Raw genomic sequence first — 72,089 nt, forward strand, 5'->3', positions numbered from 1 at the left:
TGCCTGTGTTTGTGTGTGTGTGTGTGTGTGTGTACCTGTGTGCGTGTGTGTGTGTGTGTGTGTGTGTGTGTGTGTGTGTGTGCACGTGCGTGTGTTTGTGTGTGTGTGTGTGCCTGGAAATGCAGTTACAATTCTGTTTGACAATAGTATTACCAGGTAGTCCATTAACAGCAGTAAAAGCTAATGGAGTAATTCAATCTCACAGCATGGGAGAGAAACACTCTCTTTTATGCATAATGAAGTTCTTTTCTCTTATGGGCAACTCTTCCCTTTCCATTTTCTTGTTTTATTTTAATGTTCTCCTCCTCTCCTATATGCCTTTCAGGAGCAAAAGAAGTCCAGTAAGTGGACACATTTTAAATGTGTGAATAAAAACAACTGTAAAAACAACTTGACACACAATTACAATTTCTATTAAATTTGTGAGAATATTTCTGAAAGATGTTTCAGTATGGATTTTGTGTAGTCCGGTCATAGTTTAACTTTTTTGAGTGAAAATGTTATGCCTTTATCTAACATTTTAATATTTAGATGTTGATTTTACGGTCACAAACCGTCTTTACTGTAATGCATCAAAAGGTCCTTCTACATATCCATCTACATATAAATTTAGTTAAATAACAATAATATAATGAAGATTACACACGGAAATAATGTTGATATAATATATATTTTTAAGTGAAATGAAATGGGATTTGATGTGGAAAAAAACAGCATCTGGATGTCATTTTTACAGGAAGGAACTCATTGTTGAACATAATGGCCATGTCAATTTTGCTGAAATCCAATGTTAAATATACTGGTGTGTAGTGTACACTGTAAAAAAAAAATACGGAAAAAAACTGGCAGCTGTAGTTACCATAATAATTCCATAAGATTGGCATGGCTTTATTTCAGTTATCCTAATAGCTGGTTTGATTTGCATTGAGAGATGATCTTATGGAAAGTACCCCATACCAATCTATGGTGACGGGTATGTGATGATGTGGGGCTATTTTAATTCCAAAGGCCAAGGGAACTTTATCAGGATGCACAGTATCCTGGATCGATGAAATAACTGGCCTTTAAAAATACAAATCTGCCTTGGGAATTTAACATAGGTGTGTGTATACTTATGCCCCCTGTATTTTGAGGAAATACATACTTACTTATTTACGATACATTATTCATTCACAAAGAAAATTGGTGTCCTTAAAGGTGCGATTTGTAGGATTGTTACCGAACGTTCTGTAGGCCAAAATCAAAACACTGGTGAACGTTCTCAAGACTACCAGACGCGAGCCTCTTCTGGGTTGCCAGATGTAATGAAGACTTAGCTAACGTTAGTTGACCTGCAGCTGCTTTAACGTTTCTCCAACCATGACCCAGCTACACATTAAGGAAACAATGAAAACAAAAAATACCTCTCTAACCAACGTAACATATTTAGCTGAAGTTTAGCCTAGGCTACCTGTTGTGGAGAAATATGGCCAGCTCTGCGTCAGACTTGATATTCTTCGTTTGACGAAGACGTCACCATATCAGGAAGCTCCTCCGATGTCCACTTAATTTGTTTCTTGTTTTAATTTTGTAAATTTGCCTGCCTCTCGTAGGCGTTCATGACTACAACTGACAGCTGTTGACAGTTGGCCTTTGCTAATTTGGCAACCCAAATAGGAGGACGCTAGCCCCATTATTAATACGCTTATTCTAGAATGAATCGTTCAAAACATAAACGAAAATTCCAAGAGATTCCGCCCCGTAACTCATTTTTTTCATGGGTTTTACGGGGTTTTACGGGTTAGAGTAATGTTGTCAAATAAGCCATTCAATTCATCATGTTTCCTTACTCTCTGACAACATATGGTGATCATTTTTGGAATGGTTACAGTTTATTTTCCATTATTTCCTACATACTGGACCTTTAAAGGTTGGAATTTTCCTGATTTTTTAAAATTACGACATTAAAGGGATATTCCACCATTTGGGGAATTACTCTCATTTTTCACCTACCCTTGAGTTAAACAATTGATGTTTACCTTTCTCAAGTTCATCCATCCAACTATACGCTCATTCAGGCGTAATAATCCAGTCACTAACCAATTTTTATGCTGCAGCTCGACCTTGTTGCTGGGGGGACTATTTTCAGGTGCTGCATGATATTGTGCTGCTGCATCCAAGGTGTTCCTAGATTATTACGCTGGAATGATAGTATAGTTCCATGTCAAATCAGCCTAGAAAATCACCACGTTTCATTTTCCGTTGGTCTTATTACACTTTCTAACTTCAGAGGAGACAAGTTTTATATAAGAAAATTACCGGAAATCGTAGTCACTTTTAAACGTGATGCTAGCAGGCGAGATGCTAATGGTCTAATCGGATTCAATGATCTATGCTACGCTGGAGCTAAAAGTGGTATCGCCAGACTCAGAGAACGGCTGGAGAAAGGTAAAAATCAATTGTTGAACTCAAGGGGAGGTGGAAAATGAGTCTAATTCCCCAAATGGTGGAATATCCCTTTAAGGTCAATTTCCAAAAGATGATTTTTTTATTCGGCTTTTTAGTCAACTTTAGCATGGGTGTGTAAACTTATTCCCACAACTGTAGAATAAGGAGTTTGCAAACCAATAAACATTTAGTTGTTTTTGATTCATACAGCATACATTTTAGAGTATGGATTGCAGCTTGAGGTGCATGTCAAGTATACCTGAAAAAAAAAATCGAATGTTTGAAAGAAAATCAAGGTTTTGTTCAATTTAAAAAACTATGACCCAATAAGTAGTTCTTGTGAGCCCTGAAAAAAATGGTGGCTCAGAAGGACATGTGTTTGACACACACACACACACACACACTCCTGCCAGGCAGCTCACCTTAACAAGAGTCAATCATCTATGTAATGACTGATGAGATGGGCTGATAAGACGAATAACCAAAGTTGTACTTTGACCTCATCTAGTAGAATCGGCCATAGACTCACTTTAAAATGAACAGTGCTGGGCCTGGCTCTGTCATTACAGTAACTCACTGAAGCCGGGGAAATCTTTTCAATTTTACCCCAAACAGGATTTGAGCCTGAAAACAAAAATGATTAGTCGGAACTTCAAAAATGTCCTTGTTGTGTCCTTTGGATTTTTATCCCTCTTCACCGCGTATGGAGGACTGCAAAGTTTACAGGTAATAACAGTTATTTTACATTTGTGTGTAAAGGTGTTGAAACAACAAAGTACATTTGCATTTATTCATTTAGCTAACATAGAATACGCAAATGTGAAATATGGCATGTGTAGTTACTGTGGGTCTATATATTAAATTCTATTACATGTTATAATATAGGCTACAGCTACAGTATATTAATTAATTCATTTTTGGTAAAAAGCTTTAGGCAGACAATATTATTTAATTTCATGATCTCAGTTATGGATGTTTGCAAAGATGGCTCTGTCAAGTATTTCAAATGTAATATGGCATTCCTATGTGAGCATTGGGGAGTTACTTAAGAAGTTATCTTTGTCGTGATGAAAAAAGAATGAGATTTAATGTAAGGGGTTTTATGATAAATTGCTATCTGTTTCCAGAGGTGGACAAAGTACACACAATTCCTTTACTAATTAAGCATAGACAATATACTGACATTGTCAAAAATTACTCCAATAGGCTACAAGTGAAAGTTGCCAATGACCTGAAGTACTAAATTTTAAAACATCTTAAGTATTCTTTTCAACTTATATTATTTTCAATGTAAATTTAGTTAATAATAGGGTGTACATCCGTTAGTTGGTCAATAGGACTTGAATAAACCTATTGTTCCTTACATCCAGCATCAACATTTTACCTATTTCCATAGCTGTTAAAATGGGTGCAAGAATGCACTTATAAATTGTTATTTATTCCCTGTAGAAGGGGGTCACTTTCGCTTCAGCCTGGTTGGTGCTCACGGAACAGGACGCAGAAGTCAAAAAGGGAGATCCAAGGTCTAACAAGAGCCAAGGAGCAGGACCGGAGCACACAATGCTTAAAGTGACTAACGTTTCGACGCCCATGCGTCTTCAGAGTCAAAACTAATTTGTTTGCACAGATAAAAATCACGCTAAGCATTGAGTGCTCTGGTCCTGCTCCTTGGCTCTTGTTAGACCTTGGATCTCCCTTCTTGTTATTAATTCCCTGTTCACAAATCTAAAACATTTTCACTGCCGAACACAAAATAGGATTACTCAATTATGAGTATTTACTGTTTAATGACGTAAAGATCTAGCTATGTAATGAATGCCAGGTGATTCCAACTGCATGATTATGGAAGATGCTCTGAGGAAGAATCTGCCTGTCACTATCATTAACATAGCCAAGTTCAAATTGAAATACTGAAAACATTTTGTCTATTGCATTGCTGTATTTAAAGAATCACTTCAAAGGTGCTTAAAAGTAACGAGTAGGCTACTTCATGTGTATATTTTAAATGTTGTAAAGGTCAAAAGTTTTGTATTTTTCTTTAATAAAAGTCAAATGTTTCCAAAAACTATTAATACTCAAGTAAAGTACAGATACTTAAAAATCATTAAAGAAAATGAACTTAATTACTTAGTTGCTGTCCACCCCTGTCTGTTTCTGAAAGATCACTTAAGAGAGGCCATCATTTTACCATCAACTAGAACAACTATGGACATTAAAACTATAACTTCTTGAGGCACAGATTCAAACATTTACAACATTTGTGCAATTCTGTTTCTTCAGTTGTGTAAGTATGCTGTGTTGCCTCATTTCAAGCGGAGAGAGGAACTACTATATAAATCAGAGAAGGTGATTAGGATCTGTGTCTTCTTTGCACTTATTGTTGTGTTGTGTGTCCCAACACAGAGCAGCCTGAATGCTGAGGAGGGCATGGGAGTGATTTCTCTGAGCGTGATCTACGGCTCCATCATTGTGTCCTCCATGTTCCTGCCTCACATCCTCATCAAAAACCTGGGCTGTAAATGGACGATTGTGGCCTCCATGTGTTGCTATATCACCTACTCAATCGGGAACTTCTACCCTGGCTGGTAAATAAGATATCTTAAATTTGTACCAAATCAATAGAGTACTTTCAGTGACTGCATTATTACATACTGCATGTTTATGCTAATGGTTAGTGGTTATGAGGATGACACATCACACTATAATGAGTCATTTAGACAAAGAGCACTAGGAAGTGTAGTGGATAAGGAGCTGGGCTAGTAGCCTGAAAAGTTGTAGGTTCAATACCTGTCTTCCACCGTTGTGCCCTTGAGCAATTAGTTAATAATAGGGTATCCCCAATCCCCCAAGTTGCAATGGCCCTTGTAATGTAATTGAGAAGTTGCTTTAGATAAAAATGTCAGCTAAATTAATAAATGCACAGTAAAGTACATCCATTTAGAAAATAAACAAGTTAGACTTCAAGAGGCAGCAGAACACTAGCAACTGGACCAGCTAACAGTTAACAGATCCTGGTGTATTGATATTCTTGCCAAACATTAAAGGTGCTCTAAGCGATGCCACATGTTTTTTAGGCTAAAACATTTTACTGCAAACCTCACCTAACCAAACGCTAGCTGTCTGTGTCCTGAATACACTGTAAAAAAATGCCATCTGTGTGGACAGCCCAGGCTCCAAAAACTGCAACAAAAACAACCTGGGCAAACCTAGCCCATAAAAACAAACTATTCCAGCAAATCACTAGCCTGGGTGCCATTCCGAACTTAGTCCCGCCACAACATTTGAAGTCGGGAAGTTCAGTCTGGCATTACTCCATTGTGGAGCAAGTATGCTCGCCCTAGATCGGGCGGACCAATCAAATCGTGCTTTACGATGATGGACAAGTGAGCAACAGCGCCTGGTCTATCATGTCATATGAGCACGCTTAGATTAGGCTTATGTTTGAAACAAAAACGCTGTGGCTAGAAGGATACATGACTTTTAAGACTCCATATGGAAAATGCATATTATTTAATGAGATTTTATCACTGAAAACGATTATTTCTGAAAACTTTGGCCAAAGTTGAGATGTGGGAAAACTGGTGGTTTCACTTTCATCAAGGGAAAACAGCGCTGTTGCATTGCAACATGTTCCCTCGTTCGTTTGAAATCTCTGATTGACCACCTGTTCGAGGGATTTGCGACAGCCTCTCCCAGCTGTTTAACATGTTTGTAGCATATCAGTGTTCAACAGAATTATTTTTAAAAACGGAGGGGATATAGGCTATCAGTTTTTTCCTAATAGCCTACCCTTCTATGTATCTCTTAGATTTCGCTAATGAGTGTTGTAGGCTAGGAGTTATTGACGGCACTAACTTTTACAAAAGACCAGAAAACAATGTCAAGGCATTTGTGGAGAAGAAGGATGGTTCGTGTGTTTTCTTCCTACACCTCACGGTAAGCTATTTTGTTGCTCTGATTGGTTAGGTCTATCCAATTGAGTGCAGAGGCATTCCCCCCCTGCATCGGTTGAAACACGCCCCATAATTATGTCCCAATGGAGCAGTATCAGACTCATATTCTGACTAGAATTGAGTATGACTACATCAGGCTAGCAAATCACAGAAGAGATGCACGTTTAGGAGAGTTTCAATTGCACAGCAGCAGCACAGGAGGGAGGGGGAGGAAGTAGCAAGCTAGCTCTCTGTTTTGTTTGAAAGTCAACAGAAGTGACGTTACCTAGCATCGCTTAGAGCGCCTTTAAGGTCGACTTTCCACTTGTTCACAAATGTTCAACACACCATCACACACATACAACACAGTAAAAAATGATTTGCCCTTGGTGTTACTGTATCTTAACTTCTATTCTTTTGTCAAGCTGACTGTAATCACCACTGTTATTCTAACAACTTAGAAATCTGTGTCATTGCCTGTAAACTAGTGGCACAGTTGATACAAAATAGAATGTGGTGTTATTTCTACTATGTAAAAAAGGTTTTGACCAATAAGTCATAGTAAAGTCTTTTCTTAAGTTACTTCAACTTATAAAAATAAGGGTAACACTTTACTTGACAGTATCGACATAAGAGTGACATGACACTGTCATGTCACATCAAACTCTAACCCTAACCCTAATCCTAACTTGTTATGACAAAAACCGAATGACACTTAATAACAGAAGCGTTGTGTCATAAACGTTTATGACTTGTTTAGATTCAAGATTCAATACTTTAATTGCCATACAACAGAAGTTGTTAGGAATTTGCTGCAGTGTGCTCTACAGTACAGCAGATAAGACGACATCAAACAGAGATAAGAAGCCAAAGACATAGACATCAGACATAGTACATTCATTCATGGCTCCCTACAGAGGCAAGAGTGGCAGTTGACATTTTAGTGGAAGTTTACCCAAAGTTCAGGATTTAAGTTTACTTCCAAAAGTGCAAATGTCACAGGGTGATGATGACAATACAGTAAATAAAATAAATATACTGTATAGTACTGTGGCATATAGCATGAATACAATTTAAAACATATTGCTAAAAAAAAAAGAGCAAAAACACACTATCCAAGACCTATGCTGGCTTGATCTGCTTCCATAAGGTATTGGTGCAAGGATGAAGTTATTTAAAAATCTGATTACACTACAGTATGTGCTATTTAAAAAGCGGGAGGTCTTTGTGTTAATAGCCCTCAGCCTTCTACCTGATGGGAGGATCTTAAGGAGGTGGTTGGCAGGATGAGTTGCATCCAGCAGGATTTTCATGCCCTTGCGTTGCATGTGGGCCTTGTAGATTTCTGCTAAGGGGGTGAGTTTGCAACCTGTGATCTTCTCGGCCATGTGAACTATTCTGTCTAGCTGTAGCTGTTCTGAGCAGTGGCGTTTCCATACCAGACAGTAATAGAGAAGGAGAGAATACTCTCAATAGTGGCGCGATAGAATTGCAGCATCCCCTTGCAGGCCACCCCACATTTCCTCAGCTGCCGGAGAAAAAAGAGCCTCTGGTGGGCTTTGTGACACGTTCGTGACAGTGTCATGTCACTCTTATGTCGATACTGTCAAGTAAAGTGTAACCAAAATAAGTAATGTAGTTTCAACTAAGTTTCATGACCTTTTTCATGACCATCAACTTTGATTTTGAAGTTAACTCAATAATATATGGGCTGAACTTAAAATTGTAAGTTATGGTCCTAACTACAGCTTTTTTCAGAGTATTGTCAGGAGTATCATTAAAAAGTGGGCCATTATTGAAATATATAGGACATTTTAGAGAGTAGACATACTTATTTTTTGGGTTTCATTGCAAAATTGACTACTTTCTCAATTAGCATTGACCTGCCCACTTGGAGGTGTCACGAAGTTGGACACTAAAGGCTTACTTGCATTATGTGTCTTGTACTTCCTTCTGGGATGGATTTGATCTTTACCTTATAAGGTGAAAGTTCTTTGACCGTATAATTTTTACTATGAATGGATATAAAAGCTGTAGCAACTGGACTAGTAGTTGTACAAAGGGAGTTCATATTCACAATGACAATACTGCACAAATATGTCCTGCCGCCAGCACAAACTATAAGCCCTATGCACAAGTTAATGTGTTGTGGATGGTCATCTACTTGATGGTTTGTGGCACCAACAAATAATTGCACGACAACTTGACAACAACAGTAAAGCCTTTAGTGTCACTGTCACTTAGTCATGTATTTCATTTCAATATTAAATTTCAGTAAGGAATTGATATGTGATCTCTTTAGGAATATGTTGACTAGGGCTGTGGCATTCTGGGAAAAAAGCTCCAAGTTAAATTCATCTTAAGTCATATTTACTAAAAATTATGTTCTGTTGACAAAGAAGACTTTGTTGTTGATTGAACTTGTCTGATTTAGAATATTAGTCAGATCAACATGCTATCTTTATTTAATGCAACTCGATTGCCTCATTATGATAACTTCTTATATGATGTTCAGTCAACTTACAATTTGAAGGCAACCAGGTTTCTCATTTTTTCAAGTTAAAACAACAAGTAACGTTTTAGAGTGAGCTCTTACTCACTCATTTGTGTACACAAGCTAAAGCTAACTGTAGGCTTTCACAGGGCTACTCTCATCCCCACCTCGGCCATCCTCGGTCTGGGAGGCTCTCCTTTGTGGTCGGCCAAATGCACATACCTGACCATCAGTGGCAACCTGCAAGCTGACAAAGAGAACAAGAAGAATGAGGACCTCATCAACATGTACTTTGGCATCTTCTTCTTCATATTCCAGTCCTCTGCTGTGTGGGGTAACCTCATGTCCTCCCTCATTTTTGGCCAAGATACTGAGAAAGGTGGGGGAACTAAACCGCACAAATCAACCACAAAATTAGGAATACCCAACATCCAAGGATTACATAAATCACACAAATTGTATGATAATAACTGTTAATAACTGACTGGATTACTCGCATAACCATTAATATTGCATACATTATATTATATTCATGTATACATAGAATAGGATATGATGCAGGAGAGTTTTGTTGTTGTGTACAATGGTATGCCTGTTTGTTTGTAGCTGATATTCCAGAGGAGCAGCTCAAGTACTGTGGTGCAGCACTTTGTCAGGAAAATTTTATCCAGGGAGCAAATGCAACCCGACCTGCACAACACCTCGTCAACACACTGCTTGGATGCTACATTGGTAAAATAGGGTATTGTTTTTAAAAATGAAATTATATGGCCCCAGTAGACAATCCTGAAAGAAGTTTAACCTAATTTACTTCTTTCCTGCTTCGTAGCTCTGGAAATTTGCATGGCATGAAAGCATTTGTAACCATGAAGAGTGAATCATTAGTTGTTTTTTTTAAACGAAGGCCCTTTGATATTAGTCCCAATCTGTGATTATTACGTTTTTCAAGTTGACATGAGCGTGTGGCTGTGTGTAAATGTTTGTTTCATTACAGGTGTAGGGGTGTTGGCTGTGATTCTGGTGGCTGTGCTCCTTGATAACATTGACAGGGACAGTGCAAGGGAATTCAGAGGCAACAGGACACCATTTTGCGGAACCTTCTTGGCCACATTCAAGCTTCTGAGGGACAAGAGGCTGGTCATGCTTATACCCTTGACTATGTACAGTGGCTTTGAGCAAAGCTTCCTGTCTGGTGAATACACCAAGGTAAAGAGTCAATTCAATGTATAATAATGTCAAGCCTCAGTAATAATAACTTCAAGTCTTTCACTAGAAGTCCACCTGTCAGTGCGCAGTTGGCTATAGGTATAGGTTGCCAGCTAAAAGTTGGATCCATAGCAACCAAAGAGCCACTGTAATTGTATGAACCGTGAAATAGCATGTGCATTCACAGATCATTAATTACAAGTAATCAGTTTTATCATCTGATGTTGTAGTATTTGTAGATAGAAATTGATGCTCATAACACCTAGGCCATGGGTCTGATGTCCAAGGGTTACACTGATAAAATGTAAATGGTCTTTGCATTTTGTTTTGTAAGCTTAAACAGAAGTTTTTTGATTAACTCTATAACTCTGTATTGTTCATTGCACAGGTACAAAGTATGTATTATATGTTTTCTTTTCCATGGTAATTCTAGTAAGCTGTATGTGACTGATCTGATCAATCACATAAAGGAAACAGCATAAATTAAATGATCTTTCTTTTCTCCCTACAGAACTATGTAACCTGTGCACTGGGAATACATTTTGTTGGATATTCGATGATTTGCTTTGGTGCTGCAAATTCACTGAGTTCTTTTGTGTTTGGGAGGCTAGCAAGATATACAGGAAGAATTGCACTGTTTTGTTTGGGTAAGTCAACAGTTTAGCACTGATGTTTGCATATTTATATATGAGATGCTTGCTCAGTTGGGTATGTAGGGATATTCAGACTGCTGGACTTTTCAGTCAGTTGCTCTGTTGATCTCACAGCTGCTGCCATAAATCTCGGCTGCATAATCGCTCTCCTGCTCTGGAAGCCACATCCAGACCAGCTCCCTGTGTTCTTTGTATTTCCTGCTCTGTGGGGGGTGGCGGACGCCGTATGGCAAACCCAAACGAATGGTAAGTAAATCTGACCTTTCTGTCAGCTAATAGACCTCTGAAGTTTGCCTACAAACAGTACCCAAAGCTGCCATCTTTGCCCATATATGGAGATCCAGGTGTTAAAGGGAAACTTGGCAGGATTTCGCCCTCTGCTGGAGAAATTGTGCATTATGATATTTCAAACTGTGGGAAAAGGTCACGATAAAGCACATGGATTTGTTTACAAGCTAGCGAACGGTTAGGATAAGTTCGGCAGAACTATGTGGATGTTACAAGGTAAGAAACACGATTTAAAACGAGTTTCTTGTTTCTCACTTCTCTTTCCGGGACGGTAGTCTCAATGTTGCAAGGTTGGTTTTCCGCCTGGGGACGCTAGGCGCAGCGGGGAAAGTCACCATTTTCACCAGAACAGGTCATTTAACCATCCAAATGATTTCTAAACAGGTTTATTACGTTGAAATTAGGGCTGTCAATCGATTAAAAAAAATAATCTAATTAATTACATACTCTGTGATTAATTAATCTAAATTAATCGCATATAGAATTTTTGCTGTGAAAGTATTTTAAATATTTAAATTCAAATGAATCATTGAATAATCAGCATTAGTGACATTAAAGTTCAAAAACTCTTTTATTATTATTTTCACTGTTCAAATAAAAGTTTTTTTTTCACATACAAGGCATTTCAGGCCACAGATATAACCTAGGGGACACAATGAAAATTAATTAACACTCCCCTCAATGTCAACACTTATTTCTTTGCATTGATGTGTGACTATAGAGTTGATGAACTCCGGTGATATGCAAATTCCTTGCTGCAGACATTGCAGAGGACTCTATTTTCAACACTTTATTTTTTATCAACATCATCAGGCCATTTTTTAAAAGTAAATGTTCCAATCAATGATCCAGGCAGCACGTTTTCGTCTCTCTCCTTCATTTTACAGTCTGACTAGAACGGCTCGAGGTCAAAGGTCATACGGAATCGATTAATCTGCACAAATTTTTTTAATCAGTTATTTTTTCTCAAATTAATTAATCGAAATTAATTAGTTATTTTGACAGCCCTAGTTGAAATAGTTGCCAAGTTCACCATTAATGGAAGCTAATGGCAATTTAATTAGCAAATATCAAAGTTCGCTGTCTTAATATACCGAAGATCACAGAACCCACTAGAAGACAGGTGAAAAAAGTGTGTATGACAAAACATCTGCATGTCAGACTTCTTCGTCCCCACGAGAGTGTAACAGGTGTGATTTTTCAACATACCGGATCTCCTTATATGGGCAAAGATGGCAGCTTTTTTGTAGGCGAACTCCAGAGGTCTATGGTCAGTTCTGTTATAAATAGCAACTTTTTATCTATTTTTTTGGAGGACTACGTTACAGTTATCAGTGACAGCCCCAGTTGTCTCAGTATCTTCGGTGAAGGGTAGTAACAGCTAATTATTCAAATTGCAGCACTATACGGAGTTCTGTTCCCTGACCACAAGGAGGCAGCGTTTGCCAACTATCGCATGTGGGAGTCGCTGGGCTTTGTCATAGCTTTCGCATACAGTACCTTCATCTGCCTCTCAATCAAGCTCTACATTCTCCTGGCCATGCTCATACTCACCATGATCACCTACCTAATGGTGGAGTACCACCACCATAAGAATCCAATGTCATCGAAAAGCTTCAACTTAGACATCAAGACCACCAAGTCTGAATCTGGAACCAGTGAAAAAGAGAAGGACGGTTTCAAAGAAGCTTACATTGTGAAACAGACTGAGATGTAAACATGTTAAAAGAAAATGCTGAAGGTGATGGCATAAGATTATGTCTATTGCTTTTTACAAAATACAGCCAAAAAACTAAAGCACAATTAATGTGGCTGACCCTTCCATGGCCTTCTCAATCAGAAAGACACATGCATTGGCCGCTAACGTTAATTTTAAATATTCTGTTTATCTTAAAATGATGTCTTCTGCATTTGCATGTCTATTACATCTCGTGACATTTGATGTTTAAGATTTTTTGAAAATGTAAGGTTTCATTGCAAGATATTCTTTCTGTATATACTGCTCAAAAAAATTAAGGGAACACTTCAATCATACACTGGATCGGTACTCTGACACTGTTTGGTTCTGAGCACAAGTAAAACTTTTGAGGCAAGTGTTTTATTTTGCAAGAACTGTCAGATATTCTGTGAATGTAGTTTGAGAATTGAGAAAAGGGTGGAAGGTTTCAAAAAATGTGTTTTAACAATTGTGGAAAACTGTAAGTGTTCCCTTAATTTGTTTTTGAGCAGTGTATATCAAGAGAATGTGCTCTTGTTTTGCTGCAGAGTGTGCTCATTTTATTAAATTGTGCGCTCAGTTTAATACATTTTTGTAAAATGAGCATGGAATTCAGTAAAATGAGTGCACAATTTACTAAAATGAGTGCACTACTTACTAAAACAAGCACACAATTTACTAAAATGAGTGCACTACTTACTAAAACAAGCACACAATTTAGTAAAACGAGCGCACCGTATACTAAATTGTGTGCACAATCTAGTAGAATGATGTAGTAAAACGAGCGCACCGTATACTAAATTGTGTGCACAATCTAGTAGAATGATGTAGTAAAACGAGCACACATTCTCTTGATCTTGAAAAATCTCCTTTGAATGTACTGTATGCCTTTATAAAATGGGGTGTAGAGTATACTGTTTATACACACATATGCACTTTATTACCTTTTCATCCTCACACTGCTTTTATGCCATTGTTTTTTAGAAATAGGTAAAAATTGCTTAGAGTTGTAGGCCCTTCTTGATGTAGGTGGTCTGTATACTGTAAAGTGATTAGTTTTGCTACTTGTACATGCCCTTACTGGTACATGTCACATGGACACAACTAATTACTGAAGTTTAAATGGAATAATTTTTTCGAACCATGTGTAAATAACAGATTAACGTCCATCTTGACTCATCTTCACTGACTCTGACTAGATCGGCACGTAACTTGGGCGTTGTAATTGATGACCTACTAAACTTCTCTGAGCATGTAGCTTCAATTGCAAAATCATGTTATTGTCAAAATCATTCCACACAACTTTTTGTTCAGGCTAGGGTCATCTCCAAGCTGGACTATTCACCTTATTCACCCGGCGGCCAGAACGAGGCTACAGGGTACACTTGCCATTACACCTCAGTCCAGCAGATGGTGCTAATGCACTCCGTTTGCAAACTGCCAAAAAAAGCTCACCGAAAAAGAAGAAGGGTTCACTGACCTGTTCTTCTTCTTCAGTGAGTTTTTTTTGGCAGTTTGCAAATGGAGTGCATTACTACCACCATCTGCTGGACTGAGGTGTAATGGCAGGTGTACCCTTTAGCCTCATTCTGGCTGTGAATAAGGCGAATTGTAATTCACTTTTAGCTGGCTAACCTGCTTGTAAGACCATTACAGCAGATTCAGAATGCAGCAGCATGCCTGGTCTAAGCAATCAGCCATAGAGGACACATGTAACTCCTCTCCAAGTTACTCTCCACTGGTCCTATAGTAGCCAGAATTAGTTTTAAATCTCTCACTTTGGCCTATAGGACATTGATTGCATCTGCTCCCTGTTATTTTAATGATTTATTTCAATGATCAAGATGTACATCCCCAACCGCACACTGCGGTCTTCAGATGAGCGTCTGTTGTGTCAACCAGTCATAAACGCTAGGTCAAATTCAAGACTTTTTTCCTCAGTGGTTCCATGTTGGTTGAATGAGTTGCCTAGTGTTCTCCGTTCCTGTGATAGTTTTTGGTCTTTCAAGATGTCTAAAGGCATATCTGTTCAACATGCACTTAGTTCATTAATCGTTGTTATACGTTATGATTTGTATAGTATTGTTTATTTTCATTAGGCTGTTGATTAATTTGACATTGTTGTTAATTATTGATATTCTCCTTAATGTAGTCTTACCATGCTATTTTTATTATATTATTGATTGAAAGGACATTATTGTTTATTATTGCTATTTTCCTTCATTTTCATTGTTTATTTCATTAGGCTATTGATTGAATTGGCATTATTGTTTATTATTGCTATTCTCCTTAATATAGTCTGACCAACATCTTGAATTGTTCCCTGTTAAATTTAAGTATTATTGTTTTGCATTTGTATGTCGCTTTAGACAAAAGCATCTGTCAAATCCCATAATCATAATTATAACTAAAAGGTTATTTGTGATTATTAACATGCCAAAGTGAATACTTTATTCTAATGAAGAGAATAATGTTATAGGAAGGCTGCACAGGGCACATAACTGAAGCATTCCATTCCCGGAGCACAAAAATAGTTCTTAGAAGACTGGTCTAATTGTTTCATTGATTATAGTGGAAGCTAATTTTTGCAGCAGACACTACGATAGCAGAACCCTTTAGTTATGTGCTCAGTGTAGCCTCCTTCATGCCATTGTGTGGCATAAGCACATTTTTGTGTATGATTTTAATGTCTGTGAGATAATAAATCAGATGTTGTGATATGGAAAATGGGTCACACTATCTACAGCTTTGTGTCTCAGTGCTGAATGGCCAGTCCTTATCTGATGATGTCACACACACAAGTGTGTTAAATTAAATGGGCACTATTGCCTGTTGGGGTTTGACATTATGTTTTTAGAGATATTAAAGGCTAGAGTAGAGTGTGAGACTTTTCTAGCTGATGCTGTTAGCATGCTGGTTGCTCCCCTTCCAGATTGCCTTTATTATGTACTTTTTTGTGCAGGCTTAACATTGGAGGGAGGGTATCTTGTGTGTCCAAAGTCGACACCCTGTGATAAACTTTTAAGTGACATTGCTGTTCTCCCATGGGTTTTAATCTAACAGTGCACTCGAAGGGCATCCTGAATTTGCTGTTCCCATTGCAGGACTTTACGCAGTTCTCTTTAAGGACCACAAGGAGGCAGCATTCAGCAATTTCCGCCTGTGGGAGGCACTGGCCTTCTCCTTGTCTTTCGGTTTGAGCAGCTTCATCAGTGTGAGGACCAAACTGTACCTGGTCCTTGGGGACCTCCTGCTCTCAGTTGCAGGCATTGTCGGTGTTGAAATTATAGAACGAAGAAGGAAGCCTAGAGTGGAGGCCAGCAGCCGGCCCACGGGAGAAGAAGTCTTGTAGATGAAAGGATGATGAAACACTGTGCGATGCTGTGAGTAAGCAAACTCTCTCTGAAGTGCTCATCCAAATACATCAACTGTCAAAGAGGTGATGTCAGATGCAATCATACAAATGGTTTGTAGCAGAGGTACAGGTGGGCATCCTCTGGCATTCTTGGAGGTTGTTATGAAAAATAGTATCTATAAAATCAATAAAATACTGTCTGAGTCACTGACTGCACACAGTATTGAAAAACAATGAATGATGAATTTTAATTTAATGAATTAAAACAGCCAAAACCTGATTTTATATTTTAAAGCTTTTAAGAACATATTAGTTGTTTCACTTTTACCAAATAATAACAAAAAATACATTTTACTTTCCACTAAAATTAGGTAGTCTTTATAGAAACGTTCCACATAGAAACTGGCTTATAGATAAAGAGTTTTCGGGGATCTGTACTGAGCATAAGTGTCATGAGCTCTCTCTCTGCCTGGTAACACGCGCTGATTGAAGTCTGTTGACCTCCACCTGTTCCTGCTCTGCTCTGCCTCACCCTCGTTTACCTACCAGCTGCACTGCATTCACCACTCATCATGCCCTGTATATAAAGCCTTGCTTTTCAGTCCACACTTGTCAGATCGTCTGCAACCAGCACCAGTTACCTGCCTGTTTTGGAAAACGCCTCTGACTCTTTGCCTGTGATCCCGGACCCGCTCGACTACTTCTGTGTTCTCCAGCCCCGGTAATCTTGACCTGCCTTCCGTCCCTCTTCTACGAATACCGCCTAGTCCTTGACTGTACTGCTGCTTTGTTTCAATTGCTGTTGTGTGTGTGTTTCCCCCAGGACTTCCCGGATCATCCAGCTCCTGCCATCGCTGTTCGGCTACTGGGGGAACACACACACACGCAGACTCTTGGAACTCCTGTACCCCCCCCGGAACCCCTGAAACCCCCTTAACCCCCAACCCTTAAATAAACTTTTGAACGTGACGCTTTTGTGGTCCTCGTCCTGTTTGGTGTCTGACAATAAGCATAGACCAAATAGCAAGTAGAACTGATTCACTATAAACTCAACTAGTCTTTATGCATAACCATAGTGGAATACGTTTGGAAAAATATGATCTATAAAATCAATAAAATACTGTCTGAGTCACTGACTGCACACACTATTAAAAAACAATGAATGATATTTTATGGAGTTTCAGTAGCCAATATATTGAGAGAAGAAGGTGCAAATTTCACAAACTTTTGTTGTGCATTATCTACGACACATCGTTGCGACATTGTCTGGATGCATTCCAAATTTTGTTAAATTTGTAATTAAATTAAACATGTGAGAATAGTTATTATGACATTTGCTGCAGCATAACTTTTATTCTTAAGACATTTTTGGGGATCTGTACCCCGGACACTGGTGCATATGTGCACATGAAAAGGCTGATAAAGAATAAAAGGTTTTAGGGCCCAGGGGTGCCTTCCCCTCCTCCCCTTTTTTTCAGAATAACAAAAAAACGACAGTTGTGCCATAATTATTTTTGTTGTGGTATGTTTGTCTCCAGGAGTTATATCAACCCAGGCCATGATGACTCATTTGTAGCACCACCTATGAATCTTATGGAGTTTTAATAGCCAATATATTGAGACAAGAAGGTGCAAATTTCACAAACTTTTGTTGTGCATTATCTATGACACATCGCTACGACATTGTCTGGATGCATTCCCAAATTTTGTTAAATTCTCTCCATAAAGGGTACTGCAACTCTGCAACACATTTCTCAAGAACAGTGTAGTTTTATTATTTATACAATCAGCTATGTATGAGCAAGAATTTGAGTTTCAACAATCATTGAGTAACTAAAGGGAGAGCATGCTGTTTACAAGAAGTTGTAGGAGTAGGGGATGGTCAGGAGCTTTATTTTTTCCCCCGGATAGTATGTGGCAGTCATGTTATGGACCCCTGTGCAGTAGTTATTAGTTTGGTTAAGCTAAATGTTTGCAAATTTTATCCACAGTGCTTTCTGTGTTGTCCTGCACCCTACGATCCACAGATGCCCAGGTGTTGTTCACTGTTACTTGTCAGTCTTCTGCATATTGTTATATTTCATATCTTTTATCTTTTGTATATGTCGGCAAGATAAGGTTCCCTTTGAGATAATAAAGTTTACTTAACTGAACTGAATGAAAATGAACACGCTCTTGTATTCCGAATACAGCTCTTCTATTTCTTGCACACCTATAAGGAATGAGGATTCACTTGTACTCAGTATATGAATACCCTCTTGTATTCCTGGGTGCTTAAGCGACGAGCTCTATGAAAGGAGAAGATTTAAAGGCGTGCCTGGGAAGCAATAAGACACACGACACCAACAAACATTGTACAAGAACAACAGTGTTCTCAAAAGCTTCAAAGTTTATTACAGTAATCAATCAGTATATTGCAGAATCGTTGGCCTTCGCATGTATCAATATCACGCTTGACATTTGGGTGTGTCAACATGAAGAAGAACATCCGATGAAGAGAACAATCAGGCAGTTGTACATATCAGAATCATTTTATAAGTAACACATAAATGAAAGTAACACATTTTGTTAGTGAATCTTGCTTAGTGAAAGAGTTCCCACCCAGACAGTGGCTTTTTCTCAGGCACTGAGTAACACACAATGCACTACCCCACATGCACCATATAATAACACAAAGATCAAATCAAATTCAAAGATAAGGATTTCTGTAACCTTTGTGTGTAAGCAGAGCAGGAGATCACCACAGAGGGGCCAGCCAGGGAGAGACAGAGTGTGTGTGTGAGACAGAGAGAGATGGAGAGAGATGAAGAGACTGTGCATGTGTGTGTGAGAGAGAGAGAGAGAGAGAGAGAGAGATGGAGAGACTGCATGTGTGTGTGTGTGAGAGAGAGAGATAGAGAGACTGTGCATATGTGTGTGTGTGTGTGTGAGACAGAGAGAGAGAGATGGAGAGACTGTGCATGTGTGTGTGTGTGAGACAGAGAGACTGTGTGTGCATGTGTGTGTGTGTGTGTGTGTGAGACAGAGAGAGAGAGAGAGAGCGATGGAGAGACTGTGCTTGTGTGTGTGTGTGTCTGTGAGACAGAGAGAGAGAGTGAGATGGAGAGACTGTGCATGTGTGTGAGACAGAGAGACTGTGTGTGCATGTGTGTGTGTGTGTGAGACAGAGAGAGAGCGAGAGATGGAGAGACTGTGCATGAGTGTGTGTGTGAGACAGAGAGACTGTGTGTGCATGTGTGTGTGTGACACAGAGAGAGAGACTGTGTGTGCGTGCATGTGTGTGTGTGTCTGTGTGTGTGAGACAGAGAGAGACTGTGTGTGTGTGTGTGTCTCTGTGTGTGAGACAGAGAGAGAGAGAGACGGACTGTGTGTGTGTGTGTGTGTCTGTGTGTGTGTGTGTGTGTGTGTGAGAGAGAGATAGAGACCATGTGTGTGTGTGTCTGTGTGTGTGTGTGAGAGAGAGAGAGATAGAGACCGTGTGTGTGCGTGTGTGTGTGTGTGTGTGTGTGTGAGAGAGAGAGACTGGGAAAAAAGGCCTCAAACACAGAGAAACAGTATTGCCACATTTCTTGCCAAGCCCAATGTGTTGTGTTTATTATATCAGAGACAATTCATTCGGAATGGGTCATGCAGGAAGCCAATCTATTTTCTTTGTGATTGCCTATTACATTGTAACACTACAATCACACAATATAGTATACTCATTATAAATGTAAGTGTCACTCAGCAACCGTAGGACAACTGATAATCAGAAAAATGTACAGTGGTTTCCAGAGCCGTAGGCCTATATAATGGAGTATTAATATAGTAATATAGTGTCATATCGAGTCAACCGCCTGCCGACTGTCGGTGTGAAGATTGTAGTGAACCCCCACTTGAACTTTGGTGTGTTGTGTATTTTTCAAAGCGTGTCCCACGTGTGCAGTGTAATCCCCCAGGCCTCGATGATGGGGCTGTGACAGACTGAGCGGCCTGCTGAAGCGCCTGGGAGCGAGCTGGGAACCCCTTATCGCCAGGTGTGTAGTGTGTGTGTGTGTTAGTGAATCATTGCACTTTCGACCATTGGCAGCCAGGGCTGCACCAAAGTAACCTTTTGTTTCACCTTCCTAGTTCTGTGGGGGGACTTGTTCCAGTCGAGTAGTGGCGCCCTCTGAGTGGGGGAGTGTGGGGGCACCTCCGAGCAAAGCCAGGCCCAGAGGCACACCTTGGCAAAGGACGACTGCCCTGCTTTTAGAGACTCTTAATCGTTGAACTTTAATAAATTCCTTGTTTTAAACTATTCCGTGGGCCTCTGAATCTTATTGGTGGGTCTGGTCTGCTCCTCAGGGTAGTAGGTTGTAGCGCCCCCGCCTAGGTCACACTATCGCTACCTACGTTACACAGTAGAAGAAGCAGTCAGTAGCATCGGCGTCAGTGGCAGTAAAAACAGAGCCGTCTAGAGCCTCACCTCAAATAGCAGCTGGTGTTATCGCTGCCGACGCCACGAGAAAGGAAGCCATGATGCGGAAGTGCCGAACTGACTCAAAGCAGCACCTCCGGCAGTGTGAAAATATGTGACGTCATCACATTTTTTGAACGGATTTTTAGAACCGATAAGTGAACTTGTGAAGCTGAGTGTATTATCTTAGCCCCCTCTTTTGAATGCAACTTTCAAATTACTTGACCAAAAATTACATCCTGAGAAAAGTGGATTCTGGAGGTGAAACCCCATAGACTCCCATTCATTCTGCACTCGCCTGCGAGCGCCCCTGCGTGGACAGAGACCTGTTACTGCAGCCAGTCCAGAAACGGAAGTAACCAGAGAGTGCCAATACTCTTCTTATTAGACATTCTCTGGTGGTGCGCTACCGTGCGCTACATGGCCAAAATCCTGGCGCGCCAGAGAGATCTACGTCATTTTGACGTCACATTGTTGCGCTACCGGTCGGGAATGTTGAGTATGTAAGACGCATTAGTGTGTGCTTCCCCTCACTGTGTCCTCACTGTGTGCTCTGTGTGTTCACTAATTCACGGATGGGATAAATGCAGAGACCAAATTCCTTGTATAGCCGCAAGTATACTTAGTCGAGAAACCTGATTTACATTTACACCCACTACTGCATGGAGACATAGGCTATTTCACGTTAACAATGCATATGTTAGGAAAACTAGCTTTAGGTTAACAGAGATGCAGAACATCTCCCTAATTCATTTATTTGCGCAACAGCCCACTTTCTGCCTATTCACACCAGTGAGACGAGCTAAATAAATGTTTTTTTAGAGCTGTTATTGCCATAGGCTGGTTGCTATCATATTTACCGCGTTAGACCTGCAAATAGTCGGATTTTAATTTTTTTAGACTAATTCTTTTTGTGGACAGTTACGGGAATCTTCATTCATTGTTGCTTCTGGCCTACCCACGAGTAGTTCAGTGTGTCAGTTTCACTTCAAGATGCGCACAATCAATGGGACTTATACACTACAGCCTACCCCCTAATTTTACGCCTCTATATTTGATGACACCAAATTAAAAAGTATATCTTGATCGGGGTAAGTTTTTTTTTTTTCGGTCCGCAGTTGATACCATTCAATAGCGCTACAACTCATGAGTCCTATGCGTTTTCCCACCAGCGGAGCTAGTTGGCTAGTTCAAACTTTTGCCACCTTAAAAAAAGCTTAACTCGTGTCACGCTGTTTGCCAACAGCAACATCCATCTTCTTTGCTTTCAAGTAGCAGGGAATTCATGCTGAACAACTCTGCCATCAATCATTATGTTAAGCCCGCCTACCGACTCTATACACGATGTGATTGGCCTTAGACTACCCTGGCAGCAAACTATATTTGCTGCCGCTAGGGTGCGACTATTCTAGGCTACGGCAGGGCACGCCCCCAGTGAAAATGAATGATCTCTCGCGGCAGTGACAGACAGTAGATTGCTTTGGGGAAAACACTGTACTGTTCACCAATGTCATGATGATAAGCGTGCAGTGCAGCAGCAGCTTGTGATGTTTACTGAGTGTGATGTTTACTTAGGTGATGTCTGAAAACTAGTATTGCCAGGCAATAGGCCTACTACAATGAAATGTAGTATTGCCGTGGCAATACTGGTGAAATGGACTATTGGAATCATCGAAGGACTATGCCTTTAATCTTGACAGTGGGAACAAAGGTTCACCACTGCAATAAATCACAGCAAGCACAGCGACTTTGCTCACAATAGTTACGGCGTACCAGAGAACCAGGCTGATAATCTGGTAAAATGGGGCGGCACATGAAAAATGTTGTAGTGGTTTCATTTGGATTTTTGCTTTTATTCACTGCTACTGGAAGTCTGCTCAATCTGCAGGTAAGACTGTGTTTAACACATTGAGCCTTTTATTTCAATATACTGTAGGGTCGGCCTGTGACAGGTAAAATAAGGAGACCGAAATAAGGAGACTGAAGGAATGACAGAATTATTGTTGCATCCCTAGAACATACATGAGGTGCCCATGTTTTGCGTTTGCTACAGAGCAGCCTGAATGCTGATGAAGGCATGGGTCTGGCCTCCAACAGCGTGACCTTTTCCTCCATCATCCTGTCCTCCATGTTCATCACCCCAACAGCCATCAGGTACCTGGGATGCAAATGGACCATCTTTGCTGGGATGGCATGCAATGTGTTGTACACCGTAGGAAATTTTTATCCAAGCTGGTAAGCTTTGAATTGTTAATAATTGATATGAAGTGCAACACACCTGCTGGGCTCATAAATGTTCATAAAATGTTGCAACAGGGTAAATTGGCATTATGAAGTATCAAGAATCAACGACTGAAGGCTAATAAACAGCTAAACTTAGTTAATAAACTTACAATAAATGGTGTTACACACATCACCATCTAAAGATCACTTATTATATGATCTATCCTCCAAGGTAGTTACCGTTTTTTTGTTGTTGATGGCTGTTGGCAGTCAGTTTCTCAAAATGTTTAGTGTAAAATACTGTGCGTTGTCATATTTGAGCCATAGTCTCAGGTGCCCGGATGACAAATAAGCCAGAATAGCAAAGCAGTCCTCTCTTCCAGGGCAACCCTGATGCCCAGCTCAGTGATTGTGGGGTTGGGGGAGTCTCCGCTGTGGGCGGCCACAAGCACCTACTTAACCATCAGTGGAGGACTGCATGCAGTCCAAGAAAACAAGAAGAGTCAAGATGTGATCAACCAGTACTTTGGGATTTTGTATCTCCTCTACCAGTCCTCTGCAGTGTGGGGAAACCTCCTGTCCTCTCTGGTTTTTGGACAGGATCCCATAACAGGTGATATTTAATTAGTCATGTAGCGTACACTTTACAAGCAGGATTTCTATTGACGATGTATTGCAGTTTGTTCTGTGCTAAGCCACAGTTTCCGATTCACTTTGCCATTTTTCTCAAAACACATTCAAAATAACACTCACATTTGCACAACCATCTTTTAGGCAAAATTCAAACGTTGCTTCAGATAACATGTACAAGTAGTAAAGTAAACACACTATGAGCCCCACCCCGTAAACAGGGATTCTTTTAAGGCACTTCTACCAAAAGGTTTTATCGCAAATTTTCCCCTGAGATTTCATGGCAGTTCTACGCACTATTGTGAACATACTATTGTTAACTTTATGATGTCATGCTGCTGACATACAAATGACCCTTTACACAGCCATGCTCTGAAGTAAAAAAAGAATACAATATCAATATCAATATCAAAATACAGCAAAAATGTCACACTGAGAGCACTGTGATACTGTTTAAGATTATGGGTATGAATTAAGGTGTCTGTTCATGTGGTGAAAAAAATAGTTAAATTCTTTAAATGTATGTCTCCACTGTTGTCTAATCACATCGACTATTTCTTGGCCTTAGCAATTTCATGCTGACAGGGTCATAAGGTCAAGGTCAAAGTTTTTTTTCTTTCTTTAGTGAACAGCACAGGTGATGATTTACTGTTCTGTGGAGTGGACAGCTGTGGTGTCCCCGATGTTTCTTCTGGAAATTCCACCACCAGGCCAAACGACAGACTGGTGTACACACTCTTGGGCTGTTATGTAGGTAGGCCAGCATGACATGACTGGACAAATGTACCCAAACATGCACAGTAACAGGTTTATAATGTGGAAGGTGGAAATGTGAGGTTTCACTAAATTGAATGTGCTAGTTTTTTCTAGTATTATTTCCACAGATTACTGACATTTGTGGAGCATACAATAACTTCAGCTGTTGTTGTTCTATAGGCGTGGGTGTTTTGGCGATGTTGCTGGTTGCTGTATTCCTGGATAATATTGACAAAAAAATTACACCAGAGGCAAAGAGTCAGCAGACAGAAACATTTTGCAGCACACTCTTAGCCACATTCAGACAATTAAGAGACAAGCGGCAAGTTCTCCTCATACCAGTGACATCATACATTGGACTGGAACTCGGCTTCCTGAGCGCGGATTATACAAAGGTACAGTACAAATTAAAAACAACACTTGAGAGTCGCCCTGAGCCCATGGACTTCTCAAGAAGTATCATTCTGTCATACGCCACTTATTCTAGAAAACCATTAAAAAACTAAGGGTACTCTGAGAGGGCAGATCTCCGCCAAGGTCGAATGCTGTAAGTAACATGCCACATTAGCAAAGTGAAACTAAATAATTGTGAGTTGGAGCCGCTCCAGAATTTAATAGGTTTGTTCCTGGTCTATGCTACAACTTTATGTCCAGTTTTGTGTAATCCTGCTCACAGACAAACCACATCAAAAACATAACCTCTTTGGTGGAGTTAAATATACACATAATGTCAAGTAAAGTGACTGATATTAAGCAGATGCTTTTGTCCAGAGCAAAACGGACTTGGGATTGAGATTCCAACCCGGGACAACCAATTGTCAGGCAACGATACTACCACTGTGCCACCATGCTCACACACCTACGTTACAACAAGGCGACGAGGATTTCGTTTTTTATACTAAGGTTCAGATTTTAGGTGTTTATTGGTGCCGCTATGTGGATTTTTCAAAAGCTTCTTCTTTTGTGTCTGCAGAATTATGTAACATGTGCCTTAGGAATCCATTTAGTTGGTTATGTCATGATCTGCTTTGGGGTCACCGGGTCCTTGTTCTCCTATGTGTTTGGGAGGCTGTCGCAGTACAGTGGAAGAATGACGCTTTTCATCTTAGGTAAGGTACTTTTCAACCTTTTTAACATGTCAAGTTTCAAGTTTCAAGTTTTATTGTCACATATACTTTGCAGTATAGCGAAATTCTTGTGCCACAGTTGCAGTAGCGCAAGGAGGCTAAATAAGCAGATGGAGGCAGTTGGGGGGGACCTTAATTAAAGGGAGTTGAAGAAGGACTACAGTACCACTATCCATACATGCACACATTATACAGCCATATATATATATATATAAAATATATGTCAAGTAGCTAGGTGCTTTATATGTGTTACAACACAGATCATGAGCACAATTAAAGGCTTCCCTAAATAGTTTTTTTTACCCTACAAATAACATTTCCAAAATCATCTGTATCATTTATAAATCTTAATAGGGTGAACGGCACTTCCGCCGCACTTTGAGGAGGTTGAATAGCTTATAATATATCACTAAGCAAGTTTGCTGTGGCGGGTAGGAACACTGGACCCAGAGCAAAAGTTCTTTAGTGCTGCTTTAACGCCATGGCTAAGTAATTCTGGTTTAGATGTTGATGTTTCAGAATAACAAATCTGAACAGCCCATTGTTGTTAAAGGACAACAGGGAATAAGATAGGGATAAGTCGCTGTTATTGTTAATGGACACAAAAGGAGGAGAGTTCGGTAATCGACTTGTACGGACTTTCCTCTCTCAAGATGGTGGCGACTGGAAGAGTAGTAAGGAAATGCTCTGACTGCACAAACAGCTTTTTACTAACATTTTGTACACTTCAGCTCTCTTTACTAACCCTTTTGTACACTACAGCTCTCTTTACTAACCCTTTTGTACACTACAGCTCTCTTTACTAACCCTTTTGTACATTTTCAAAGGTAAAAATACTTCAGCTCTCTTTACTAACCCTTTTGTACACTTTCACAGGTAAAAATACTTCAGCTCTCTTTACTAACCCTTTTGTACACTTTCAAAGGTAAAAATACTTCAGTTTGTCTGCAGAGACCTAGTTAATGGCTTAAAATAGTGATTTACTTTGACATAGTGAAGCTGTCCCCAAAAGCTATGCCATATGCTATTTAGTAAATGCATATTCCGGTCTTACACAAAACTGCACCGATTAACATTGTTTTGATCCCCAACAAAAGTTTACTCATTATTAGGGCTGTCAATCGATTAAAAATATTAATCTAATTAATTACATACTCTGTGATTAATTGATCTAAATGAATCGCATGCATCCATTTTTGCTATAAACATCTTAAAAACAAGTTTGGCAGATGAGTGAATCAATGAAGAGCCAAACCAAATTATAGACTTTAAAGTTCAACTTCTCTCTCTCTTATTATAATTTTCCCTTTGGCTCAGGCATCAGCGTAGTGTCTGGTGTCAGATTTTTAGCATCATAAATACAAATGACTGAAGTTACCACTCACTGTCAATAACATGTACAGAGTAGGCTACCCTAACACCAAGCTAATGTGCGGAATACCCCCTATGATTTAATCCTTTTATTAGCCATTCAAACATGTTGTTGATTGTTATTTACATAATTATTACTGTAGGTTGTTGCCTTTTCTGTCCAGTAGGTGGCAGTTCAGGGTAGAGCAGTTAAAGAAATTAAACTAAACAGTTGCACAGTGCGAACGGAACTGTAGTGTGAGAAGTTATTGGAATGGAAATAAATGTCAACATACTTTTGAAGAAATTTTTTTTCAAGTGTGCAATCAACGGCGTTGGTTTGTTCTGAACTTTGGTGGGGACACTACCTACTAACCACCTCGGTGGACTTGGCTGCTATAACAGTGACAGTTTGTTGGTCCGTAATGCAGAGTTCTTCTGCTCAATCCAGACTCTAGGCGGTTGGCATGGCAGCACACAGGTCAGAAACAGCTCGGCGGCCTCGGCAGATCTTTCGCAGAGTAGCTCCAGCTGCTGTCCCGAGAAATCCCCTTCGACTAGACAGTGAAGTGCAGCACCGGCTCACAGATGGATGGGAAGGATGTAAGTGGCCCAGCCATAGCAAGCTCCCAATGGACAGACGTTAACAACATCAGCCGACTTGAAAGCAGTAAAAAGGACTAAGAGAATAACACGAAAACTATCAAAAATAACATAAATAAAGAGAGAAAACATTTAACTAGACAAATCAATACAAAAAAATAAACATGATATTACATAAAATTACGAACATTACATAAAAACAAACAAAAACATGATGCCAGACGGAGCGGCGTGTCTCGCCAGCGTCCCCGTAACCTAGAGTAACATGTGTGATGAGTAGCCTACTTCTTGAGGAGTTCAACAGAGAAGAATGGGTGAATTTGGACGCACTTCATATGCCTTGTAGTGAAGTGAAGCTGAAGCGCTGCGCCATGCTGCGCAGGAGACTGCGGCTCACTGGTAGTTATTAGAAGTAACTTCAAACCAGTGCGATTTACCCTTATAGGCTACTGCACATTACAAGATCTGTACGAGATGATCCGCAGCACTGAAGTGAGAAATGTTTTAACTCTTTGTATAGCACATGTGAGCGCTTTTCCCCCCATTTCAACCTGAATATTGGTGGGGACATTTCAGTCATAATTTGACATTGGTGTGGACACGTCCTTCGGTCCCCACGCAAATCTACGCCTCTGTGTGCAATAAATGTAGTCCATTTATTAAGGGAGTTTGTCGGTTAGTTAGGGTAGGCTCAGCAAAACGTTAGCAAAGTTAACTTTGACAAGGCTGGCAGCTAGCATTATTATCATCAAGAGGTGTGCTAACTCAGCTAGCATTATTATCATCAAGAGGTGTGCTAACTCGTAGGCCTAGCTCTGGATTGTTTTGTGTTGAGGTGCTACTCCAGACTTGAGAACTGCTATGGTAGGCAACGGAATTCCTTACTGCAGAAATAGTAGATTGATGCTCCTGTCAACAGTATTGCTCTGGGCGTTCTTTTTAAAACGTAGGCTAATGTTTCATTCAAAGCAGTGCTTTCTCGTCTGCCTCCTTCAGTCACGATAGCCAAACTGCACTGGGTCAGTGATATGTCACTATGAAATGCGATTAATCAAAAAAAGTTAACACACTATTATTTCTGTAATTAATTAATCGAAATTAATGCGTTATTTTGACAGCCCTACTCATTATCATCCAAAGCAGACCCAATCCTGACTAATTTGTGGGGTGAAGTTTTCCAAATCATTTTAGAAAACAAGCTTTTTGTGAGGACACATCTACACAGTTATCTTAACAAGATAAGCAAGCTACGATGAGAGCTAGTTAGCTATTTAAGCAATAAGCCCCGAGAGGCCGTAGGTTACACCAGAGCTCGTCTACGGAGAGCCTCCCCACTCTCTATTAATCCCATACAAACCGAATTTGGCTGCAGTTCACCAGAGTTCACCTAGATGGCGATCACGGGCGAGTCCGAAATACATGGGGTCCTATGGAGCTACATGGCTAAATTTATTGTTTTCACCTATTTAACAACTGAAACCCTCAGATTTTATTTCATTTTTCGCAAAATGGATATGGATTATCAATCAAAAGTGAAATAATCCAGGAGTCATGTCCTTTCGTTTTCTTACAGGTTGGGTCATTGTTGCCCATAACACGCTAGCATTGATGCTATGCTATGCTATGATCATGCTAATGAATGACGTCATTGACACGTTTGAAAGGCTTTTTAGAACAATTTACTTTAAAAAATATAATACTCAACCAAGTGTATTGTCTTTGCCTCCCCTTTCGAATACAATATTCAAATTTTTGAAAAAAAATGATATCCCGAGAAAAGTGGATTTTGAGGGGTACAGCTCCATAGACCTCCATTCATTCTGGACTCGCCCGCGAGCGCCCCTAGATGCAGTACCACACCGGAAGCGTTCCGAGAGTGAAAGTTCTCCCCTTATTAGACATTCTCTGGTTACACTGATTCTACAACAACTAAGGGGCGTTGTTGAGCGCTAGCTGAGTGCCTAAAACCCCCCTTAGCTGTTGTAGAATCAGTGTAACCTACGGACTCGAGTGGCTTATTGCTTTTCTAAAACTGTTACTATAAATACCTGGCCAAGTTTCATAAAGTAAAGGCACAGCAACTAGAAATATAATGAGTTATTCCTAGATAATCATTCTTCCGCCAATAAATATATTTCCTCTATCTGAAAACGTCGAGACGCAGCTACTTTAACTTTGGTATCAAGTTATGGTAGTGCAGTAATATAGAACGAAATGCTGTCAAGGTGTATGTTTATGCTGCATTTTACAACAGAATCGAACGTGATTCAGCCAATCACAATCAAGGACCGGTGTAACATGGCAACTGGCTCCCATTTAACTGGCTGCGTTGATGACGTTTCATGATTGATGACGAGTCTTGGACAGATGTGGCCACTTGCAGATTTGTCACTTTCTGATATACTAGAGACGCACACAAATATGCATGACATGTTTAAAAGTCAAAATTGTATGTAGTACTACATGCACTGGACTATGAATATGCCACCCAAAAAACAAACACCTAAATAGCATTAACTCCACGTGGGTATCGAACCACGAATAAATTGATCTGTTTGCTTGGTAATCAGACGTCTACCCACTTGCGCCACGAACCTGACAGCACTCACAGAAATTGACTTCAGTTGTATGATTAAAAGAAGTCAGCTAACGTTATTATAATTGTAACAAGTTAACATAGCTGTTCATGTTATCTGGCTACCATGTTATCATGCTACCATTGCCCAAGCCATTTAGTAGGCCTTCAAAGTATCATGGTTAAGTTTTACAAACGTTTTACTGAGGTTAGCTGTGGCCGCCCCTACCTGAAGTGTCTGTAGAGGCACATGAAGGTCAGCAAATAAATCAAATAAAAATGTGTTGCCTAATTGTGTATCCTTTTGTCCATCCTATTTTTTTTAAGAATTCAGTTCATGAAACACAGGCATTGAAATGTACACTGCAATGGGCAGGAGTCTATAACGTGGCCATATTTTACACAAAATTTGTGCACAGGAAGAGTCAAAACTCTTAGGCTATTAACGTTAATGTTGCTGACATGTAAACATGGGTTTGATGTTTTTTTGATAGCTTTATTTCCAAATTTGCAAATTGGTGCTTCACCTATGGCACAACAGGTTAATGCCTATAAATTGCTTTTTCACGCAGTCAACATGGGTTCAATCCTCCCCATCACACTTTTTTTTTTAATTATTTATTTATTTTTAGACCAGCAACACTTCCTCAATTTAGGCTACAGATAGATACAGTAGGTGGCCACAGAGAGCCTGACCAGCAGTCAGTGAAATGTTTGAAAACTTAACCATGATAAGACCTACTGGCTTGGGCAACTGCTGTAGCAAGACAACACCATCAGCGGTGTTAACTTGCTACAATCATCAGCTGACTTCTTCTAATTGTATAGACTAAGTCAAGAAGACCAGTTGTAGTAGACAAGTACATTTCACTATGACTTTTCAGCTGGTTCGTGGTGCAAGTACGTATATGAATGGTTATCATGTAAGAGGTTTCATTTAGGAAGCCGGTTCGATACCCACGTGGAGTTATTATTAGACTATTTAGGTTTTTTTTTTTTTGGTGGCATATTCATGGTCCAGTGCATGTAGCGTACTACAGACAATTTTGACATTTAAACATGTCATGCATATTTGTATTTGTTCGTCTCTAGTTTCCATCAGAAAGTGACAAATCTGTAAGCGGCCACATCTGTCAAAGAAACGTCATCACTCGTGAAACGTCACCAACACAGCCAGTTAACATGGTTGCCAGTTGCCATGTAACACCGGAACTATCAGTTTTAGAACTTACATTAACATATATATTGTTGGCTGTTTGGTAACATTGTCAAATCAAGTTCATAACCTATCTATTATCCTATCCACAAGTTTCAACAAGATCCACAAGAAAGTGGAGAAAATTTCCGGTGAGGTGGCTGAAGTAGTCTACATGGTATTTTGTGTGCTAGTTAGCGAAGAGGCCAAGTATTTCTCGGATTATTATTTACTGCAAATTATTAATATATCGTGACAATGGGGGAAGCTCTAGAGTGCCAAAAATACCTGAAACTGCATAGTATGCTTTTAAGCTTGACTGGCCAATAATTGAAGCTGCATGTCTGTCACAGCTGCAGTCACACAACTCTCCTGCATCCTGGTGCTTCTGCTCTGGAAGCCTCATCCAGACCAGCTGCCCATCTTCTTTGTTATCGGTGGCCTGTGGGGAATGGCAGATGCCGTGTGGCAAACACAAACCAATGGTAATTTTGTTTACTTTGCTCTAAGTGTTCATACCTTTGTTTAGATTTTTGTCACCCAATTCTGTATAAAAGTAAAAAAAAAAAAACATACTGTGAAAACAGAGTCAAATACAAAACAAGTATTTTGTATGTAATACCTCTCTTATTGCTCTATTAAAATAAATCATAGGTCTAGAAAAAGCTCTGTATAAAGAAACAGAAAAAACTATTGAATAATAGAATCATTGAATTTACACCCTTCTACTCATTTTCAGCCCTTTATGGAGTTCTCTTTCATAGCCAGAAGGAGGCAGCATTTGCCAACTATCGTCTTTGGGAGTCCGTGGGCTATGTGATTGCATTCGTCTGCAGTTCTTTCCTTTGCGTGGATGTTAAGCTGTACATGCTTTTGGCTGTCCTTCTGCTGTCTGTATCTCTGTGCTGTATTGTTGAGTATGAGGAGTCCAAAAACCCAACACCAGGAATTGAGGATGCCAAGTCTGTGGTGCCAGAAGAAAAAAACAATGTGCTAGAAATTCTTGAAACACCATGTGACTGTTCATTTTCTCCATGCCAACACACCTAGATGGGTTATATTTGAGGAATTATACAACCAAAAATAACTTTATTATGTTGTGTTGAGATGAGGTTTAAAACCGTTAACAATTTGTACAATATATGTTAATAATTGAATAAGAACTGAGAGACTCAGGAGAAGTTTTTATCCCCAGGCCATCCGAACTCTGAACTCACACTATACTGACTTTGCACACATTCACTCCTCAGCACTCTCAAACATTTCCCAACTCTGAACTCACACTATACTGACTTTGCACTCATTCACTCCTCAGCACTCATGACACCCCCCCCCCCCCACACACACACACACCCACAAGACTTTTAGCACTTTTACATCCCTCTCCCTATGCTACAGACCTTTTTATTTATTTTCTTATTTCATCACACATGCCAAAAACACACACACACACACATATCTGACTTTCTCCAACTTTTGCACACTTTTTATTTATTATTTTTTATTTCTCCTCCATCTACCCATGTCCTTGATTGCCTAGCCTTTCTGCCCCCCCACCCCACCCCCATCCCCAACACACACACTTTACATCATCACTGTCATCACTTCACATACATACAGCACACTGCTTGCTACAGTAAGCCTCCTACATACACACTGCACACTGCCCCCCCACATACACAGCACATTGTCTTCAGGGATCTTCTCCAACACACATCCTCTACATACTTACAGCACACTGCCCCCACCTACCCACACACACACACACACACACTACACACACACACACACAGTCACTGCTCCACTCCCTCCCTACCACATACACATCTTCACTGTCATCACTCACATACATTACATACAGTACTCTGCTTGCAATAGTAAGTCCCTGACCCCCAACACACACACTTACATCATCACTGTCATCACTTCACATACATACAGCACACTGCTTGCTACAGTAAGCCTCCTCTACATACTTGCTGCACACTGCCCCCCCCCCACATACACAGCACATTGTCTTCAGGATCTTCTCCAACACACATCCTCTACATACTTACAGCACACTGCCCCCACCTACCCACCTACACACACACACACACACACACACACACACAGTCACTGCTCCACTCCTCCCCCCACACACACACATCTTCACTGTCATCACTCACATACATTACATACAGTACTCTGCTTGCAATAGTAAGTCCCTGCCCCCCTACATACACAGCACATTATTTCATCAGGAAGCTTCTCCAACACACATCCCCAACATACTTACAGCACACTGCCCCAATACACAGCACATTGTCTCATGAGGAAGCTTCTCCAACACACATATTGCACACTGCCCTCTCCCACATACACAGCACACTATCCCATCTCCCCTGTCATCCCCCAACACACACACAAAGACCCCCTGGCAGTTGGGTTAGCCCCCTTGAGCCGTGGATCTGCCCAAGGTTTCTTCCTTGGTAAGGGAGTTTTTCCTTGCCCCTGTTGCTCTTGGGTGCTCCTTGTTGGTGCCCCCCACCCAATCCCAATCCTCCCCACCTTTTTATGCAGCCCTTGCCACTTAATCTACTAAACCCCTCTTCTACTGCACTTTTACCCCCATTAATGCACAAATAGGCTGACACCAGACATAATTTCACTGCATTTCTTACTTCCAGTAACTATATGCATGTGACAATAAACTTCCTTGTATCCTTGTATCCTTGTATCCTTGTAATATATTTATTAGACTATATACACAATGAACTTGGCTCCATCCAATTTATAGTCTTACCAATTTACCAACTACCACTTTGACAGTAGTGTTACTTCCATAGATTATCTTTCACCAGGACACAAATAGTGATACGAAGTTGATGTGTGTGTGTATGTGGGGCATTACAGTGTTTTGTGGGGAATCTATATTTGACCAATGGCATCTTTTAACATAAAAAAATCCCACTACATTATCAGCATACACAATATGTAGTGTACACTCTAGGAACCATTTAATACCACTGCTGTTATAAACATTGTACAATAACCTCCACCATCAACAAACATGCCTTTTAAAAAAAGCATCCAATGCCGTATGGCATAATCCACCTTCCCTTGATCACAGAAATCAGTTTACCCACCTCATATTTTACCACTACATCCCTGAATGTAATGCAGTGTAATGTACTAAGAGACTGTAAACCCGAACTGGATCTGCAAGAGTCTGCACATTCAGTGACCTGGACCGAGGACGAGGCCTATGCCAAAGACTATCTTATTGTTGCTTATATATTTTGTGTATCTTTTGATGGATTAAAACATGTGTTAACTTTCATTATACCTCCCTGAGTCTTTCTGATAGAACTATTTTGAGTTAAACTTAAAAACATTAGTTATGTACAACTTAAGAGGAATAAGTAATTTCATATTCTTCCTTTTTGAGTAATTTTAACTGATCATTTTTGATTAAGTGGAACTATTTTGAGTAAAAGTAAGTAACTTAAAAAACTATTTAAGTAGGTCTACAACTTAATAGAAATAAGTAATTTCATGTTCCACTTTTGTGAGTACCCTAGTTTCAACTAAACCTTTTTGATTAAATGTAACTATGATGTGTGAAAGTAAGCAGAACTTACATAACTTAAGTAAACAATTTTTTAAAAAGCTCTAGATATCAGCTATAGTACATGTTCAAATACAGTCAAATCTCGAAGTGCTTCGCCAAATAAGTAAAATTGATCACAAAGAAATCGCAATCATATAACAGTTTCATCTGAAATGCATTAGACTTTTTGTAGGAAAACTAATCTGGGTACCTAGAAGTTTACATGCACTAAAGGAAGAACATTTAAAAAAAATTAGAATGTTTATTAAACATGGTTTTGGTGGGTTTTTCATTGATTTCACAACTCCTGGTTGTCCTCATCCTGCTTTGAACACAGTTGTATAACATTTTAAGCACCATCACTTTGGGAAAAGCCTGCGCTGCACAAGTGACTGACCTATCAAAATAGGTTCTAATGCGCATCCGAGGGTTTGGGAATATTGTCGCACACTATACAGAAGGTTGCGGTGCTCAACCTGTTGTTGCTCTTCAACTAAATAAGGTGTTCCAGAGAGAAGTTGTATGTTCCGTTGCAGACAAATGAATCCATAAATGCCGTGCCGTCAATTCCGATGTTAACATACCAGTGCAAATAACTCAAGTCGCTGTAGGCTATTTGTGGAGGTTTCTTTATTTGGTAGCCTAAGTGAAATCTGCATTTTCCAAGTTAAACGTGTGCTTGCCTGTGCCAAGGCCTATTGGTGTTGTGTTGTGGGTATGTTGTAAGAATGTGAAATTGATATAACAAGGCTTTTGCGCATTAGGCGAAAAAGAGCAAAGAGATAAACAACAATTGCTGTTAATGTATAAATAATAATAAATAAAAATAATAATAATAAAGGCTTACAAGAGGGAAACGAAAGGGAAAAGGCGTTTAACACACTCACACAGAAATATGGGGTTGGGAGAGAACAATTCCAACTTAGACTTCAAATTAAAGATAAAACCACACTTACCAACAACACATTACAACCTTCTCAGCTTAAAGAAGAACTTATGAAAATTAATAACTTGACCTCCTAGCTATATACAATGATTTTCAACCTAAACACAACAATAACACTCCCAACAACCAAGTGGGAAACCAACCTGACCGTCTCTCCCAGTCCTGTGTACTGAGAACAAATCTGTAAGAACACATTTACCATGACCGATAACACAAACCTGGAGCTTATACAACATACAGAACTCACAACACCCAAAGTAAAATGTTCAAAATGGTCCCACACAACACGGATATCTGTTCACAATGCACTTTAGGTAGCACAGGCGACTATTTGCACGCCATGTGGCACTGCCAACCAGTTCACTCTTTCTAGATCATAGTCACTGAGACACTGTCATTGGTGACTTCTCCGAAATCCATATCCCACAAAAATACAGGAGTCGTTGCTCATCTCTCTAGCTTGAATTTCCCCTTGGGGATCAATATCTATCTATCTAGCTGTCGCTAAGAAAGTAGTTCTCCAAAACTGGAAATCAAAGAAATCTTGCCACATCAATCACTGGACAAATTTAGTCACAAAACACATTGCAATGGAGAAACACAATGCACACAGAAGGAAGCAAATATCAGCCTTTGAAGAAGCAAATACCAGCCTTTGATTTGGAAAAGGATTGATGATGGCCTCTAGCCTGACATAGTCATACTCAATTCTAGTCAGAATATGAGTCTGATACTGCTCCATTGGGACGTAATTTTGGGGCGTGTTTCAACCGATACAGGGGGGGAATGCCTCTGCACTCAATTGGATAGACCTAACCAATCAGAGCAACGAAATAGCTTACCGTGAGGTGTAGGAAGAAAACACACGAACCATCCTTCTTCTCCACAAATGCCTTAACATTGTTTTAAGTAAGTATATATAAGTATACTGTATATACTCCCGTATATTGATCCCGTGAGGGAAATTTGGTCTCTGCATTTAACCCAATCCGTGAATTAGTGAAACACACACAGCACACAGTGAACACACAGTGAGTTGAAGCACACACTAATCCAGCGGCGCTCGGGGAGCAGTGAGGGGTTAGGTGCCTTGCTCAAGGGCACTTCAGCCGTGGCCCACTGGTCAGGGTCTTTTCTGGTCTTTTGTAAAAGTTAGTGCCGTCAATAATTCCTAGCCTACAACACTCATTAGCGAAATCTAAGAGATACGTAGTAGGGTAGGCTATTAGGAAAAAACTGATAGCCTATATCCCCTCCGTTTTTAAAATAATTCTGTTGAACACTGATATGCTACAAACATGTTAAACAGCTGGGAAAGGCTGTCGCAAATCCCTCGAACAGGTGGTCAATCAGAGATTTCAAACGAACGAGGGAACGTATCGCAATGCAACAGCGCTGTTTTCCCTTGATGAAAGTGAAACCACCAGTTTTCCCACATCTCAACTTTGGCCAAAGTTTTCAGAAATAATCGTTTTCAGTGATAAAATCTCATTAAATAATATGCATTTTCCATATGGAGTCTTAAAAGTCATCTATTCTTCTAGCCACAGCGTTTTTGTTTCAAACATAAGCCTAATCTAAGCGTGCTCAGATGACGTGATAGACCAGGCGCTGTTGCTCACCTGTCCATCATCGTAAAGCCCGATTTGATTGTCCGCCCGATCTAGGGCGAGCATACTTGCTCTACAATGGAGCAATGCCAGACCGAACTTCCCGACCTCAAATGTTGTGGGTGGGACTAAGTTCGGAATGGCACCCAGGCTAAGAATTCAGTAGTGCAACACACCAGTAGATATATCAGGCTAGTGTGCTATACATGTATATATCAGGTCTATTATACTACTGTATACACTAGTGCACTATATATATCAGGTCTATTATACTAAACACTAGTGTACTATCAGAACTCCCCCTATTACCGTCGGTCCCGTATTTCTGCTGTCTTGCGTGTATGTGTCACTTAATATCCATTTCTATACAAACCAAGACGGCGGACTCTTAAAGGAACGCAACCACCCACACCATAGGTGTATCTAAATTAGCTAAAATGACATTTTACCGTGACTCGAAGAGCTGTAAACAGTGTTGTAAGGCTGCGTGTACACAACCGCTTGGGGCTCCAGTGGAATTTTAATTTCATGACGAGAATTCTCGGTCTAACCGTTCATGTGCCGTTGAAGCGGCGTAAATGAGGGCGACCCATCAGGCCAGCACTATAACTCCGGGTGGTAAACAAAATCGGATATTTCAGGCAGTAAATACTCGTTAAGAACCAAACCAGATTTTGTTCAAATCTACACACCTATGGCTACTGGAAAAATATAAGGTTCATTTAGCAAATGATATTTTGAAGTGTTAAAAAACATCATTGTTTTAGAATTTCTGATATTCTAAATTGGTGATAATTGGGGGTGTTACGATATATATATCAAGTCTATTATACTATACACTAGTGCACTATATATATCAGGTCTATTATACTATACACTAGTGCACTATACATGTACAAATAACATTTCAATGTTTTCAGCCCAAGTAGTATTGACTACATTTTAGTAGGCATACTGTTGTCCTTTTTTGCTTCCATCCGTCTGTGTGTGTGTGTGTGTGTGCACATTGGAAGTTATAGGACAAAACACTCACTTTCACGCACACTCATGCACACACACACACACACACACACACACACACACACACACGCACTTGTACACACACACACACATATGCAAACACACACACACACACACACACTTACACAAACACACGTCAGGGGATAGTTCCTTATCTCTGTTTATCTCTCTGCCCGCTCATTGCTGTTTTCCACTCAGAGGTGTGAATCTAAGTGTCAGAAAACAGGAAAACTTGAGGTTGCTAACCCACAGTATAACGTATAATATCAACCCTAATACCCAGAAACCACCTTCTGCTTTGAACAGACAGACAGGATATCATATGATTATTAATAATAAACATTGAAATATATCTATTAATTCCAGGAACGTTGGGCTGTGTCTCTGTGTGTTCATATCACGCGCAGCGCGTGTTGTTTTTATCACCTATAAGTCTTGTTCACCAATGCGTTCAGAGCACGGAGACAGCGTAGTCTATGTGAGACCACAGAGCGTGTTGTTTTTATCTCCTATAAGTCTTGTTTATTGTGGAGAACTTGTCAAACAGCTGGAGAAATGCCCCGATAGAAGAACACTCTAGGTCTGGACAGAGGGCTTGAAAGCCGGACTTTCTGGACGAAATGCCAATTGCCACTGGCATGCATAAATACATGCACATGTACGCACACACACACACACACACACTCACAGGCACTTGCACACACAGACACACTCACATGCACTTGCACATATACACACACACACACACACTCACAGGCACTTGCACACACACACTCAGATGCACTTGCACACACACACACACAAACTCTCGCATGCACTTGCACACACACACACACACAAACACTCACATGCACTTGTACACACACACACACTTACACCAACACATCAGGGAATAGTTCCTTCAATCCATCAATCTAAGATTCCAACCTAGCCTAGAAATCTAGACGCGCCCCTACCTAGCGGTAGTCTAGCAACTTTCCGTTGGCTTGTGAGCTCCAGAAATCGAAACTCAATCAGGCCAATGAAATCGTGTATAGAGTCGTTTGGTGGGCTTAACATAATGATTGATGGCAGAGTTGCAATGGTTTGGCTTTGATTCCCTGCTACTTGAAAACAAATAAGATGGATGTTGCTGTTGGCGAACAGTGACACGAGTTTAGCTTTTATTAAGTTGGCAAACGTTTGAACTAGCCAACTAGCTCCGCTGGTGGGAAACGCATGGGACTCATAGTGCTGCCACTGTCCTATTGCGTGCAGAGGGAATTTGAAAGACAACTGATTATCCCGCCCCTCGGACTGAGCACTGTGAACGGTGAGTGCCCAGAGTGTGAGTGTGTGTGTGTGAGTGTGTGAGTGTGTGTGTGTGTGTGTGTGTGTGTGTTTGTATCTTTTGAACTGTTTGTCTGACTGACCCCACATCTGGCACGTGTCTTGCTAACTGCAAACTGCCACTTGGGGCACACTGAGCAGACTGTGTGCTTTACATTTCAATTTTATTTATTGGGATTAATAAAGTTGAATCTAATCTATTAAGTTTGTCACCCCTCTCTCTGTTTTCCCACACACACACACACACACACGCACAAACACACACACATACACACACACACAAGCTATTTGTTTTTATTCTCATCAGGTTTTATTCTCATCAGGTATTGTGACAACTGAGGAAGTTAAGTTCACATTTGGACCTTAGCTGTCAATCAAGTGCAAATTTGGACCTTAGCTGTCAATCAAGTTCACATTTGGACCTTAGCTGTCCATCAAGTCGTCATTCAGAGCCATTACATGACCTGTAGGATTGAACTATAGATACTTTAAACACACTCATAACCATAGCCCCCCCTCACACACACTCATATCCCCTCCCTCTCCTCATCCCCACACACACACACTCATAGCCATAGCCCCCCCTCCCTCTCCTCATCCCCACACACACACTCATAGCCATAGCCCCCCCCCCTCTCCTCATGCCATCACACACACTCCCTCTCTCTCTCTCTGTTTCTTCTCCGTCCATGTACGCTATGTCAGATCTCAGACCTCTTCTGATTGGCCATATGAAGTGAGAACACAGGAAATGGAGAGATTAATAGCAGACGCTCACAAAGCTCAGAGTCAGTCAACATCAGCACAGCATGGAGATTCCTTCAACATTTCAGCTGCTCAGTGAGTGACATCTGAGTGTGTGTGTGTGTATGTGTGTGTGTGTGTGTGTATGTGTCTCCCTTTCAAAGACATTAAAATACTGTAGCACAACTCCAACAGGAGTGTTATGATCAGCCTAGTTTCTCTGAGTAGTTGTCTGTTCACCCTCTGCAATATTCGGAGGTTGATATGCTGTCTAACAAAATATGCTACTCAAGTCCTTGTGCAGGCCCTGGTCTTTCGTAGACTTGACTATTGTATTAGTATTTCAGTGGGTGTGTCTGCATACAGTTAATAACAAAATTATTCATACTGGCAACTATTGATTTAATGTTATTTTCTCTTGACCAATACGTTTGTTCTGACTGAAAATGACACTGCCACATGGCTAAAGGTTGTAAGACAATGTGCTACATGGAATCAAAAAATTTGATATATTTTTTGATATTTTTATGACAAATGGCATGTCCAAAACTATTCTTACCCTTTATAAATAATCAGTGTAAACATTTGAAGAGTTTGGTTCCAAAACACTATATCCACCATTTTAATGAATTTTCATAAATAATGTTCCCAAGTAATTTCAGTAAAAAAAATTTCAGGTATTGTTTTTTGATTTATCTCTACTCAAAACAACACAACTGATTGATATTTCCTGGAATACACAATTAAATAGCATGACTTTTTAATGTTTTTAAAAACTCTTCATTTTTTTATTTGCATTCATAGCTCTCAAAATGGTTCTTATAATACCTACCAAGCCTCTCCATGTCTCCACAATGATTCTAGACCGCACCTTTTTAGCAGCAATCTGGGTTTTGAGGCAGGATCAATTCTTTGCCATCACTCTTTTAACGGATTGAGGTCTGGACTCTGGCTGGGCCACTCTAAAATGTTGATATTGTTCTCGGTTAACCATTTCTTGCCTTGTTTGACTGTATGTTTTGGATCATTGTGTGGTTTAATGGTCTAATGCCGCCTATTGGGGCAGGTCTCTCGGCAGGCTGCCTGACTTTTCCTGCAAAAATTGTAATAGTATGTAGCCCCTTGTTTTAGTGTTATCATTTACTTTGAGAAGGTCACCTCAAAAACTCAATTGATTATAGTATTTTAAGGAAAAATTCAGAATTTGTGCAAAGAATAAATTGTTAGTAAAATAGTGTTTGTTGTTTGTTTAATTGTTCATAAAATCGAAATCACCTTTTCAAATTTTGCCAGGATATGCTTTGCCCTACATTTCTGTTCAAGAAATATGGTATTGAATGTTGCATAAATATTTTTTTGTCTTTGTTTGATGCAGTGCTCATTGGACTTTTTCAGTATAGCTACACAACAAGTACGTATTATCTTGTGTACAGTATGTGTTGATTTGTGAGTGTGAAACTCTGTTCTGTTCTGTGTGAGTGGTTGGTAGTGATGCACGGGCCGACCCGTAACCCGCGGGATGTCTAGATAATATTGAGAGTTGCAGGTCGGACGGGTAGGATGTATACATGTAGATAATATTGCAGGTCAGTCGTGTCAAATCTGCTGGGTCATTCCACGTCAATTCAACTAGGGCCCTCGCACTTAGGTCTCAAAAAATTCAGAAAATTATCAGGTGTACCTATATTACCCAGGAGACACACTGTAAAATTACTTTTATGTAAGATCAATACTTTCCAAGATACAGCCAGTTTTACGAGGGGGGCGATTTTGTTCAGCCTCTTTTTTTTGTCAAAGTACACAAAGCCCATTAGCCTGACGAGCCAGAACGACATTAAAATGTAGGGTCTGGGCACTCACCGTTCGCAGTGCTCAGTCCGAGGGGCGGGATAATCGGTTGTCTTTCAAATTCCCTCTGCATGCAATAGGACAGCGCTATGAATAATAATAATAATAATAATAATAATAATAATAATAATAATAAGCTTTATTTGTATACCACCTTTCATACACAGAATGCAGCTCAAAGTGCTTTACATTTGAAGCATGTAACACAATAATAGTCAGTCAGTCATTATCAATCACTTTTCTTCATTGCTAGGGGCCGTTTATGATCCACTCAGCAACATATCAAAAATATAGAAAATGACATGTCATAAGACTGGCAGCCTTAACCCTTTACCCCCACAAGCACACCATATGGCAACTGTGGCAAGGAAAAACTCCCATATTCCAGGAAGAAACCTTGAGCATAACCTGACTTAATAGGGGAGCCCATCTGCTTCTGGCTGGCTACCCTCAATAGCAGCAGATGTAGAATAATCTGAAAAAGTAGTCTACAGGATAAGATGAGTTAACTAAAAGCTTTCCTGTACAGGTATGTTTTCAGATCTTTTTTTAAAAATATTTACTGAACTCGCCTGCTTGATGTACAGAGGCAGGGTGTTCCATAGTTTGGGGGCATAATGGATAAAAGCAGCTTCTCCACTTTGTTTGTGGAGCACTTTGGGTACGATTAAAAGATTAGAATTGGATAATCTAAGTTTCCTTTGTGGTTGATAAGATATTAAAAACTCAGAGATATATGAAGGTGCTATGCCATTCAGAGCTTTGTAAGTAATTAACATAACCTTAAAATCAATTCTATAGGAAATAGGGAGCCAGTGCAGTTCAGCCAACACAGGGGTGATGTGTTCTCTCTTCTTGGTCTTAGTTAAAAGTCTAGCCGCAGAGTTCTGTATGAGTGCCAATTTCTTTAGATGTTTTTTGGGAAGACCAGTGAAAAGTGCATTGCAGTAGTCTAACCTGCTAGTGAATTAGTTTTTCTGCATCTTGTTGAGTTAAAAAGGGCCGCACTTTGGCAATGTTTCTCAAGTGGAAATAGGCTGTCTGAGTAACTTTACTGATATGGGGCTTAAAACAAGATGACACCGAGGCTTGTTACTTTTGGTTTGACCTGGTGCGCCAAGTTCCCCAGATTACTAAGAACAATATCTCGCCTTAGTTTTGGTCCAACCAAAAGTACCTCTGTTTTGTCATCATTTAGTTTCAAATTTTTTTTGCTCATCCACTGATTAATGGACGCTATGAGTCCCATGCGTTTTCCCACCAGCAGAGCTAGTTGGCTAGTTCAAACTTTTGCCAACTTAAAAAAAGCTGAACTCGTGTCACACTGTTCACCAACATTCATCTTTGTTTTCAACTAGCAGGGAATTCAAGCCAAACCGTTGCAACTCTGCCAACAATCATTATGTTAAGCCCGCCTAACGACTCCATACACGATTTGATTGGCCTGATAGAAGTTTAATTTGTCGAGCTCACAAGCCAACGGAGAGTTGCTAGACTAGCCCTGGCAGCAAATATAATTTGCTGCCGCTAGGGTGCGTCTAGATTTCTAGGCTACAAGCCCATAGCTCAAGCACAGGAACTAAACCATGTAGGAGGCTCAAATTAGACATGCTGGTACATAAATAGGAATGGTATTTAGCAAAACCGTCACATTTGGTCTGGATGATCCTGCATGGTCATAGCTGTCCCTCAAAGTTGATCAAAATGTTATTGGAGTTTTTGGCTGGGCTCTTTTTAGGCCTTCAGAAGACATATTTGTACTCAACATAGACTCTCAATGAACAGAAAATAAATTTCTTCAGGGTCAGGACAGCAGACCTCACAAGTCTGAACAATCATTTTGGATCTCATTTTCAGAGCACCCTAAGACTTTGTTACCCTGGAAATCCAGAGTTCTCGCGAGAGAGCAATGGAATTGGTTGCTGGCCAGTAGGTGGCACTCTTCCCTGTGGGCCAAAAGCCACCAAACAAATATCATCCCCAATGCCCTATTGCAGTGACAGGGACACTGTACTGCAGGAGATGTTTTCCTTTGCATGAATGTTAAATTGAGGTCCTGACTTACCATGGTAATCCCATGGCACTTATCACAAAGAGTAGGTGGTTCCCTGATTTGCTTAATTTATGTACCCATACACAAAGACACACACACATACACACACACATAAAAACACACACACACAAAGACACGTAAACACACTCACACACACACATACATGCACACACATGACATGCAAACACACACACATACTCACACACATGTACCCACACATACAAACACACCTACATACACAAACACACACACAAAAAAAATACACACAAAACACATATACACAAAAACAACCACACACTCTGCAAACACTTAATTACAAACACAAAAAATGGAACAAAGTAGGAAATTAACAATTTGACAAACGTGACTTATTTTTGTGGAAAAAAATGTGCTGGACTGGGCAGTGGTCATATTTTGACCGAAGTTGAAGCAACCTCCAGGTGAAAACATTCTGTTGTCTGATCGGTAGTTTGTTTAGTGGATGTGAGGTGTTGTCCATAAGGTTAGGGGTCTCAAACTCAAATGAGCTGGGGGCCACTGCTGCTGACGTCATCTGATTGGAGGGCCGCAGTGTTCAAGAATAATACAAAAAAAGGACAGATATTTCTGAAAAATGCAGTGTTTTTTCATTTCAAATACTGTACAACACAAAACTGCAAACAGAGGTGCAAGTCTTTTTGATCTCTTTTTAGCAGTAATGGGAAGTAGCGTCGCTACTAGCTTAACTACATTTATCAGTAGCTTAGCAGTAACGTCGCTATTTACAAAACCAAGTAACTTTCTAGTAGCTAAGCTCTTTTATTGATCAAGTAGCACAGTAGCATTTCGAAAGCTAATTTCTCTTGGACATTTCTGACATTTCACACATAACAGCGTTTCCCTGCAGCCATCAAACACATAAATTAGGAAAACAGGATGTTTCTGTGTCAACGACAACACGCCGGGTACAAACGCATGCGTAGGGCTACAGACTAATGTTCACGGTGACGACACACCATAGACAGTAAACGACACACACACACACACACACATACAGACACTGGAGGGAAAAGACAGAATGACAGAGAGCCAAAGATCCGTTGAAGAGCATGAACATGTTGTGTGATCACTAAAATTGCATTGACTTGGCATGCAGTTTGATTAACTGAAAGTAGCTACTAATGTAGCCTATCAAGCTACTTTTGACAGTTTTTTGACTTAGCTTGCTACATTTTTATGGGTGGTAGCTTCTGTGTAGTGAATGTGAATTTATTGTAGAGTAGCTGGTAGTTTAGCCAGAGACTTTCTAATGAGGAGACACAGCACTCCACAGAAAGTCAAAAATCCTCCATAGAAATGCATGGGGTTAGTTTGTAACCGTTGTCTACACATATCCCACCCCTTCCTCGGCAAAACGTTGACATGTGAATACATTGAGCCAATAATGTAGTGTGATGTGAATACATTGAGCCAATTATGCCCAAAAGGCATTGCAATATGACGCCGAGTGGAGGGACTTGCCTAAAAGGACTTTGGCTTAGCTCACTACACATATCAAGTAGGTTGCCCATCACTGCTTTTTAGACACCTGTGCTAGCAACTTTAGCTTATAAATGAAATAATGATAAAATAAATATTAATACAAATTTTAAAACAAACAAAAAATCATAATAATGTGTGTGTGTGTGTGTTTCACACCAAATAAAAATATTTTCCTCTCATAACTTTAGGTGCCAGGATTAAAAAAAAAAAAAACACCATTGGATTTTTACATCAAAATTTCAAAAGGCCATGGCTTGAAAGTGGTCAGAGATAAAGTCCTACTGTAAATGTGAAAATCTTTGAGTATAAAGAAAAGGGGGTACATTTACCCATCTAATTTGCACATTATGACACCACTGGATGGCAAGAACCTCAAACTATGCACCTTTCAGTAAATACTGGATGTTGAACATATTATAAACCAACCAACAATAGTAAACTATTACTATAACCACAAACCATATGCTACTATACAAAAAAGGGTTTGGGGCAGCCGTGGCCTACTGGTTAGCGCTTCAGACTTGTAACCGTAGGGTTTGCAGTTCGAACCCCGACCAGTAGGAACGGCTGAAGTGCCCTTGAGCAAGGCATCTAACCCCTCACTGCTCCCCAAGCGCCGCTGTTGTTGCAGTCAGCTCACTGCGCCGGGATTAGTGTGTTCACCTCACTGTGTGCTTCACTAATTCACGGATTGGGATAAATGCAGGGATCAAAAGAGTGTATATACTTATACTTACTTAAGTAGCCTGGTCAAATCAGTTCCTATCACGGGTGACTTTGTAGTTCTTCAGAGCCCTATTTTTACTACCCCTGCTCTCTGTACCACGTCCATTACGGACACTATCGTCACGATTACCACTGGCAACTCCAGCTATGTTGGGCAGAGGGTCGAAATAAGCTTGGTATTAGTGGACACTGGACACCGTTGAATACACGCAAAGTCGCACCTCCATTCACAGATGCACCGTGACTATCACTGTCAATAGACGATCGATCATAATCTCTAAAAGGCAGACATTCTCCATCACTTTTTTTCAACATTTGGTGTATTTCTGCTTCAATTTGTGCAAAACCTGCAAAAAACCTATGGTCTGCATCGCTTCCGCATCATTACAAATGCAGTACGTGTTGGCAACAATACCTCAAGCAGCATCACACTGAGCACAGGGGCCCCCCAAGGCTGCGTGCTCAGTCCGCTGCTCTTCACCCTGCTGACGCATGACTGCACTGCAACCTACAGCAACAATCACATAGTGCTGACGACACAACTCTGGTGGGTCTCATCACTAAGGGCGACGAGACTCAATACAGGTTGGAGGTCGACCATCTGACCACGTGGTGCAGGGACAACAACCTCCTGCTGAACGTCAGCAAGACCAAAGAGATTGTTGTTGACTTCCTGGAGAGGTCACACCCAACACCTGCCACTGACCATCGACGGTGCTGTGGTGGGAGAGAGCGAGCAGCACCAAATTCCTGGGGGTGCACATCAGTGAAGACCTCTCCTGGACCACCAACACTGCATCACTGGCGAAGAGAGCTCAGCGCCGCCTGTACTTCCTGCGGAAACTCAGGCGAGCAAGTGCTCCACCAGCCATCATGACCACATTCTACCGAGGCACCATTGAGAGCATCCTCTCCAGCTGTATCGCTGTGTGGGGCGGAAGCTGCACTGAATACAACAGGAAAGCCCTGCAGCGCATAGTGAACACAGCTGGAAGGATTATTGGTGCTTCACTCCCCTCCCTGAAGGACATTTACACCACCCACCTCACCCGCCAAGGCGACCAAAATTGTGAGTGATGCAAGTCACCCCGGCCACAATCTGTTTGATCTACTGCCCTCTGGGAAGAGGTACAGAAGCCTGCGCCCCGCACTACCAGACTCACCAACAGCTTCATACACCAAGCTGTAAGGATGCTGAACTCTCTCCCTCCTCTCCCCTCCACCCTCAGCTACATAACATCCTGGACATTGGACCCAAAATGGCTGCCTGCACTACTCCACTTGCACACTTGTACACTTTACAACTTGGTGTTGTTGTCCTGAAAACACAACACTTCTGCTGCTCTTACATAACTTGCACCACTATGCCACTTTCTTTCTTACTTAGGTCAAACAGAACTACCCAAGCCTTTTATTGGCCTGACTTTGCACTAGTATTTTATTGACTGTCTATGCACAATTTCAACCAAATTTTGCTGCTCTTATTTTTTCATTATTATATGTGCCCTCTTATTTACTTATTTACTTACTTTTTTGTTTACTTGAATGTTATGTTTGTCTGTGGACCTAAATTGGTAAAATATGTCTAGTCTTCACCGTGGGATAGTGAGAAACGTAATTTCGATCTCTTTGTATGTCTGGAACATGTGAAGAAATTGACAATAAAGCTGACTTTGACTTTGACTTTTGACTTTGACATCTTTTTCGTGTTTCTCGCGTGTAATACAAGTAGGCTACTCCCTGAAAATGTTGTGCAGCGGATTTGGGCTTGAATCGAAGCTCTGGATGTCTAGCAACTAGTGGAGGAGAGTACAAATGAGATTTGTCACCATACTTGGATCGTTCGTCTGTTTTAATCAGCGTCGTTGTTTGTCGCAATTAAAAATACCCTCAAGGGTCGAATTATTATTTTGACATCAGGTCGCGGGCCGGATTTGGACCGGACCCCGGGCCGCAAATAGCCCGTGGGCCGGGAGTTTGAGACCCCTGTATTAGACTGTATTAAAAGCCGACTCTGAGGAGGACGTAACCAGGTACTGTGCAGATCAGATACTCTGGGATGTTCTGGCTGTGATGCTTTTAAACCTTTTCCCTGAAGGAAGAGGGGTGAATAGGGCATTGGCAGGATGGCAGGGGTCCCTGACTATTTTCCCTCCCGTTTTAAGCAATCGGGTGTTATATATGTCCTTGATGTCAGGGAGGTCCTGCCCTATGATTTTTGACGCTGTCCTGACAACCCTATTTAGTGCCTTCTTGTCGTCGGCTGAGAAGTTACCAAACCAGACTGTGACAGAGAATGTGAGAACACTCTCTATCACAGCCCTGTAGAAGTCCCTCATCCCAGCCTTAGACACCTTGAATTTCCTCAGTTGGCGAAGGAAGAACAGACGCTGGTGAGCCTTCTTCACAATGTGTTTAACATTAAGGTCCCATTTGAGGTTAGAGGAGATGGTGGTACCCAGGAACTTGAAACTGTTCACCCACTCTACGGCTTGGTCAGTGATGATCAGAGGTGAAAGCCTGTTTCTATTTTTACGGAAGTCTACTACCATTTCCTTGGTTCTGGAGATGTTGAAACTTAAGTTTTAAGTTTACAGTGCACCATTCTCCCAGTAAGGATACCCCTGCTCTGTAGGCGGTTTCATTATCACAGTCAATCAGGCCTACTATTGTGGTGTCATCTGCAAATTTAAAGATCTTGACCGAGTCATGGTGTGAGACGCAGTCATTGGTGTCAAAATAATAAAGGAGTGGGGACAGAACACAACCTTGGGGGACGCCAATGCTGGTGGACATTGGCTTGGATAATTTGTTGTGATCTCTCACCACTTGTGATCTATTGGTTAAAAAGTTCAATATCCATTTACACATGGACATACAGTATTTACACCCAGCCCAAGGAGTTTTTCAAACAGTCTTAGGGACTGTTCGTTATTTATTGAAGGGGCCACCGGAGGAAAATAGGGGAGGGTCATGTCTTTTCATTCTTTGTTGAGGGGAGGGTCACCCAACTTTTTTTTAATCTAGGAGGGGGGGTCACCCAACTTTTGCATTCATGGAAACAGCACATTTTCGGGCACCCCTCTGTACACCATGTTACCCCTCATTTCCTTCTTTCTTGCAGAGTAGGAGTAAAATAAAGGCCTCGCGCTGTGGCTTTCAAGAGACTCATTGGAGACTGAGGGTCATAGGCACTAGCAAAGATTCTACAGCGAATGGGATTTCTGACGCCATATAACGTTCTCTTTCGTTCCATAGCTGTAACATTGAACATTGAAAATAAGGGAGATTTCCAGGGTTTCTCACCCACAATACGGGAAAATGTCAACATTTGTCCCCATTAACGTTGGAAGGGTTGCAGTAGTAACAAAGTAGCCTACTTTATCCACGCCTAACAGCCTATATCCATTTGGTCAACTTTATCCAGCCCTAAAAAAGCTACATTTACCTTTGGTTTACTCTTAGTTTACCTTGTAACTTTAAACAGTGTGCATGCTTAACATTAGTTAAGCATACTTGTGCTTCATTCATCCACACATCCAGCTCCTAACATATTGACAAGCATATCTACCAATTGACCTTGTTCCTGCCCATCTCTAGCTTTGCTGAATCCTTTCTATTTTTGTTGTTTGCAAAAAATATATATTAGGCCTATTTATTGGTAACCAGCAACAAGTGCAATTTGTTAATCGCCGTCATTCTCTCTCCTGCGCAAACAGAAATGTGTTACGTTCCAAGTAGCCTAGTGCGCAATTCTGCTTCATAAAGTTGAACAAATACAGTTGGTTATTTTACAGAAAAATATAAATAGCCAGTTTATGGTCTACACTGTAGAGTTGGTAAGTTATGGTAGGCCAACTTGGAGTGAATATACAAACAGGGGAAATTCTTTCTGAGTAGCCTGATGGTAGGCAGGTGCGCACATACGGCCGAACACTATGCAAGCGCCAATGAATCGTGCTCTCACGACAACCACGCCGTTAACTAAAATAGGTTAACATCACTCTAAGCTCCCAAATTGACGCTCGTCTGAGAAATGGAGTTTTGGATAATGTTCAGCTTTGGTAGCTTTACTTGTATGCTAAAATATACAATGACTGAGGAAGCCTAGAGACGAGTCCATAGCAACCAGGTCATGTGTTGAATGTGTTATTACCCAGTGTGCTTTGTTAAATGGTCTCAATGTTTTATTATTTTATTTCGTGTGAATACTAGTTTACTAAAGGAGTAACTTAGTATTTGAAGTTATGCAGGAAGTGCATTTTATTTTAATGCTTATTGTGTTTCCACAACAATGTTAGTGAAAAAATACATCTTGGTGTAGTGTGATGTGTAAGATCAGAAAGCAGAGGTTTATTTTTAGCACGATATGACCCATGTGTCTTCAAAGCGCAAAGCAGCGAGTGCAGAAGACATCGACAATTGGCAGGGGAGGGTCATGTCTTTTTTGAAAAATCTGTTGGAGGGTCATTGAAAAATGTCTTGCAAGCAAGGGAGGGTACTGCAACTTTTGACTGACGCACTAAAAATCCCTCCGGTGGCCCCTTCAATAAATAACAAATAGTCTCTTACTGGGATGATGTTATTAACTCATTGAATGCCAAGCTGTTTTCGGAAGCTTTGTCCTAGAGTGCCAGCAATCTAGACCATTGTTGATGATTTTTGTACAGCCACAGCATATTCTGTGTTATAGCTATGAACACATACAATGGCTCGTTTAAAAGGTGAGACTTTAAGCTCTCAGTCGGTGCAAGCCGCAGTATTTCTACATGCCTCTGTTCCTGAGAAATCTCAAGCCAAACAGTGGCTAGTTTTCATCAAAATCGCTGTTTTTTTTCTAGAAATGGAGATATATCCCGTGGCCCCTTCAATAAATAACAAATAGTCTCTTACTGGGATGATGTTATTAACTCATTGAATGCCAAGCTGTTTTCGGAAGCTTTGTCCTAGAGTGCCAGCAATCTAGACCATTGTTGATGATTTTTGTACAGCCACAGCATATTCTGTGTTATAGCTATGAACACATACAATGGCTCGTTTAAAAGGTGAGACTTTAAGCTCTCAGTCGGTGCAAGCCGTGTATTTCTACATGCCTCTGTTCCTGAGAAATCTCAAGCTAAACAGTGGCTAGTTTTCATCAAAATCGCTGTTTTTTTTCTAGAAATGGAGATATATCGTCTTTCATAAAATATGAAGTGTTGCCTGTAAACTTTCCGGGAAGTGATCAGCTAGACCTGGCGAGACTGCCACCTAGTGATAGACCCACGAAAATGGCCTGGTTTTGAGCTGACGTGGATGCGTCACTGATTCGACCCAAAGCGGCAAACGAGTTATGATAAAATGTCCAGATAAAATGTCCAGATTGTGCGTTTTCGATCGTCATATATTTCATTTCCATTCATCACAGAGTTCCCAAAATCACAAATAAGGTGTGTTAGAGTGTCTAGTTTCGTAATTAAAAAAAAAAGCTAAAAACGTAATATTACGTTTTTGGCATTCCACGCATGGGAAGGAAAAACGTAATATTAAGTTTTTGGCACTCAATGAGTTAAAAGCAGAGCTAAAATCAATGAACAGTACCCGTGCATATGTGGCTTTCTCTTCTAGGTGTTGTAAGATGTCATGAGTACAGAGTGAAACAGCATCCTCTACAGATCTGTTTTCTCTGTAGGCAAACTGAAATGGATCAAGTAACCCACAAGGCAGGTGGTTAGCCACTAGTCACTCAAACACTTTCATTATGATGGAAGTTAAGGCCACTGGTCTATTGTCATTAAGACAACTGATGTTAGTCTTTTTGGGTATGGGAATAACTATGGCAGATTTAAAACATTGTAGCATCTGACCAAAAGCCAGAGTTCGGTTAACGAGTTTATTAACACAAAGCACAAAATTCATAGAACACAGGAAGAGGGGTGTGGTGGAAATGTCTGGATGTGTGTCTGTGTGCCCGTTTGTGGGCGTGTGTAGGGCCCGGTGCCCCTCCCACTGAGTGAGTGCAGGGTGAATAGTGTCTGGGTGGGGGCTTTTAGGGGGGGGTCTGTGAGGGCCTGTGTGGGAGCTGGGGGTTAGCGTCTCTGTGGTAGGGGGCCAACCTGTCTCTATGTATGGCCACTTGTCTGCCACGTGGAGGTAGCTGTACTCTGTATACCACCTCCCCTAGTCGCTTCAACACTCTACAGGGGCCTACCCAGTCACTGTCCAGCTTAGGGCAACAACCTTTTTTCTCTGCGGGCTGTGGACCCAAACCAGCTCCCCTGGTTCCAGGTGGCGGCCCTTGTAATGTAGATCGTAGTTTCTACGTTGCCTCGCCCCTGCACTCTGCAGCTGTACGCGTGCAAAGTCGTGGGCCGTCTTTAGGAGGTCCTGCAGTCTCCTGACATACTCTCGTCCTGGGGGCACAGCTGGGGTGTCAGGAGGGAGGCCAAAGGCCATTGCTGGTGGGGTGCGGAGCTCTCTACCCAGCATAAGCAGGGCTGGAGTGCAGGCTGTAGATTCTTGGACGGCTCTCTGCGGGTGTAGAGGGGTGGTGCGAGTTTTGTTTATGCCCAGTCTATGACACAGGTCGGCGAATACTCGTGAATCAAAGTTTCGCCCCTGGTCACTGTGTATGGTTTGGGGCGTCCCAAACTGGCAGACCATGCCCTCCAGCAGGGCTTCAGCCACTGTATCTGCCTCCTGGTCAGGGAGGGCATAAGCCTCGGGCCACTTGGTGAAGTAGTCCATTACTGACAACACGTACCTGTTCCCGCTGTCAGTGACCGGGAGTGGACCGACTATGTCCACCCCGACTCTTTCCATGGGTGTGCCGACAGGAAACTGTTGGAGCTGTGCGTGGGACTGTTCAGAGGGGCCCTTCTTTGCCGTGCAGCTGTCACACCTCCTGCAGAAGTCCTCTACGTCCCTCCTGAACTGCCCCCAGTAGAAGCTCTGACGTAGGCGACAGAGAGTTTCGGCGACCCCGAAGTGACCGCTCCCCCGTGGCCCCATGTACTGCCCTCAGCACGGGCGATCTCTCTGCTCTGGGGACCACCAACTGCCACCTCAGTTCTTCCGGCGATGGATCCTTCCAGGCCTGCTGTAGCACCCCATCAGTGAGCCGCAGGGCCTGGAACTTTGCCCACAGCCCTTTTGTTGCTGTGGAGAGTGGTGCCACCTCCTCCCAAAGTGGCCGTGTCTGCATCTCCACCCACTGGAGCACTGGCTGTATGTCCATGTGGCCCTCCTGCTGTTGTCTCCAACAGTTTGCCTAGGGAGCATATCGGGCTGCACTAATGTCACTGCAAAGCCGGTGTCAACCAGCGCCACACACGTTACTCCCTCCACAGTGACTGGAATGTGGCATAGGTCCCCAATTGAAGTCCGGCCCACTACTGCAACCGTCATCAGGCCAGCCGTGCCTGAGGGTGTATGTAGGGGCCTGTGGTTCGTGGTCCACATTACACCCTCTATGCGGACCCGGGGTCGTTTCCCTGGTGTCTGGGTGCTTTCGGGCATGAGCGTACCAGTTGACCGGGTTTCCCACAGCCCCAGCACAGTCTAGTAGTGTGGTCCGGGCGCCGTTGAGTGCCCAGGTAGGCTGCCCGCACCAGCTCAGTCAGCTCTGCTGCCCATGTTGGTGTTTGCGGAACCTCCGCTGCTGCTCTTACATGAGGCCTGTTGTGTTCCTGTGTGGGCATCATGGTGTAGGTGCGGGCTTTCTCTCTCTCTGACGCCCTCTCCAACGCCTCATGCAGGGACCGTGGGTGTGTCAGCTGCACCTCCACACGCAGTTCGGGTGGGGAGAGGGCTTGCATGAACCGGTCGCGAGCTAACTCGCTTTGTACCGCCGGGGCATGCTGCTATATGCTCTGCGGGTGAGGCTCTCAATGCTAATTGTCGTAGCGGCTCACCATGTCTTCTGTATCTGTTATTTAGTTAATTGCGGAGGAGCTCTGCTCCTGTAAAGTTCCCGAACCGTCGCTGGAGAGCCCCCACCAGTGCACTGTAGCTCTCTCTGTCATCCACGTCTAAGAGCAGCAAGCATGCTAAACCCTCGTTCATAAGGCACATCGCCAATTGTAACGCTTTAGTCTCTTGCGACCAGTTCTGTGACTTAACAAGCAGTTTGAATTGCGCATGGAAAGCTTCCCAGCTCACCTTCCCGTTGTACTTTGGAGTTTTCACGGAGCTAGCTGCTACCGCTGATGTTGTGGACCGGGCGCTGCCATCTTTGTTTACATCTGAGCTTCCCGCCCCGGAGGTGACGTTGGTGTCTGCGCCCCCCTTCAACTTTGGCTTGCGAGTAGCGAAGCGTGCAGGCCCTCGTCCATCAAAGCCAGCCTCGGAGGCCATCGCTTCCATCGTGCCCCCGAAGGTGACCTCTGCTGTCTTCCAGCCGTCACAGCTCCCTTTGTAGGTCACCAAACATCCACTCCTGGCTCCGCCTCCATCGCTCATCTCCCCAGACATTCTCCCTCCACTGGCGGCATGGTCTCGCTAACCCAACCTAACTACTAAACTAAACTGGTCACTAACTAATAGTGCAGGGTGCACCCTCGGTCTTCTCTAATCACTTTTCCTATTTTTTTCTTCTGACACCAGTGTAGCATCCGACCAAAAGCCAGAGTTCGGTTAACGAGTTTATTAACACAAAGCACAAATGCATAGAACACAGCGGGCCGTGTCAGGCCCAGAAACGAAAGAGACTGAACTTCCTCAGCCCAATCCCTATATCCCCATTGGGTCCGCCCCTTCTCACCAGGCTGCCAATCATCAGCATACCCAGGGTTATACGTAGCTGATTGACAGCCAGTCGCTACAACATGTTGGGACCTGACATTCTTTCAGAGAGCAGTTAAAGATGTCGGTAAAGACCATAGACAGCTCATAGGCACACCAGGTCAGGGCCAGCTGCTTTGTAACGTCCTGGCTCGAGGAAGAGACAAAAACAAGGGCACACGCCACACCGCAGATAAGATTAACAATAATATATTGAGAGCGTTTAACATAACAAACCCAAAATAATTAGAAACCCTGAATATGTCAGTAGAGTCAGTGGTGTAGGCAATGTATGGATGCGCTGAGTAATGTAGTGGTGCTAAATAAATTAAAGAAAAGAAATACCAAAACCCAGACTCAGGTCTGCTGCTGCCACCAACAACCCTATGCCCGCTCTCTAACCCACAATGCATCAGGGTGCCTTTTAAAGACACCCTGGACACCAGGTGTCCTAACATTTCAGATGAGCAGGCCAAGCTGACGAGGACGCCATGTACTCGTCACACTGCTGTTCTGTCTTTTCAACAGATTCCTGACCTTATGTTCTTCTATCAAAAATGGTGGGTCGAGGAGAGTGGCATCGTAGGGGAGGTTGGAGCTGTCTGTGGACTTACAGTATAATCGAATCTGCAGTAGAATTCATTGAGTTTGTCAGGGAGCAGGGGGTCATCATCTAGAACTGCGTTGCTAGATTTGTAATTGGTGATCTGCTGTAGGCTTTTCCAAACACCCTTGCTGTCATGAGCATTGAGTTTGGTTTCTAGCTTGGCCCTGTAGTTGGCTTTGGCCTTTTTAACTGCTTGTTCAAAAGTATATTTAGCTAAAGTGTATTGACATCACATTGTTGTTGTACACTGTCACAGACTTGGAGGGTATGCATACACTTTCAGTAAAGTTAATATATATAAGGTAACATCACAGTATTCATGTAAATTGGTATGCTCATCTTTAAAAACAGACCAATCAGTAGTATAAAAACAATCTTTTAATTCATCTTGTGCTTGACTAGACCATTGTTTAACAGTTATTTTGGTTGGTTTGATGGTTTTCAGTCTTTGTTGGTAACGTGGTATTAGAAAGATGGTATTGTGATCCGACTGACCCAGAGGGGCCCATGCCACAGAATGATATGCATTAGAAATGACACAGTAGCACTGGTCAAGCGTCTTTTCCCCTCTGGTAGCAATGTGTATCTGTTGTTTAAATCTAGGAAGTGATTTTCTTAAGTTAACGTGGTTAAAATCGTCAAAGATTAAAACCACAGAGTCCGGGTTTGAGTTCTCCACTTCGGTAATCAGTGCCACCAGTTGACTACAGGCTTCCTTTGCTCCAGCTTTGGGTGGGATGTAAACAGCGGCCAGTATAACAGAGGAAAAGTCCCGCGGTAGGTAAAAAGGTCTACATTTAATAATTAGACATTCCAGCTCTGGTGAGCAGTGCCGAGAAAGTACAGATGAGTTCGTAGCCCAGCGTTGATTAATGTAAAAACAGACACCCCCACCAGACTTTTTCCGTGAGTCCTGTTTCGATGGGTCAGCTCCATACAGAGAAAAGCCCCGCAGAAGAAGGCCCTCGTCCGGGGTGTTGTCCTCCAGCCAAGTCTCGGTTAGGCAGATCACTGAGCAGTCGGCAGCGTCCCCCTTAGATCGTACGAGCGTTGCCAGCTCATCCTGTTTATTAGCCAGGGAGCGGACATTTGACAGAATCATGCTGGGGAGCGGGGAGCAATGGATTATCCTTCTTACTCGAACCAAGACGCCCGCGCATTTGCCTCTCTTCCTTGGAGGCCGCATATGCCGGTAAACGTTGGCAGGTTTGTCGATGCTACTGCTTGCATCTGCAGCCACGTCCTTCCAGTGATCAGGAACCGAAAAGTCGGGTATAACATGGGAGTCTCGAATAAATAAAAGTTCATGCCTGTCATACTTGATCAGGCTGACAGAGTTTTTGGCTAGACATGAAAGTACGAAACACAAACAAATGCAGAGCCACACCGAGTCGCCATAGGACGGCGCCATTATTCTTTGTCAAAGTCCAGTCCATCTCTGCCAGTGAGCTGTTCGCCTATGCGACCCATTTTCCAAGTCTGCCTTGGCATACATATTGTCCTCTCCGATCAGCATCACCTGTCTTCAGTAAAGTGGGCGTTGTCGTTGGAGTGTCGATCTCAGGTCCTTTAGGTAATCATTCTTCCAGTACTTCCAAAAACTGTTCAAGAGTCTCGGTATCTCTATTTTCAACTTCTCTCTGTTCAGACTAGTTGTCTGTGACTTATGAATCGAAGCCTTGGGTGGCAAAGAAGTCAATCTTTTTCCCACCAAAGCGGGAATTAAGGGCTGAGGGTCATTAACATCATTGTACATAAGACAGGGGCCTAGAATTGAGCACGGCCTCTACTTCAGCATTGTGTACATACTGTAAGACAGGGGCCTAGAATTGAGCACGGCCTCTACTTCAGCATTGTGTACATACTGTAAGAGAGGGGCCTACAATTGAGCACGGCCTCTACTTCAGGAAGTGTGGTGCTCAACTCCTCAAAATTCAGTGATTCAAACACTCCTTTACTGATCTCACAAGTCTAGCAATCAATGAGATTAAGATAATGTACTGTATTGTTGATTACCTGACAGAAAGACCACAGATTGTACAGATGGGAGGATGTGTGTCCGAGCAGGTGGTCAGCAGCATAGGAGCACAGCAGGGGACTGTACTCTCTCCTTTCCTCCTCACATTATACACATCAGACTTTCAGTACAACTCTGCAACCTGTCATCTGCAGAAATACTCTGATGACTCTGCAGTTGTGGGGTGTGAAGGATGGGGAGGAGACTGGTGAACATGTGGCGTGGTGTGGTAACAACCACCTACTCTTAAAGAGTGACCAAGATAAAGGAGATAGTAGTGGACTTTAGGAGGGCTAGGACTGTCTCCATTATGAAGAAAGAGGTGGAGGTAGTGGCAAACCACATATCTGGGTGTACATCTGGATAACAAACTGGACTGGAAGTGCAACACTGAGGCTGTGTACAGGAAGGGACAGAGCAGACTTCTTGAGGAAGCTGAGGTCTTTTAATGTGTGCCGCAGGAAGTTGAACATGTTTTAGCAGTCTGCTGTTACTACCATTTTCTTTACAGCCATCTGTTGGGGCACCAGTATCAGAGCAAACTAGATGTACCGCAGAGCGGTACAAAATATGCCCGCCGCCCAGTCCAGCACATGTTTTCCACAAAAAGAAGTCACGCTGAAAGGCATATATGTCTCACTGAATTGCATTATGCACACTCAATTCTCACTGGTATCTGCTAGCTTTCACAACCCCACCCCCATCTTGCGTGTTCATAATTCTGAGAAATTCTTGAATTGTGTGCATGTGTGCGTGTACATGTTTATGTTTATATGTGTGTGGGTGGGTGGTTGGTTGTGCGTGCATGTGCTTGTGTGTTTGCCTGTGTATGTGCCTGTGTATGCATGCGTATATATGTCTACTGTGTGAGTATGTGTCATACGTATGATTACTGTGAATGTATGTGTGTGCGTGTGTATCTGTTTATGCACAAGTGTGGATATGGAATGGGTTTACATGACCCCTGGAGGCAAACATACACAAAAAATTGGTCATCCTAGCCCCTACAGTTCTCAAGATATTCACAGAAAACTCTGTTGGTGTACGGTCACTAAATGTACACATAAAATAATGTATTGTATGGCCCCCCATGGACGAAAGTCCACGAAACTTGGCATGCATTTGGAGGTTGTCATAATGGTCCTACACTTTCAATTTCGTGCAGTTTTGACCATGTCAGCCAGAGATATTGTGATTAAAACACCTACTTTTTTGCTGTTTAATTTTTAACTAGGTGGCGCTATACATGAAATACAGTAAGTGGTAATGGGGTGGGTTGACATGGCCCCTTAAGACCAACATACAAAAAAAATGTGGTCCTCCTAGGCCCTACGGTTCTCAAGATATTCACAGAAAACTGTGTCCGGCCACCTACAGGCCAGTTGGTGTACAGTAACATGAATTAATTTATTGTATGGCCAACCATGAACGGAATAACCTAATTCTGAATAACAGACCATTGCTAAGTATAACAGACCGCTGTCAAAGAAAATGGGCTTTGTGCTTCTAAGTCAATTCTTTCATATCACTACGCAAGGATTGGAACTTCATTCAAAAGTGAAAGCAGACGGTTGATCAGCTGTGTTCTAAAGAATGTTTGATTCATTCATGTGAATGGAACTTTCTGCAGCACTCTGAAGAGTCGTGTAATAAGTAAGGGATAATGTATAGAACGCCGGTAATTATCGGAACATAAGTCCCGACAGGGCGTTCTATACATTATCCCTTACTTATTACACGGCTCTTCAGAGTGCTGCAGAAAGTTCCATTCACATGAATGAATCAAACATTCTTTAGAGAGAGGTTTAGAGATTATCCCTTTAGAGATTATCCCTTATACATTATCCCTTACTTATTACACGGCTCTTCAGAGTGCTGCAGAAAGTTCCATTCACATGAATGAATCAAACATTCTTTAGAGAGAGGTTTAGAGAGGTTCGCCCTGTCGGGACCTATCTCCCGACAGTGACCGGCGTTCTATACATTATCCCTTACTTACTGTCCACCCCTGGAGCTAGCACACGTACATGTATCCCGAATGTGTCTGACTGGGTTCCCAACAACGCTCTTCAGGCTTTTTGACACATTAATGATACATGACTGCTTAGTTCTACCCCTGAGGCTCAAAATGACATTAAAAACATCTTGCAAATATGGAAAAGAAAGACACGTCTTCTCTATGGCGGCCTACATTGTACGATTTTGGTCTGCAGAAACACGAAAATATGACTTTGAGTTTCATATGCTATCATTTCAGTTCCTGTTTATCTATTGCACGATGGGTAATAATTTAAAGGAATCTAGTTGCAGTCTTGTAAATAGTGACCCTGCAAGATCCCTAGTCATTGCAAAATGATAGTCTCTGACTTAAAACTCTATTACTTGTCTTTAGATGTGAGAGGGTCTGAGACTGTAGTCTTTCAAAAATCTTTTCCAAATCTTTCCAAAGTCTGTCAGTGTAGGGAGGGCTTTACCTGTGGTATGCCTGTCTTCCGGGGTGCAAACAGGAGGGCAGGAGGTGGGACTTAAATGGTCGGGGCGCACTCCCGTAAGGGAAGCGCTTATTTAGGCAGGGGCATTTAGGACAATTATTCTTTATTTGTTGTTTTAGGGTATTGCAGCGCATTGGTGATGTCGGAACATGAATGTTATAGAGTAGTGTGTGCGCTAATGCAGTTTATGGCTTAAAAGAATGTGTCAAAGGGGCGATTGATTATTCTCTGTGGTTTGATTGTGACCGATGGCATAAAATGTAATTGAGTGCTTCATTCGGGGTTCACCTCTGTCGTGAGAGGACGTATGTATGTGTCGATTGTTACTATGGAGGGCCTAGTTATTGTCCCATGTTTGTTTTTCGTTTTGATCAGTGTTTTTGTTTAATGTTTTCTGTTTTGTCTGTTGCCTAAACCTGCCGGTATTACGTCAACTTGAGTTTCATTGCCTGAGTCTCACCATCCGCTTGGACACATTACTACAAACAGTATATGCCATTAACAGTGCATTTGTTCCTATTTGTCCTCTGTGTGTCAGATCTGTCTCCTCCAGCCTCTGTGGTCATCAGACCCAACAGATCTCAACATTTTACACACAACTCTCTCTCTCTAAGCTGTGAGGTGCAGGACAACTCTACTGGATGGAGACTAAGATGGAGGACTAAGAGACCCAGCGTGTCCTGATGGGTGGGAGTCAGAGGCAGGGTCCACATGCAGCACCACAAGCCCAGTGCAAGGACAGTGGAGGGTACTGGTGTTGGTTTGACTCTGGAGGACGCAGCAATGCTGTTGTCATCACAGTGACGAGTATGTTAGATAAACTTACTAAATGATAATTTGTGACATAAATTGTCTGAAAGCATAAGTGCAGGTGACTGTGTCCTCTGCTGTTTAAAGCGTTTTGACATGGCATGTATAGTGTGATCTTGTGTGTAGAGCCTGGTCAGTTGTGTGTGTTCACTCTAATTCAGGTGGTGATGTGATTCTGGAGAGCCCTGCCCACCCTGTGACTGAAGGAGAACCTTTGACTCTGCGCTGTTTATGCCGGAACAATAACTCAACCTTCAGTGCTGATTTCTATAAAGACGGATCACTCCTTCAGAGCCAGACTACAGGAGAGATGACCATCCCTGCAGTCTCAAAGTCACACCAGGGCCTCTACAAGTGCAGACACCCAGAGCTGGGAGAGTCACCAGAGAGCCCCGTCATGGTCTTCAGTGAGACACTTTATTCTCCTTTTCCTCTTGTATGACAGTGGCGTCATGCCCATTGAAATTAAGGGGGTACATGCCCCCCCTGAGTTTTCCTCTCTGCTATTTATTTGATCTCATAACTTTGTTCCTATTATGCTCCATAATAAGCCAGAGCCTGTAATGACTTAAAAATATTCTTCTGGATGTGTAATAAATCTTAGGGTACAACCGGGACGATTGAAAGGGGGACGACTGAAACATTCCGGTTTTCTCCGAGTGCAACGATGATAGACAGCAAGGATTAAAGTTCTCCGTCGTACGACGGATTTCCGTCAATTTGATTTTAAAAAATGCCATATTGCCATATTCGATGCAGATCCGATGAGAAAAAAAAAATAGGGGTGGGGGGGGATCACCTTTTCTTTTCCTTTTTTTAAGGCAACTACAAATATTAGGTCCGATGAATTAATGTGTGTGATGGTAAATGTTTAAAGACCTAATAGTGTTATTGAGAACTTTCTGTGTCTCAGTCAGTGACCGCTCAAGAAGATACGTCAGCCATGAGTTTCGCTTTGTTTATGTTGTAGCTACACGCTTGTCTTAGCCTGGGTGTTCCCATGCTGCCTTGCGCGCGATTTGATTCACGCTGCTAAGGCAGCCTGGAGACCATGGAGCAAATTTTCGCCTGAGATAGGGAACCAATCACAGAACAGGTGGGAAAGCAAGACGATGATGAGCTATGCACAGACGCATTTGATAGACATCCGTGGCACCCAATAAACGGATCTGGGCATTTTTTTCAAATACGAGAAAATGAACGTTTGGGTCTCATTGAGAAGTGGAGGCGCTAGCCAGGCTACGCTTGTCTCATTGGCCTGGGGCGTTTGCTTAAAAAAAAAGAACACGTCTGGAGGACTAACGGTCTAAAAGTTGGATTATAGTGACACAATCGAGACAGTTGATGATCGAGGTTGGCCAATCCGTTTAACTTTTTTGGATATGATGCATTGTGAGCTTTATGTGCGAATTCGGAGAAGAATCTTAGGCTGTGTTCTTTCCGTGCATCAATGTAGACAATTTCTTACTATCGCGAACTCTTGTCAGGGGAGGTCATTCATTTTGGGTGTCACCTATGACTTGAACAGTTTTTAATCAATGCAACTAACATTATGTGTAAAGCGACGCAAAATAAACCGTAGCCTATGCAATTTATTATCCCGTCTGTTATGACATGTAGGCTACAACAATGTTTTTCACATTTTGCGACGGAAGGTTTTGACTGAGCGTGTTAACATAAAATAATAATAATATTGTCATCATCGCGAACTGTTGAGTAAGGGGGTCAGTCGTGTTTGTGACCCATAGACAGCCTTGTAGCCTATTTTGCTTAAGCCTCACTTTTAACGACAGTAGGTTGTAAGTGTATGTTGACAAAAAATAACCATGCAATTAAAATAGTCAACTTAAAACTTCGCTATAAAATATTATTAATTTATAGCACAAAACCATAACCAGTAGGCCTACCAGAACCTCGCATATTAGCGTCATGATTTGTGTGCGTCTATTTGGCAAAGCCACTAGCTGTCATGGATGCGTTGTTGCTAAAGGAAGGCACAGGTGTTATAAGTTAAAAAATAAATGGAGATGGGCGGCTGTTGGAAACGGGGGAGAACTAGCAAGCCACAGTGTAAAGAAATTAAAGTGCCAGAGGTTTGCTTTTAGGCGGTTTGCTGCAAGAAAATTGTTTATGGAGGCAATAGGAAAACGTTTTTAGCACGCCACCAATCAGAAGACCACCAAGGTTAATGTTCGTGCACTTCAGGACATCTTCCCTACCTGGTGCAACTAGCCACCACGACAGAGGTAGGCTACGTTTATCTATGGCTGATCGTTTTTGCACTCAGAAAGTAGGCTATGCATGTTCTTTCATAGCGCAACACTACCTGTCCCTCACCATATCGCAACCTCTTGTCAACCTTATACAATCTGTTGCTGAAGACAAAAGCGCCCTCTCCAGATTGTTGTTATCAAATGCGCAGACTTCCTGCATGAGCACAGTACACACAGTATTGCTGCTCATTGGAATACTGAGTTGTCTGTAAAACTCAAAATTAACACGTTTTCAGTAAATGCGGATGAGGCAACAAATGGAAATATGAACAATATCTCGAATGTTCTGATTCATTACTTTGATGAGGAAATGGGAAGTCTTGCAAACTTGATTTTATAGGCATATTAACAAGAAAAAAAATCTCCCCTTTAAAGGCCACTTTTGGCCTGAAGTAATTAAATAAGAGTGTAAGTTAAAGCCTTTCTACAATATTGCTGCAGTAGAAAAGAACAGCAATGGCTAGTCAGCAATGGTCAGGGATGGTACTGAAATATTGTTTTATTCATCAGGAAAACTCAATCTCAATCAAGAACACTCTCAATTCGCCTTATTCACATGGCGGCCATTGGCGGCTAAAACGAGGCTACAGGGTACACAAACCATAGGATTGTTATGATCTATGCATTCCCCTGTAGGTGGCATTAATTGTGTAGTAAGTGTACCCTGCAGCCTTGTTTTGGTTTAAACAATGGTCGCCGTGTGAATAAGGTGAATACTCCCTTTACTTTGCTGTTTGCATCTTTTTGTACATTAAAAACCAATAGGTCGCGACAGCAAAAGAGGTGCTATCTCTATAGGTAGATATGAACAACGTATGAATTATGGCCTGAAAAAAGTTTAGTCAAACAATTTTTTTTTCACTTTAATCCCTGAGACAGTCATCATTTGGACAAAACATAGAGCATATTAACCTCCGTTGCTCAGCCAAATGTCTTCCTGTTACGTCCTGGTATCACGGAGTTACAGGCGATAAACGATTTTTGATGGTCACAAGTTTACTTCATTAGCAGTTTATTTTTTTTGATTATTAAAGAGTGTTTTTCATTTAAAGGTTTGACTTCATGCTTATTCTGTAGAGCATTTAGTCCTCTCAACTTCTTTTAAGCTGTCCCAGAGGTGGAAAGTTGCGATTCGTTGGGGGCAAGGCCGGATTAACCCTTAGAACCCTAAGCTGTTTTTAGGGCATTTTCACTACCTTTATTCATAAGGATTTATTCTGGTCATTGTAAGTGCCACACACACATATCATATATTATTATTTTTTTCAGGAGAGTCTAGGCTATCCAGATCTGCCATCATTTCATGTATTAGTACTAGCATTGATTTTATTTTGATTTTTAAAGAATTAAAATATAAAAAGGGTATTATTGTCCCGACCAGGCAGTAAACCCCATTTATTCTAAGTCAATGCACACATATCTGTGTTTATACTATATTTTATGCAGGTGAAACATGGAAAAGCAGTTTTAGAAAGATGCAAATATATTTGGGGCTATCAGGTAGGGGGTCGAGTTTTGCCATGTTAACCTATGGAGACTGACGGCCTGTGGGTCATGAAGGGCACTTATTTGGATGTGTGGTGGCTTTAACCATGTAAAAACAGAGTGAAATAACATTTTGTACTATAGAAACATTATATAATTCAAAACATGCATTATTCTAACTATATTAATGGCATAGTGCATGCTATTTCCATAACCACGATGTGTGTGTATTTCTCTGTGTAACTGTATGTGCCATTAACAGTGCATTTGTTCCTATTTGTCAGCTCTGTCTCCTCCAGCCTCTGTGGTCATCAGACCCAACCGATCTCAACATTTCACACACAACTCTCTCTCTCTGAGCTGTGAGGTGCCAGACAACTCTACTGGATGGAGACTAGGATGGGTGACTCAGAGACCTGAAGGCCCAGCGTGTCCTGATGGGTGGGAGTCAGAGGCAGGGTCCACATGCAGCACCACAAGCCCAGTGCAAGAGGACAGTGGAGGGTACTGGTGTTGGTCTGAATCTGGAGGACGCAGCAATCCTGTCAACATCACAGTGACGAGTACGTAAGATAAACTTACGAAGTGATCATTAGTGACATAAAATAGAAGTATGTCATGATTGTGTGGAGAGAGTGCTCTGCTGTATAAACACCAGTGAACAGTGTTGACATGACATGCTGAAACAGCGCTGTGGAGTTCTGGTCTAAAATTGCTCTGTGGTCATTAGTGACATTATCAGTCTGAAAGCAGAAGTGCGTCTAACTGGGCCCTCTGCTGCTTTAACCGTTTTGACATGACATGTATAGTGTGATCTTGTGTGTAGAGCCTGCACAGTTGTGTGTGTTCACTCTAATTCAGGTGGTGATGTGATTCTGGAGAGCCCTGCCCACCCTGTGACTGAAGGAGATCCTTTGACTCTGCGCTGTTTATGCCGGAACAATAACTCAACCTTCAGTGCTGATTTCTATAAAGACGGATCACTCCTTCAGAGCCAGACTACAGGAGAGATGACCATCCCTGCAGTCTCAAAGTCACACAAGGGCCTCTACAAGTGCAGACACCCAGAGCTGGGAGAGTCACCAGAGTCTCGCATCATGGTCTTCAGTGAGACACTTTATTCTCCTTTTCCTCTTGTATGACAGAGCCCCATGCATGTTTACTCATAATCCTCTCTTGTATTATACAGGGTCTGATTATCCAGCATCCCCCTTCTCAGTGTTCAGACTGGTCTGTTCTGTACCGGTGTTCTCTCTGACCATCATGCTGGTGGTCCAGTGCTTCAGATCTAACAGTAAGGCATTCACTCACGCACAGAGAAGAAACACGACTCTTTAATCTTGACCCTCTTGTCCCCTTACATTGTCAGAAAAAAAGCAAAATATCTTCCTGTGTCCTCTTAAAGTTAAAGATAAAGTTGACTGATATTTAGCTTTCATCTAAAGCGAAACCAATTCGCAAAAGGCAGGTTTGAAAATCGAACTCCGATAATCAGTCGGTGATGTTACCGCTGCTCCACCATGCCCACTCCTCTATAGCGCTGCTAAAGTTATGAACGCGTCCGCTCCTCTGTAGCGCTGCTAAAGCTATGAACGCACCCGCTACGCTGTAGCGCTGCTAAAGTTATGAACGCGTCCGCTCCTCTGTAGCGCTGCTAAAGCTATGAACGCGCCCGCTACTCTACCGCTCCTCTATAGCGCTGCTAAAGCTATGAACGCGCCCGCTCCTCTGTAGCGCTGCTAAAGTTATGAACGCGCCCGCTACTCTATAGCGCTGCTAAAGTTATGAACGCGCCCGCTACTCTACCACTCCTCTGTAGCGCTGCTAAAGCTATGAGCAGCGCCACTTCTCTACCACTCCTCTATAAGCTGCTAAAAAAAAGCTATGAACGCGCCCGCTACTCTACCACTCCTCTGTAGCGCTGCTAAAGCTATGAACGCGCCCGCTACTCTACCACTCCTCTGTAGTGCTGCTAAAGCTATGAACGCGCCCGCTACTCTATAGCGATACTAAAGTTATGAACACGCCCGCTCCTCTATAACGCTGCTAAAGCTATGAACGCGCCCGCTCCGTTGGCTTGTGAGCTCCAGAAATCAAAACTTAATCAGGCCAATGAAATCATGTATAGAGTCGTTAGGTGGGCTTAACATAATGATTGATGGCAGAGTTGCAACGGTTTGGCTTGAATTCTCTGCTACTGTACTTGAAAACAAATAAGATGGATGTTGCTGCTGGCGAACAGTGTGACACGAGTTAAGCTTTTATTAAGTTGGCAAACGTTTGAACTAGCCCACTAGCTCCGCTGGTTGGAAACGCATGGGACTCATAGCGCTGCCACTGTCCTATTGCGTGCAGAGGAAATTTGAAAGACAACTGATTATCCCGCCCCTCGGACTGAGCACTGCGAACGGTGAGTGAACGGTGAGTGCCCAGACCCTACATGTAGGCCTGGCTCGTCAGGCTAGAACGCACCCGCTCCTCTACAGCGCTGCTAAAGTTATGAACGCGTCCGCTCCTCTATACACGGGTTTCCCGTTTACCAACATAACTAGATGCGCGCGCAGTCGTGGGGCAGAAGACGCTTGGTGGCCGTCCACAACGTTATAAACTTAACCTAAATAGTCAGATGCTGTAAGCTACAATGGATTTTTTTGTATACCCCTGTTGTCTCAATGATATCTCATTTCAAAGTTTGCCGTTCATTTGCATTATTAATATAACATTGTATTTTGTCATTTTTGGCGAAGACATGCATTCCGTTAGGGATATTGAACATATTTAACATTCTCTAACCATCGTGATTTCGAATTGGTGCAGTTTTCAGCACAAAAACTCATTTTATTCTTTTGCTCTTTTGCATTGCTCTATGGTGCTTTCCGCCTCTTGGTTGTGCACGCATGTTTTCGTGACGTTCCATAGAAATCCATGTATAGCGCTGCTAAAGTTATAAACGCGCCTGCTCCTCTACCGCTCCTCTATAGCGCTGCTAAAGTTATGAAACAGCGCCCTCCTCTGTAAGCGCTGCTAAAAGTTATGAGCAGCCCCGCTCCTCTATAAGCTGCTAAAGTTATGATGCCGCACGCTCCTCTGTAAGCGCTGCTAAAGTTATGAGCAGCCGCGCTCCTCTGTAAGCTGCTAAAGTTATGAATAAGCCCGGCTCCTCTGTAAGCTGCTAAAGTTATGAGAGCAGCGCCGCCCTCTGTAAGCTGCTAAAGTTATAAACGCGCCCGCTCCTCTGTAGCGCTGCTAAAGTTATGAACGCGCACGCTCTTCTGTAGCGCTGCTAAAGTTATGAACACGCCCGCTACTCTACCGCTCCTCTGTAGCGCTGCTAAAGCTATGAACGCGCCCGCTACTCTACCACTCCTCTGTAGCGCTGCTAAAGTTATGAACGCGCCCGCTCTTCTATAGCGCTGCTAAAGCTATAAATGCGGCCGCTCCTCTACCGCTCCTCTGTAGCGCTTCTAAAGTTATGAACGCGTCCGCTCCTCTATAGCGCTGCTAAAGCTATGAACGCGCCCGCTCCTCTGTAGCGCTGCTAAAGTTATGAACGCGCCCGCTCCTCTGTAGCGCTGCTAAAGTTATGAACGCGCTCTCTCTCCTCTATAGCGCTGCTAAAGTTATGTACGAAAAGTTCACCTCTGGAACATAAATTAACATGCTAATCCAGCATTAGCAATGCAACAAGCAAACAGGTAGTCATCACCAAAAACATCCTGTTCTAACACACTGAACGCACATACGACACACATACTGCTCCTGTTCTTACACATTTTTTTTGTTCTCTTTTTAAGATAAGATGCACATACATACATACCTTCACTTTTGGCAGCACACCCACTAAGAGAAAAATATGATCGAATATGATTGATATTCAATCATAATTGATCATATTCAATGTCACATGGGTTCTGTGACGAAATGATGACTCAGCCAAGATTTGCAACTCCAGTGCTAGGAATGTTTTATTTACAGTCCAAGGTTCTCCAAAAGTGAGCAAGTGACCCAAAATAAAAGAAACAAAAATAAAGTTGAAGTTTCCAAACTGCACAAAATATTGCAGCCTATGAACTAAGAAACGAAAAACAAAATGTATCTAAAGAAGAAAAGAAAAACTTGCCAGTCTGAAGAGCAAAACTGCACAGCCCAGCACCACAAACCAGACTGCAATGAAAATGGGCAGAGACACAGCTACCTCTTTCTGAGGTCTTAAATACCACAAGCCCCTCCCCTACAATTAACCCCAAACAGCTGTACACATACAAAACCCCTAATCTCCCATTTGCAAAACAATGGCAAGATTTCAAAATAGCCAAAAGGTTACACATTTTACATACAACACATCCATTCACATTACAAAACCCTGATTTCTTCACAACTCTTAATTTACACTTAATTAACAACAATTGGATGAAATCAGAGATCATAACGAGGCTGGCACTACAAAGCCAGCTGGCTTCCACAGCTCGGGTCCTTTAGTCACCCGGAAGTGCTGCCGGAGAGAGAGAAGACAAACAAACAAACAAACAAACAAACGTGGCTCCCACTCACCACGCTCAGATAAGTTATTAAAGACAATATTGATACCCATGTCTGTGATTATTAACTATGAGGTACTTTTATGAAAAACTGCTACTACAAAAAACGTGTGTGTGCACCCACAAAGTTAGCTTGGCTGGTAACTAGCAGTAGCTCAACATGCACGGTGTGTAATGGTGGAGTCAGGTGTTTGTGTGTGGTGTGGTGCATTGGTGCCTGGTACCGAAAGAGCTCCGTGTGATCAATTTGACTGAAACTAGATGTACCGCATAGCGGTACAAAATATGACCGCCGCTCAGTCCTGTACATCCGTTCCGCGAAAATAAATCACACTTCAATTTGTCTCCATATTTTACTCCATCCCCCACTCTTGAAACTTTTGTGTATGCTTGTTTGGCATGCCTGAGTGTGTGTGTGCGGCTGCACAGAAAGTACCCTACTGGTGCTGAAAAGGTGAATAGATTGTAGAATAGCCAAAGAAGATGTAGAATTGTTATAAAACCTTTAAAATCTCTAAACAATCACAAGTAGGGCAGTTCATCACAGTTCATCCATTGCAACTGGATTGATGAAAGGTCACTTACACCTGTAGGCTACATTGTATTTGGGAAAAAGCAAAAGGTATCAGCATAACGTTATTTTTTTTTTTTTTTTATGTATTTATAAACAAAAACATCTCTGTCAGTTCCATGCCGTTTTCAACAGCTATCAAAAACAAAGGTCATTTTTGGATGGATTTATAGTTTTCTACAAATGCAATAAATCAAATGCCTCCATCACTCAACCAACGCTTAACGGTAACATTACCTAGGTCCTTATTGATATTACAAGATTAACGCATGCCTGCAGTAAAACCAAGCATGTCCGATAAACATCCTCAGATTTATTTAGGCTTCAAGAAGAAATGGGAATTACACTTCATGTGAACATCGTCCTATCCTTATTAGATGCTGCGCTGCGGTAAATTACAGTCCTTGTATGAAGGCGTCCATTGTTTTTTCCAACCCACTTTTTAACTTCCAACAAAATTACGTCTCACTGCAACGATCGCCATCTAGTGGACAAACGACTACTTCTCGCCAATACTGAAAAATGCAGCCATGATGATGATGATGAATATTTATTTTGGCTTTCTTTTTAATCCTACTGATTTTCATTTTTTACGGGGGCAAATCACAAATGAGTGATTATGAGCCAGGTTGATGTGGGCCCTTGAGACCAACATACCATAAAAGATTCACAGAGAACTGTGTCTGCCCTACCCTCCTTTTCGGGGTCCAGTCCAGCGGGGGCTGCAGATGAAAAAACGAAAAATGGCGGTTCCATGCTATCCATGTGGGGGTACATGCTCACCAAGTTTTGTGTACCCCGGTCTTTCAGTGTCCCGGAATCCTTGTTGGTGTCGTCACTAAATGTACACATAAATTATTTTATTGTAAGGCCCCCTATGAACGAAAGTACACAAAACTTGGCATGCATTCAGAGGGTGTCATAATGATCCTACACTTTTAATTTCGTGCAGTTTTGACCTTGTCAGCCAGAGATATTGAGATGAAAACACCTAATTTTTTTTGCTTTTTAATTTTTTAACTAGGTGGCGCTATACATGAAATAAGTGGTAATGGGATGGGTTGACATACCCCTTAAGACCAACATACAAAAAAAGGTGGACCTCCTAGGCCATACGGTTCTCGAGATATTCACAGAAAACTGTCTCCGGCCACCTACAGGCCAGTTGGTGTATAGTAACATAAATTAATTTATTGTGTGGCCCCCATGAACGGAATTCCACAAAACTTGGCGTGCATACATAGGGTGTCATAATGATCCTACACTTCCAATTTCGTGCAGTTTTGACTATGTTAGGTCACAGATACCTTCAATTACACCACCTCATTTTTTACTTTTTTTGTGTTTAACTAGGTGGCGCTATACATGAAATGAGTGGTTATGGAATGGGTTGACATGGCCCCTTGAGATCAACATACAAAAAAATGGTCCTCCTAAACCCTATGGTTTTCGAGATATTCACAGAAAACTGTGTCTGCCCTACCCTCCTTTTTGGGTCCAATTCAGCGGGGGGCTACAGATCAAAACGAAAAACGATGGTTCCATGCTATCCATGTGGGGTTACATGTCCACCAAGTTTTGTCTACCCGGTCTTTCAGTGTCCGGGAATCATTGGCGGAAATTTGGACATGCGAAAAAGAAAAAAAAAAAAAAAAATCTGACTAAACCTATATGACCGCCGCTTCGCTGCGCGGCGGTCATAAATAGTCACTATTGCTCAGCCCTGTGTAATATAATGTCTTATGGTGTCATAACGTTATTCAGGTTCATTCTTGGTAGATGGAGGTGTGAATGCAACAAAACAATGCTATGCTCGGAGTCCCTTACACAGATCAGTCAGGCACTGTCACATGGGTCCAGCAGGCTATATACTGGACACAGTGTTCAGATGGGTCCAGCAGGCTATATACTGGACACAGTGTTCAGATGGGTCCTAAATGGGTCCAGCAGGCTATACTGGACACAGTGATACATTTCTTCACCGACTGGCTTCTTCTGTTGTTTACAGGCCAATCCAAAGTAGACGATGAAGAGGAGAGAACATATGAAGTGTCAGAGGCCTAGGATTCACAGATCCACATCTGAGAGACTGAAAGAGCCGTGCTGACAGTTTTGGAGCGGTCCAACCAGGGTCCTACCTTCAACTGGACATTGTCCTCAATACCTGCTGTACAACTG

At 41.8% G+C, this 72,089-nt stretch overlaps 3 protein-coding genes across 5 annotated transcripts; all 3 read left to right on the forward strand.

Annotated features, from left to right (window-relative positions):
* Positions 1–2,977: 2,977 nt before the first annotated feature.
* On the forward strand, positions 2,978–16,352 carry unc93a (unc-93 homolog A). Of its 3 annotated transcripts, none has more exons than XM_048249517.1 (8): positions 2,978–3,153; positions 4,831–5,012; positions 9,003–9,232; positions 9,460–9,585; positions 9,848–10,059; positions 10,571–10,706; positions 10,827–10,958; positions 15,822–16,352. In XM_048249517.1, the coding sequence occupies exons 1-8, from the start codon at positions 3,064–3,066 to the stop codon at positions 16,067–16,069; spliced, it is 1,356 nt and encodes a 451-aa protein (XP_048105474.1). In that variant the 5' UTR covers positions 2,978–3,063; the 3' UTR covers positions 16,070–16,352. The 3 variants fall into 3 exon arrangements, with proteins under 3 accessions (XP_048105474.1, XP_048105472.1, XP_048105473.1); XM_048249515.1 differs by lacking the exon at positions 15,822–16,352 and adding an exon at positions 12,401–13,068; XM_048249516.1 differs by lacking the exon at positions 15,822–16,352 and adding an exon at positions 12,401–13,068 and having other exon boundaries at positions 3,077–3,153; positions 4,836–5,012.
* A 5,487-nt stretch (positions 16,353–21,839) lies between these two features.
* Positions 21,840–32,230, forward strand: LOC125298772 (protein unc-93 homolog A-like). Its single transcript, XM_048249633.1, has 8 exons — positions 21,840–22,398; positions 22,564–22,745; positions 23,117–23,346; positions 23,989–24,117; positions 24,300–24,514; positions 25,093–25,228; positions 31,323–31,454; positions 31,709–32,230. The coding sequence occupies exons 1-8, from the start codon at positions 22,312–22,314 to the stop codon at positions 32,017–32,019; spliced, it is 1,422 nt and encodes a 473-aa protein (XP_048105590.1). The 5' UTR covers positions 21,840–22,311; the 3' UTR covers positions 32,020–32,230.
* A 28,687-nt stretch (positions 32,231–60,917) lies between these two features.
* Positions 60,918–66,227, forward strand: LOC125298848 (Fc receptor-like protein 4). The gene is made up of 5 exons (XM_048249717.1): positions 60,918–61,041; positions 61,206–61,451; positions 65,087–65,365; positions 65,664–65,909; positions 66,172–66,227. The coding sequence occupies exons 1-5, from the start codon at positions 60,918–60,920 to the stop codon at positions 66,225–66,227; spliced, it is 951 nt and encodes a 316-aa protein (XP_048105674.1).
* Positions 66,228–72,089: the final 5,862 nt, after the last annotated feature.

The sequence above is a fragment of the Alosa alosa genome, chromosome 8 (assembly GCF_017589495.1).
Source record: "Alosa alosa isolate M-15738 ecotype Scorff River chromosome 8, AALO_Geno_1.1, whole genome shotgun sequence".
Lineage (NCBI taxonomy): Eukaryota > Metazoa > Chordata > Actinopteri > Clupeiformes > Clupeidae > Alosa > Alosa alosa.

What these genes read in the sequence shown, in the direction of transcription:
- LOC125298848 (XM_048249717.1), top strand. Translation starts at nt 60,918, where the DNA reads ATGGGTGGGAGTCAGAGGCAGGGTCCACATGCAGCACCACAAGCCCAG. An exon ending in TGTTGTCATCACAGTGACGA is followed by an intron (nt 61,042 to 61,205) that starts GTATGTTAGATA and finishes ACTCTAATTCAG; the next exon opens with GTGGTGATGTGATTCTGGAG. An exon ending in GTCTCGCATCATGGTCTTCA is followed by an intron (nt 65,910 to 66,171) that starts GTGAGACACTTT and finishes TTACATTGTCAG; the next exon opens with AAAAAAAGCAAAATATCTTC.
- LOC125298772 (XM_048249633.1), top strand. Translation starts at nt 22,312, where the DNA reads ATGGGGCGGCACATGAAAAATGTTGTAGTGGTTTCATTTGGATTTTTG. An exon ending in GGAAATTTTTATCCAAGCTG is followed by an intron (nt 22,746 to 23,116) that starts GTAAGCTTTGAA and finishes CCTCTCTTCCAG; the next exon opens with GGCAACCCTGATGCCCAGCT. An exon ending in TGAGCGCGGATTATACAAAG is followed by an intron (nt 24,515 to 25,092) that starts GTACAGTACAAA and finishes TTGTGTCTGCAG; the next exon opens with AATTATGTAACATGTGCCTT.
- unc93a (XM_048249515.1), top strand. Translation starts at nt 3,064, where the DNA reads ATGATTAGTCGGAACTTCAAAAATGTCCTTGTTGTGTCCTTTGGATTT. An exon ending in TGGCCAAGATACTGAGAAAG is followed by an intron (nt 9,233 to 9,459) that starts GTGGGGGAACTA and finishes GTTTGTTTGTAG; the next exon opens with CTGATATTCCAGAGGAGCAG. An exon ending in ATGGCAAACCCAAACGAATG is followed by an intron (nt 10,959 to 12,400) that starts GTAAGTAAATCT and finishes TTCAAATTGCAG; the next exon opens with CACTATACGGAGTTCTGTTC.